At 45.4% G+C, this 72,089-nt stretch overlaps 1 protein-coding gene across 2 annotated transcripts; it reads right to left on the bottom strand.

Annotated features, from left to right (window-relative positions):
- Nucleotides 1-30,852: 30,852 nt before the first annotated feature.
- LOC140065474 (uncharacterized) lies at nucleotides 30,853-71,610 on the bottom strand. Of its 2 annotated transcripts, none has more exons than XM_072113072.1 (5): nucleotides 71,519-71,610; nucleotides 45,957-46,073; nucleotides 33,009-33,155; nucleotides 31,634-31,774; nucleotides 30,853-31,455 (listed from the first exon to the last, which is right to left on the bottom strand). In XM_072113072.1, the coding sequence occupies exons 1-5, from the start codon at nucleotides 71,607-71,609 to the stop codon at nucleotides 31,262-31,264; spliced, it is 690 nt and encodes a 229-aa protein (XP_071969173.1). In that variant the 5' UTR covers nucleotide 71,610; the 3' UTR covers nucleotides 30,853-31,261. The 2 variants fall into 2 exon arrangements, with proteins under 2 accessions (XP_071969173.1, XP_071969175.1); XM_072113074.1 differs by lacking the exon at nucleotides 71,519-71,610 and adding an exon at nucleotides 47,435-47,860.
- Between the last annotated feature and the right edge of the window lie 479 nt (nucleotides 71,611-72,089).

The following is a 72,089-nucleotide window of genomic DNA, read 5'->3' as shown; positions in this document are numbered from 1 at the left end:
ATGAGGGGCCTAAATATGTGGGGCCACAATATGATGGGGAGAACAGAGGCCACAGTTTGAAAGGGAAAAGGGGGGACAACATGAGGGGTTAAGGGCCACAACATAAGGGTGAGATGAGGGACCACACAGAGAGTGGGATATGATGGAGCCATAATAAGAAAATGAGCTGAAAGGCTACAAAAAGGGACGTACGAGAGGGGCCACAATATGAGGAGGAGATGAGAGGCACAAGAATGTAAGGAGGAGAGGCCATAATATGAGGGAGAGATGAGAGAGGCCGCAATATTAGAAGAGGTGAGTGCAGCACAATATGAGGGGAAGGTGAGAAGGGCCACAATATGAGGGGAAGATTAGAGTGGCTGCAATATGAGGTGGGGGGGGGGGTGAGAGGAACAGCAATATGAGGTGAGATTAGAGGCAACTATATGATGAGTAGAGGAAGGGGGTACACTATTAAAGGGGATGAGATGAGCCACATTATGAGACAGAGTGGCCACAAAATGAGAAGTGATGAGGTCTCTATAGGAGGGGGAGAAGAGGAAGGGCCACAATATAAAATAGAGAAGAGGGGCCACATTATGAGAGGGAGATGAGGGGCGACAATATGAGGGGGAGAAGAAGGGACACAGTTTGAGAGGGGCACATTGTGGAGGTAAAGCTGGATTTAGATAAAAGGAACCACCTAATAATGGACCACAAGTGTTTAGACGTAAATACTTCTGTCCGGAAAGAAGCAACACGTTTTTATCATTTCAAAACACTTTTCGCTACTTACCAAATGCAAGTTTTTCAGTCTGAACCTATAAGCCTCCCTCTCGCTGCGTTACTCCAGATGTGTTTGAAGAGTATTTTAAAATGCAATTCAATAGCATCTTATGAACATGGCCTGAGGCTGCCGGAGGAGCTTTATTAGAAGTGTCTGAAAGAAAAATGGAGTTCTGATTGGTTGCCATATGCACACACCACACAATCCCCCCCTATGTGTTTGCATTGCATTTTAAAAAATTTTCAAACACAGTGGGAAAATGCTACTTATAATTAGAGATGAGGGAGCATACTTGTCCGAGCTTGATGCTTCGTTGAGTATTAGCATACTCAGAACCGCTCGTTGCTCGGACGAGTATTTCGCCTGCTCGATAACGAGCTTTCACTTAAGGAAACACAGTGAAGAACAGTGAGGAACACAGTGAAAACAGTGAACACAGTGAACACAGGATCATTGAAGTGAAGAACACAGTGAAGAACACAGTGAAGAATAGATTGCTGATGTTTCCGTACATCTGCTAACTTATCCGAAGACACGAGTGCCGAACAGTGTTCTTCACAATAGTATGTTATTGTTCTTCACATACTATTGTGAAGAACACCGTTCGGCACTCGTGTCTTCGGATAAGTTAGCAGATGAACGGAAACATCTGCAATGTGTTCTTCTGCTAACTTATCAGAAGACATTAGTACAGAAAGGTGTTCTTCACAATAGTATGTGAAGAACAATATGTGTGAAGAACACATTGCAGATGTTTAACACGGGTCATTCTCCTTTTTGAAGTTCCACAAATATTCCATTGAATAAAAAAAAAACAAACAGGCACATTTTGTTGCAGAGCCTTTGTCCCCTTGAAAAATGCTCGAGTCTCCCATTGACTTCAATCGGGTTCATTATTCTATACGAGCACTCGAGCATCGGGAAAAGTTCGACTCGAGCGTTTAAAAATGCAAAGATGTAACGGTAATATTTCCGTGAAGCATTTATTTGGCTACCAGAATCAATTTCACTAGTGGGACCTAAAACCCCCAGTCCGACACTACAGGTAGGAAAAAACAAATCTATCATAAAACCAAATCAAACTTGAACGCTACCAGTTGGGCATCAACATCTTTTTTTTTTTTTTTTTTTTTATTTTTTTTTTTTTTTTTTTTATTTTCCTTCAAATCCTTTATTGGAAAAAGGTATGTACAAAAAAGAAGAGCAATGAGAACAATAAAAATGTCTTTCATGATGTGGAACAATCCAAAATTGACAACAATTAATAAAACATTTCGGTGTACATATAACCAACAGCTTCTAATACCTCAGCCCATTGTATTTTTTATACCATGGATGTCTAACATCTTCTTTTAACCAAAGAAGTGTTTTGTCCATGGTAACACTTTTGTACATAACAGAAATACAGACCCCTCTTTCCATATATCGACCCGCATGAGTATTTCAACAATTGATGTTTAAGAGGCTTTCCAATATAAGTTTATCAGCTGGTGTTCCAGTACAGTATCTAATCTTGTTCTCATTACTATACTTATCAAACGTCTTTCTAACATATACATGTGTTTGACCATACAATCCCTGTTAAACCCAAGATCCAAGTTTTTATACTAGTGAGCCCCCCCATCCCCTTCCTCCCCCCCCCCCCCCCCAGAACCACCCCTATCCACCCCCGACCCCCCAAATAGGGACAAACATGTACAAAACAAATTGTGGAGGGCCTCTTTCACAATATGATACACCATGTGACCATCTGTATCTGATGGACTCTCCGGCGTGCTCCCAAAAGCCGCTCCTCACAAAAAAGGAACTCTGTATATTCACTTTACTGTGTATATCTGATATCTTCCATACCAATACATGCAATTTTTCAAAAAATCCGCTTATACAAAAAGTGGCCTATCCACAACCTCCTAGAATGTAATTCTATATAACAGTGGCGATAATCCATAATATAATCCTTTCCGGTGTGAATTTCACAACCGGTCTTTCGATACGATAACTCATTATGTCATTATATTCTCTTTACCATGCATATCGCTTATCCTTCCTATAAATGTATGGATTTTTACATACCCTCTCTTTCCCCAAGTTCCACAATTTTTAATTGTATAGTCCCCATGCACTCGCCCTACCCCCCTATCCTTCCTCCTACCCCCAGAAACCTAAAAGACAACAAAAAAAAAAAAAAAAAAAAAAAAAAATTATTCTCCCTTTGGATCTCTCTCTCCCCCCACCCCAAAACCTTACCTCAGCCATCTCGTGCACCCAGTATCCTATCTTCTTCTCTAGAAAACTTGTTATTTATCCATGGTCGCCAGTCAGCTCGTATTTTTCCTACCCCCAAGTCCCCACTCAATGCTTTTGCAAAACCATCCACTAAGATAGTATTGTTAACAATTCTCTGCCACATCCTAATTGTCGGAGTGTCTTTAGTCATCCATTTTCGAACAAGACAAAATCTTGCTGCAAATAGTAATTTTTTCACCACATATGGCTTAGTTGTCTTGTAACAGCCTGCGTCTAAAATACCCAAGACACAGGTTTGTATTGTATCGTGGATAGTGATATTAAAGATCTCTTTTATCTCCGCCAGTACCCCCCGCCAGAAGGCCCTAATCTTAGGACAAAACCACATCAAGTGGATGTCATCTGCCTTTTCCATACCGCACCTAGTACAGCTGAAAATCTTAGTCCCAAATCTTGACAATGTTTTTGGTGTATAATAAATTCGATTTAAAATAAACAACTGGGTCTGGCGGTGGGCGGGAATAGAAAAAACCCTCCTCACATCTAGGAACACCCTTTCCCAGACCTTGTCCTCCAAAATCCCCACCTCGCTGACCCACCTATTTATTATTTTCTTTAGATTATTATCTTTCTCATTTGCAGGCCAACATCTCAGCAACTTATGACTTTTGAATTTGGTGCCTATCAGGGCACTAAGACATTCCATGAATGGGTGTAGTTCCTCCGGGGCACCCACTGACTCATCCAATGTTTTCCACCAATGTTTAATTTGTAAATATGTGTAGTAACCCGAGGAACCGATCCCATACTCCTGTTGCAGTTGCTGAAAGGGTTTAAATGCACCATTGTCAAGAAATTGTTTGATATATTTTACATTGTGTTTTAGCCATGGTTTTGCATTTGTATCTGGCACCTTCCACCTCCTATTGCCCCACATAGGGGATATTGGTAGAATGCCTTTATTATTAGATTGGAACTTAAGCTCCTTCCATATTTCCAACATCAAATGTAGGGTAGGGGAGATGGTCTCTATTTTGGGTACTCTCCAAATTTCTGTCTCCAGAATTTCCAGAACATTATATCCATAGATCTTTAATTGGGAGCTGCATACAAATGAGAAGGGGGTTTTGTCCCAGACCGAGATATACTTTACCTGGGAAATGAGGAAATACTTTCTCAGATCTGGTAATCCAAATCCCCCCCTCTCATACGGTTGTTGCAGGACCTCCTTCTTAATTCTGGGTTGTTTTCCCCGCCAAACCAATTCTGCAAGGAGGCTTTCGATGATTTTAAATACCCGCTGGGGGATCATAATTGGGGAGGCGGCAAGTGCATATAGCAACTTGGGAAGAATGAGCATCTTAATCACTGCAACCCTACCCATCATATTAAGGGGCAGACTTTTCCATGTTTTTACCTTCTTCCTAATTTCCGCTACCTTTGGGAGAATATTATTCTCCACAAAGTCTAAAATATTGGCTGAGATGTTAATGCCAAGGTATTTTACTACTCCACCCCTAGGAATGGTAATAAGTCCCTGTGGGGCAGGAACATCAGATTCATCAAGGGGCAACCATGCGGACTTGTGCCAGTTTATACACAGGCCGGATAGCTTCTCAAACTCCTGAAAAATCTGAAACACTCTGGACATAGACTCATATTGACCGAGAAATAACAAAACATCATCGGCATACAGTGAGATCTTCTCGTGGGCTTCCCCCTGTCTGAAACCAACTATCTCACGATCCCGTCTAATCCTACAAGCCAGGGGTTCCATTGCGATAGCAAACAGGAGTGGTGATAGTGGACACCCCTGGCGAGTACCCCTATTCAGTTTAAATGAACTAGATACAATGCCATTAATCATTACCCTGGCCGACGGGTCGGCATATAGAAGTCTCACCCAGGAGATGAATCTCGTCCCGAACCCCATCTGGGTCATCGTGTGCCACAAGAACCTCCACTCCAGAGTGTCGAAGGCCCGAGAAGCGTCCAGGAGGAGCAGAGAGCGCTGCCCAGGACTGGACGGCATAAGCTGCATGTTGAGAAAAAGTCTGCGGAGATTATCGAGAGTTGATCCGCCTGGCATAAAGCCGTTTTGATCTGTATGAACTACCTCCCTAATCACCTTTTTTAATCTCTCCGCCAATACCTTGGCAAGGAGTTTATTGTCAACATTAATCAAAGAGATGGGGCGATAAGCGTCAACCTTTCTGATATCCTTATCTGGTTTGGGTATTAAAATTATTAATGCTTCCCTCATAGAGGGTGTTAACATACCTTTACTAAGTGAAAAATTCCATGTTTCTACTAGGTGCCCCAATAACTCTTCCCCATACATCCTATAGAATTCAAAAGGAATGCCGTCCAGTCCCGGGGTGCTACCCCCCGCCCCCCGTGAAAGCGCCTGTCGGACCTCTTCAACCCCTATATCTTTGTCTAGCGTGTTCTTACTTATCTCAGTTATTTGAGGAATGGATCCTGCTTCCAAAAATTCCATTATTTCCTCCTGGGGGGGAAAGTTGCGAGAAGTATATAATTCCTCGTAATATTTAGTGACCACTTCCATAATCTCCTCTGGTTTAGTCGTGTAACCACCATCGTGTGTTTCAATACATGGAATATATGCTTTTTCCCTATTCTCCCTAATTAAATTGGCCAACATTTTCCCTGAGACATTTGCCTGCAGGCCACTTTTCCTAGCCTGAGCAGAGATTTTCCTGTCTGCCTGATTTTTTAGCACCTCAATATAGCACTGCGAGGTTTCCTCCCACGCCTGTCTATTAGCTTCTACTGGCTGTCTAAGGAAAACCTCTTCTAATTCCTTAACCTTACTTTCCAATTCCTGTAACTCCTTATTTAATTGTGATTTGTAATAACATAACTGTGCTTTATATTCCCCCCTAATGAAAGCTTTTGCCGTGTCCCAGACTATATCTTTCCCTGCGGAATCCGCATTACGTGAGAAAAAAAGTTTCAAATTGTTAATAAATCGATCCTGTCGACCCAATACCCCTAACCACGTGGGCGAGATTCTTATCTCATAGGATTTTTTATGTGTCCCTAGTTTAATAAAGACTATCAATGGTGAGTGGTCTGAGACCCCTCTAAGTCCAAATGTGATTTTTTCAATTAAATTTAGGGCCTTACTATTGGTTATCGCCATATCCAACCTAGAAAAGACCTGATGTGTTGCAGAATAGCAAGAATATTCCCTTTTTCCTGGGTTTAGGATACGCCAAGTGTCAAACCAATTAAACCCACTGATCAATTGAGAAAGTGACGAATTTTTATGTGTAGACACCCTCCCCGTCTTTATTTGTTGCGTGTCAATGTGGTGATCCATAACCGTGTTAAGGTCCCCTAACAGAAGTATGCATGGGTTCTCAGTAGTGGCACAAAAGGTATAGAACTTAATAATTACCTCTGGGGAATAGGGTGGCGGTAGGTATACATTTGCTATCGCCCACCTCTTCCCTTCAAACATCCCGGCAAGGAAAATAAACCGACCCTCAGAGTCTATTTGGGTCCTGTCCGCTATAAAGCCGCAATTACGATGTATCAATATTGATACCCCCCTAGAGAATGAAGATCCATATGAATGGAATGTCTTGCTTATCCAGGGTTTTTTTACCACCTCACTCTTCTCCCTCACTAGGTGGGTTTCCTGGAGGGCAATTAAGTCTGGTCGATGTTTATGTATAAGATCAAATACGGCCACTCTCTTAGACGGAGATCCCAGACCTCTTACGTTCCAAGACAATACTTTCATGTGACTACTTCCCTTGGCCTTTTATTACATTTACATGCACCTCCCGACAGCTGCATTGGCATAGGGGTAAGAGAGAGAGAGTATCCAAAAAAAAAAAAAAAAAAAAAAAAAGGGAACAGACCCCCCCCCCACGCAAGACCCCCCCCCCCCCTCCATGTGGCTGGTTCCTTGGCTCAGGGGCCGAAAACCCCGTCTGACTCAGTTCCAGCCTCTTATCTTAGCATCCCCCACCCCCCACCCCCCCGAGACCACCCCACACAGAGCCCAGATGTTCAGCCTGACGGTTAGGCCTTATTTCACATGGGTATTTAACCAATCCATAGCATCAGCGGGATTTTCAAAAAATAATGTCTTCTCTTTCCAGATAACCCTCAGTCTGGCTGGAAATAACATAGAATATTGCATTTCTTTCTGTCTGAGTCTATTCTTAACTTCAAAAAAACTGTTCCTTCTCTTCTGGGTATCAGTTGCGTAGTCAGGAAATATCCTGACTAATTGGCCCTCATATTCCACCTTACCGAGCTGTCTCACCTTCCTCAGAATCTGGTCTCTGTCCTTTGACAGTACCAATTTGATGATTATGGGACGGGGGGGTCCACCAGGGATTGGAGGTTTACTGGGAATCCTATGGGCCCTTTCAATGAATGAGGGAAAAGACGCAATGCCTTCTCCAAGGGACCTAATAAACCAGTCTTGCATGAATTTGATGGGGTCACCCCCTTCTGCCCCCTCTGGGAAGCCCAGACATCTTAGGTTGGACCTGCGTGATCTATTTTCTAAGTCCACGATTTTCCTTTTCTGTTCCTCATACCCTGTTTTGAGAGTTTTTACTTCCACCCTTAGTTTACTCATGTCATCCTCTAACTCAGAGGTTCTGATTTCAACCTCTCCCAACCGCTCGCCATGTTTATGGACAGTAGATCTAATCGTTGCCAATTCTTCTTTGAATTGACCAACCTCAGTGGTGAGGGCTGTTATAGAATTATTGCACTGCAGAATGGCCTCGTAAATCTCAGTAAGGGTGGGATCCCCTTGTCCTCCTACTCTTTCCTCTTGCAATTGAGACGCCCCTATAGAATTTAAAGACGGCTGGGGTTCACACTCTATCGAGATCTCTGAATCAAAATTACTTACTGCTACCCCATTTACTTTATCTGCTTGAACCTTGTATATATTCTCTGAAGCAGCCGCTTCTAATTGTAGTGGTTCCACCTCATTGGGTGTACTGATGTTTATATGCAACCCGTTTTTGTCATTCTTATCATTGCCAACAGTGCTCAGATGTTTCCCCGTTACTTTGGGGGATACCACATACTTATCTAGTTTTTTCTGAGTATTTTCCCTAATTTTCTCGGCTGTTCTTTTGGGTGTTTTGCTAGGGGAGGAAGTTGGGGTCACATTCGTCCCCTTTTTTTTTGTTGCCGGTCTAGTCATTTTCGTACAATACAGGGGCTGACTACACAGACACAAATTTAAAAGTAGTCACCTCCACTTCCCCACAGATGATTGTAAATGTAACAGAGCTAGTATACAAATATATGGTTGCAATCAATATCAGATGTATCAAAAATTAGCTCAACAAAGGTAGTGTAAGCCACAACAAACTCCAGAGATGCCAAGTACAGGTGTTAAAGCTGGATAATTAGTAGGGGAACAATAGGGGAACAGTTCAAAAACAATGTAGTTAGTAGCACAGCTGTTACAAGAATAGCTTTTAGTCCCAGAACACGCACATCAAAAAAACTACCATTACGGTTGTAATAAACTGTGAAAACATAGAGTAGAGGATGCCATCTCAACTAGATTTGCAGTATCGCTGCCGCAGAAAGTTATTATAATGGTTAAGATGGAATTAGTGAGCAACAAGTCCCAAATGGTAGTTTGTGACCTGCAGTTAGAATCTTCATGCAAAATAAAGAGTTAGTAGATGCAGTTAGTCCTCTTTGTCAAAGCAGGGGTAGCCAAACAATTAGTAAGATTATGCACAAGCCGCGAGAAAGAAAAGATGTAGGTTAACAGAGAGAAGCAAGCGGATCATGCGGCAGTTTCACAGCTGAAGCTTTGCAACGCTGAAGAGGAAGCATACGACCTGTTTTGAGAAGCGAGGCACCATAGGAATAAGGCGAAGTCCAGAAACCTGGAGATCCAGATGAACCAAGAAGGCGGGACTCAGGTGACCACGAACATCCGATCAGACGCCGGTGATCACCATCTCCTAGCAGCCAAGGACACCACAGGATCCCCTGTCACGGGCGGATCTCTCGCGTTCTCCTTACCAAGGTCTAGCGTTATGATCGACCGCAGCTCGTGGCCAAAGATGTAAAAAGGCTACCGTATCCTGGAGCGTCCCATCCGTTCAGACTAAGGGTTCAAGGCTCCCCAGTTTGCCACCACCGCTATAGTCCAGGATTATGGCCATAGAAGCCTCAAGGCAGCGCAGGCATCGCGTGCAGCGCGGTCTCGGAGGTGCGCGGGGAGGCGGGCCGACGTGACGTCACATCCGCTCACATGCTCCTCCCCCCCCTGTCTGATATGTGGGCATCAACATCTTTAAATTCCATCATAGTGACATCAGACAGCGCCAATCAGTTGCTGTAAGAGACTCCCATCGCTGTCATTCATATTCTGTACTACAGTCTGTATTTCACTACATTGTAGAAGTGATGAGGCCCTCTAGGGTTCACGAACAACAATATAGCAAATAACAGTAAAAAAGGGTTTAAAAAATGAAAATCACTTCCATTTCCATGGGGAAAATGTTAAAAGTAAAAGTAAAAATCCTAAACATGTCAGGTGACCCCGTGTCCCAAAACGACTCAACTATCAAATTATAAAAACAAGTTTTCCCTGCCGTGAACAACATAATGGAAAAAAGCTTCCGAAAGTATAAACTGATAGATTTCTGTAGTTTTGTCTCCCATTACAATTTAAATAAAAAGTGATAAAAAGGTGATTGAAAATGGCATTCACTCCCATGAAAATTTAACCCCTTAGTGATCTCCCATACGGATTTCTCTGTTGGTCACTAGGAGGCCTTAGGCTAGGCCGACGGGTTTCTCCATCGGCCTTAGGCTGCATTCACACGCGGTATGCCCGTTGTGCGGAGAGGAGGAGGAGGTAACCCCTGATTCCTCCATAGGAACGGCCGCACACCTGGAAAAAGATAAAGCATGTTCTATCTTATCCTGGTGTACGGTGCGGAGCGGTGCCACATATGTGTTGCACCGTACCGCCGCCGTGCCGCCATTGCCGTCTATGGGGACGTATATGCGGCCACATGTACGTCCCCGCAGACGGCAGCGTGAATGAACCCATACCTAAGAAATGCACGGCCCCCGTGCAGGGAAGAGCAGTCTTATGACAGCCGGCACCATGCTCTAACAGTCCAGATCGGAACGGCTGTTAACTCCTTTGATCCCGCAGTCAATGTTGTGATCGATGTACCTTCAGAGGGAGGGGTCTCCCTCTCTCTCCTCCCTCCCTTTCCTCCGGGCACCCCACAATCGCATCATGGGGTGCCGTCTTCAGTGCCGAGCAGCCTTCATTAGGCTTCATTAGGTCCCCGGGTCTGCCGTCAGCCTATGTATCTGCCGCTCAGTAGCTCCTTTACTACATTGCTCAAGAGAATTATGTAATCACTGTGTTGTGCCTGACAGGTCCTGTCTGGACAGTTCAGAAAACTCAGTGTAATGTGTTTATCAGCGGCAGGCTTAAAGGGGTATTCTTCCCACAAAGACAAGTTTCTTATATGTACTAAGTATAACAAAATATCACTTTCTCTAATTCACTGTTATTGACAAAAATGCAGCATTTCACAGATATAAGTCCAACCTGTCTCTATCAGTCCTGCTGTACACAATTTCAGTTGCCCCTAGACACGTCCCTGTAACTTCTGACTCAGGGTCAGGCACCATCTTGGATTTTTGTGTGAGATTGTGCAGATTTCTCTCTCCTGTGTGTCTCTAGCCCCGCCCCCTGCAAGGAGCACAGAGACTCTCACTGATCACTTCCTGCCAGGAGATCATGGGCAGAGAGAGAGGCTGCAAACTGCAAGCTACAAGGAGATAAGTGATATGGAGGAAGAGGGAGGCAGGCACAGATCTGTGAGATGTAGCAAAGCTCACAGTGTAACAGTGTACAGGTCTGTCAGCCTCTGTATAAAAGGCATCATGCATCTCTGATCTGTCTAATTTCTCTTTCTATGTGTCAGTGGGTTAGGACAATGTCAGAAGCCAGATGAAAGTATATATACACCTTGTACCCTGATAATCTAACCACAATGTCACCCCACAGAACTAGATGAATCAGAATGTGTCTGCTAAGAGACGCCCCGCTCACACCATGGAATCTTACACTGACCAGCCTAGAGAGTGATAGGAGCTAAAACAGCAGTAACACTTAGTAAAATTTAAAAGTAAGGGGTTAAAATGATCTTTATTGTGTTAACATCACTAGGGAATCGAGCTTTTCCAAGGTCTTGAATGTTATTTCAGCAAAACCACACAGCTCAGGGATTAAACAAGATATGTTTCTGCATCAGTGTAGCTAAAACATTATCAAGGTATGTTTGGTTCATAATGCATGGAAACAAATGGTAGATTTCCTTTAAGTAGGAAAAAGTTACGGGTGTCAGACTATGGCAACGCAAGAGGTTTTTTTTTTTTAATAAAAAGTTTTCTTAATTATTTTAAAGGAAATCTACTATTTGTTTTCATGCATTAAGGACCAAACATACCTTGATAATGCTGTAGCTACACTGATGCAAAAACATATCTTGTTTAATCCTTGTGCTGAGTGGTTTTGCTGAAAAACAACTATAAAATGATGATAATGAAGCTCTCTTGCTCCTTTGCCTGGCTACAGCGCTTTTCCTCTCATATTAGTTATGCACTGCACCAGAGGATGACGTAATTACTATGTTCTCCCTGAGAGGCAAAATTAATCAATCGCTGCACCATCCCCAGCTGCTGTGTATGAGTGATCCAGCTCAGGTTGATTAGTTCTGTCTTCAAAAATCAGGAAGCTCCGTGTTCAATGTGTTTATGTAGGCATCCACATTCCCCAATGTCCTGAATTTTATAATTGTTTTTTCAGTTAAGCCACTCAGCTCAGAAATTAAACAAGAAATGTGCTTACTTCTCCAAGATGTGTGGGACAATATCCCTGCTGAATTCCGACATCCACAGATTATCTGTGCTTACTTCTCCAAGATGTATGGAACAATATCCCTGCTGAATTCCTACATCCACAGATTACCTGTGCTTACTTCTGCAAGATGTGTGGAACAATATCCCTGCTGAATTCCTACATCCACAGATGATCTGTGCTTACTTCTGCAAGATGTGTGGAACAATATCCCTGCTGAATTCCTACATCAACAGATGATCTGTGCTTACTTCTCCAAGATCTGTGGAACAATATCCCTGCTCAATTCTTACATCCACAGATGATCGGTGCTGACTTCTCCAATATGTGTGGAACAATATCTCTGCTGAATTCCTACATCCACAGATGATCTGTACTTACTTCTCCAAGATGTGTGGAACAATATCCCTGCTGAATTCCTAAATCCACAGATGATCTGTGCTTACTTCTCCAAGATGTGTGGAACAATATCCCTGCTGAATTCCTACATCCACAGATGATCTGTGCTTACTTCTCCAAGATGTGTGGAACAATATCCCTGCTGAATTCCTACATCCACAGATGATCTGTGCTTACTTCTCCAAGATGTGTGGAACAATATCCCTGCTGAATTCCTACATCCACAGATGATCTGCGCTTACTTCTGCAAGATGTGTGGAACAATATCCCTGCTGAATTCCAACATCCACAGATGATCTGTGCTTACTTCTCCAAGATGTGTGGAACAATATCCCTGCTGAATTCCTACATCCACAGATGATCTGTGCTTACTTCTCCAAGATGTGTGGAACAATATCTCTGCTGAATCCCTACATAGACAGATGATCTGTGCTTACTTCTCCAAGATGTGTAGAACAACATCCCTGCCAGGTTCCTTCAGAAAATTTGTGCAAGTGTTACCTAGAAAAAATCATGCAGTATTGAAGAAAAGTTTTTTTTTTGTTATTTTGTCTCACAAAATGTTATCTTAAACGTGTTTATACGAGGCCTCCTAGCGGTTGTGCAATGTTATCATCCTGTCAAGGGATTTGTGAGTGTTGTGTTTTTGTTAAACCAGAACTTCCGGTAACTGTGACTTATATATTCTATGTTCATGATTATGTTTGTATGAACGAGATGAAGCGCTTGGCCCAAGTGCGAAACGCGTTGTTCTTAAACTATTTTATGGTCCGGATGGATGATTTTATTTCATTTTTGTACAAAAAAAATTATTTTATAAACAAAGACTTCACCTACCGAGCGCCATCTTAGCATTCTAAACTGAAGAATACCCTATACAGGAGTGAGATATACTACTGGGAACTGTTTTACCAACACCGGGGAAGGAAACAGCACCAGGAACGCGGCAAAAGAAAAAGGTCTATTGAAGAAAGCACATTAGGAGTTGGGCCCTACATGCACAGCCCCTTCAGGTTAGTAGTTCTTTGAATTACTAATTGATTGTGGTCAAAAAGGGTAATAGGGCACTATAGGAGCGCCGATTGGGGCAGATTTACTTACCCGGTCCCGTTGTAATCCCGCGGTGCGTTGTCTGATGAGGATTCGGGTCTGCCGGGATTCACTAAGATCGTGCGTCCGAGTTCCTGCATCCGTCGCTTCTGCGCCAAAGTTCGCCGGAGTTCACCTGCTTCTTTCTGGTGCATGTGAGTGCTTGATCTTGCGACACAATTCCGTTTTTAAATTCCGCGGTTTGCCCGAATCCGTCTGGTTGTCCGACGGGCATGCCCCTGATTTCTGACACGTGCACGCCGGCGCCGATGCGCCACAATCCGATTGCGTGCACCAATAACCCGGGGCAACTTGGCGCAAAACGGAAATAATCGCGAAACCCGACGAAAGTGCGGCGTTCGGACCCTTAGGAAATGTGTCCCTTTGTGTTCCCTGTACATTGCAAATAAGACAGGATGTGAGAACAAGTATGAGAAGGGAATCACAAACGTTGGACACTAGATGTAGCAGTATTACTGCACAATACAGGGTCAATCAAAAACGGGATAAAGTCCCGCCGGAAAAACAATGGGCTTTTCCTTTCGTTTTTTGCTTTCTAGTTTTCTAGTTCCTTTTTTGTCTTGTTTCTTAGTTTAATTTTGTCTTGGGTCGATTCTCCTTGTGCACCTGTGCCTGTTAGTCTAACATTGTTCCCTGGTGTGAAGGATGCAACTTTTTTTGCTAAAAAGTTACGATTTTTTGCACAAAAAAGTCTCAGTCGGCTGCCCTGATAAATCCCCAACATTACTTATATAATGTTTTTTGTTATATTGTCTAAGAAAGCCGAAAGAAAGTTGACCAACCGTTTTTTCTTTTTGTTTAAATAAAAATGTCCCCCCCCAAAAAAAAAACGGAATAGCATTTAGAAGTTTTGTCCGTTTGTAAAAATCTGCACAACTCTTCATGTCTACTAAAGCATATTGCACCCAAAATATTTTAATGCATTTTTACATTGCTGTCTAAAATGAACTTTTACATTTATTTTTGACCTGAACTTTTTTTTGAAGGTGGTAAAGTTAGATGGGTCAGTGCTGCTCAGCATTTGCAAGTGTTTTGTGACCTTTTTGTAACTTTTTAAAAAGTCCCAGTTGGCGAATACATCAAACTTTAGTCTAAACATCTGGATTTGTAAGATAAATAAAATGAATCTATAGAAAAACGGCGCACCACGGGTTATAGAGCAAATGTGGAAGAGTCGCTTTCTTTTCGCTTTCTAGTTTTCTAGTTCCTTTTTTGTTTTGTTTCTTAGTTTAATTTTGTCTTGGGTCGATTCTCCTGGTGCACTTGTGCCTGTTAGTCTAACATTGCTTCCTGGTGTAAAGAATGCAACTTTTTTTGTTGAAAAGTCACAATTTTTAGCGGAAAAAAATCTCACTGTCGGCTGTCCGATAAATCTCCCACTTTCATGGGAAAGAAAGTTCACCAACCGTTTTTTTTCTTTTAGTTTAAAAATAAAAATGTCCCCCCCCCCAAAAAAAAAAAAAAGTTTACAGATAAGTCTCTGCGCAACAACGTGCAGTTGTGATAAATCTCCCCAATGTCCATCTATACAGGACGGTTCTACAGAGAATAGGACCCAATTAAAAGCAACAACAAAGTCATATCAGCAACATGAATGAAAGTATAACAAAGTCCGTCTCTTTCCCTAAGCTTGTGGCGACTCATGGGAACCTTCGGGCACACACAAGGTTTCCGACGATTTAATTCAGTTTTCATATAATTTATGAGGTTTTTGCCCATCATATTTGGAATTATTGTTTATTTTCTGGGTTTCCTCGACATACGTATTGTAACTTTAGATATTGGATGAGATTGTAAAAATTGTGATGTTTTAAATAGAGAAAATTCTCTGCTGTAAAAGGCATTGGGGCTCATTTACTAAGGGTCGCGTGCTGCCCTTCCGTCGGACTGTGAACCTTTTTTGAAGCTAAAACATCTTGCACCGGTATTTAAGAAGTGTCTGTGCTGGGATTGTGGTGCACACGATAATTTTGTGGCGCAGCTGCGCTCCTTCCATGTCCTTTACTGTCGTTATTTGTTGTTTCACTATACATGTATTCTATATTGGGGCTGGACACTGGGGGATCCTCGTCTTGCTTTCCCTAGCCATGAGACTTTTAATTGTTTTTAATTTCTATGTTTGATTTCAATTAAATAAAATTCATATTTTCTCTATAACATCTGTCTTTCTTTCTGTTCATTTTTGATTTATTGTTTCAGATGTTGTTATTATAGCTTTGTGACCCATTCTTCGCAAGTTTGCGCTCCTTCCATGCGGCACAAATTAGAAGGGGTGCCGTCAGTGTCCAACTGATTTGGACTGAGTCCGGGATTTAACTTTTAAATTGTGTTGGAAGTTCAAGCCCTTACATGCACCGGGAAGAAGGTGAACTCTGTCAGACCTGAGCGGGGAAGCGACACATGCAGGATATCGGGTGCAGGATCTAAGTGACTCCCCGCACAGCGCATTATACACGGACAATGCACTTACATGCACCAGGAAGAAGAAGGTGAACTCCGGGGACCTGAGCGGGGAGCGACACATGCAGGATATCGGGCGCAGGATCTTAGTGACTCCCCGCACAGCGCATTATACACGGACAATGCACTTACATGCACCAGGAAGAAGAAGGTGAACTCCGGGGACCTGAGCGGGGAAGCGACACATGCAGGATATCGGGTGCAGGATCTTAGTGACTCCCCGCACAGCACATTATACACGGACAATGCACTTACATGCACCAGGAAGAAGAAGGTGAACTCCGGGGACCTGAGCGGGGAAGCGACACATGCAGGATATCGGACGCACGATCTTAGTGACTCCCCGCACAGCGCATTATACACGGACAATGCACTTACATGCACCAGGAAGAAGAAGGTGAACTATGGGGACCTGAGCGGGGAAGCGACACATGCAGGATATCGGGCGCACGATCTTAGTGAATCGCGGCACAGCGCATTATACACGGACAATGCACTTTCGGTGAACTCCAGTGACCGAGTAAGTAAATGTGCCCCATTGTCTGTATATTGGAAGACCATCATTCTGGTTGCACGCTATCATTCTCGGCGTTCTGTGCCAAGCGCCCCCAAACTGGCTGCCCCTCCAACAATAATCATTCTTAAAATGGCAGATTTGTGTTTTACCGAATGTACTAAGTGAGGTGACCCCAGTACATATTTTAGCAGTACATATTCTACGCATGCGGTGCTCCCGCCTTCTTTTTGTTTTATTCTTTATTTGGAAGTTTTCAGAAATAGAAAGAAATAACTAAATAAGGTTATACTGATTGAATTGTACATTTTCTATTGTGTATAGGGACAAAATAAAATAAAAATTACTAGAGTTTTCCAGACACGCAATAAAACCAAACATTTTTTTTTTCCCTAAGTTTCATTCCCGAGGAGCCGTTTCACCAAAAATGAGCAAAAAATCCTAATAAACAGGTTTAAAGGAATTAATGGAAACATGCTGCTGATATCAGGGGCAGAAGGACTTGTATCGCCATCCCGAGGAAACACCTTCATAGTAAATCCTGGCCAACCCCTTTACATTTTAAAGAGCAAATAGTATCCGCCTTTCTACTGCAGCAACAATTCCTCTGGGCGATAAATTCCCAAGTCCGTTCCCTGATGTAGAAAAGAAAGACTCTGGAGAAAAGACAGTGATGAAGTCACACATTCCTCTAATTCCAAAACACTTTGAGCTTGTGCCCGCTCCAGTGCTGAGTGTGCGCTCCAGGCACAGGTCCCTCTGGAAACACGATACCCTCTCCATGGGTTCCTCTGTCCCTGGTGTCCTCCGTCCTGCTCCATGCTCGGGGGTGGGAACAAAGGAACCTCCACTAGCACAATACTGTTTATTATAAAAAATAATTATGTGACTTTATTATACTCACAATACAATTTTTAAAAAGGTCTTGAAAATTAAAAGCAAAGATTCTTTATCCACATTAACGACCGATGTGGCTAATAGTCCTCTAGTCCAACACAAGTTTTGTTGAAGGAAACTGCTTCATCAGGGGCATAGCCCCACCCTGTTATTAGCCCCACCCTGTTATTAGCCCCACCCTGTTATTACCCCCACCCTGTTATTAGCCCCACCCTGTTATTACCCCCACTCTGTTATTACCCCCACCCTGTTATTAGCCCCACCCTGTTATGACCCCCACTCTGTTATTAGCCCCACCCTGTTATTAGCCCCACCCTGTTACTATCCTACTTTTATGGTGAGTACATAAGCAATTACTAGACCACAGTTTCATACATACTACTAATCCTTGTATAATTAACATGATATGAGTGACCTTCAATCAGAAAACACTTTTTCATTCGATCGTAAAATCTAAAAATACACTAATAATATAAATCTATAATTTATTACAATCTATTTTACTTTTTTTCTATTTATTTTTTACCCCTACGTCTGTACAAGGTTTTCATTTCAAACAATAGAAAACAACTTTTTTGTGCCTCCTTCTTTTTGTTGATATAATTGTGGCAATTTCGGCCCCAATCCACCTGTTCCTTTTGTGTAGAATTCCAGGTTTCAGGAAGATAATCTGTCCCCTTATACCGCATCACATTTTAGGAAGTGCCCGTGTTTATATATTAATTTACTGACCCTGTAAGAATTCTGGGTGTGTTTAGTGTCAAAAGGGAATTTGAACAGCAGAAAGACACTTTTTTTTCTTTTTTGTTAAATAATTTTTTTATATTTTCTTCCTTCCTTGCATCTTTTTGTATCCTCTAAGTCTACATCACGTTCCTGCTCTACTTCTCTTACAGCTTGTTTTATCATCTGTGGGTCATATTCAAATTCTTAAAATCTTTTTTCCAACATGGTGACCTGTGTTTTAAAATCTTCAACTTTTGTGCAGTTTTTTTTCACCTTTTTAAATTGGCCTTTTGATATATTTTATAACCAAGATCTTTGTTAACTTTGACAATCAGTGTACAGGCAGTACCCGGGTTACGTACAAGATAGGTTCCTAGGTTCATAAGTTGAATTTGTATGTAAGTTGAGACTGTATATTTTATAATTGTAGTTTCAGAAAAAAAAATGTTGTAGTTTCAAAATTTTTTGTTGTAATTGGTCCAAGGATTATCAATAAAGCTTCATTACAGACACCTTACAGCTGATCATTGCAGTCTGGGACTATAGTAACATCCAGAGAGCTTCACCAGAGGTCACAGTGGGCAGAGGGGTCCGTCTGTAACTAGGGGTCGTCTGTAAGTCGGGTGTCCTTAAGTAGGGGACCACCTGTATTTAAAAAAGGTTTTAATATACAATTTGTGATTATCCTATATTATTTCTAGATCTAGCAATTGAATCCTTTCTAAACTATGTGTAAAACGAAACTGTAACATTTCTTTGATTGTTGTTCATGTGTATTTAATTTTTTTTCTAATTATTCAAACTATTAAAATATCTTCTATAAATCTTTGATAAATTAAGGGTTTTCTTCCTCCCTGGCGGCAATAATAATAATAATTCCTTTATTTATATAGCGCACACAGATCACGCAGCGATGCACAATTGGCATAACTGGGTGCAAACTTGGCCCCCATAGCAGTACGGGCCATCCGGAGGAAGAAAGACCGTTATACCAGAAGTTGTTCCAATCCAATTTATGTAAGGTAATATGAGGGAGCTCAGGGGGGCGGGGCATTTATTATGGCCTTTCAAATGGAAAACGGAAAAAGTGTTGGCGCCACAATATTGGTGTTTTCTGTCACTCTCGACATATTCTATTTTTGGGCACAAAATTTTGGTGCCGCTTCAGAATCCACCAGTTCTCTGTCGCTTCTATTTTTCCGACACATTTTTCGGCACAAGTTGTGGCAGAAAAAAAGCCCAGCTTAAAGGAAGTCTAGGGAGTCCTAAACCTTTCCGTCCGGGCACCAATTCATTAATCCCTTGCGCCACCAACTTACATCCTACTGAAAAATATATAGCACGGCTATAGCGCCGCCCTGCACCAAAAATAATAAATGCCCCTCCCAGTGTCCTGAACAAGAAAGCTTTCTAGTGCTTGTAATCCTTGAACTGAGATATGAAGGTGTATAGAGACGAAACATCACACGTGCACAGGTCAGTATCTTATTCCACTGTAATTCCATTGGAGTTCCGTGGAGTTCCATTACTGCACCCGTAGCCATCAGGTGATCTCTAGTATTTGTACTACTATGAGCAGGGGCGTAACTAGGAGAGGCCGGGCCCCATAGCAGATTTCTGCATGGGGCCCCCCTTCCCCTTAAAATATATATATATGGCAGGCACAGGTCGGGCGCGCTGGAGAGGAGGAGAGGTGAGCGCGGCTCTATCTCTTTTGCTCAAAACAGTGAGTACTCGTGCTCACCGTACCGAGCCCCGGCGTATAGAAGCCTATGAGGAAAGTATATCCGGTAGCAAATCTGCGGCCAGATATACGTCCCCCATATGTTCTTGGGAAGGTACCCCCATACAGACATGTTTATACAATTACACACATTTATACACTGATATATACACACCTTTATATACACACATAAAGTTCTACATTCGTATACTCGCACCCTTAGGGTACATTCACACAGCGGTATGCCCGCCGTGCGGGCATACCGCCGTGTGCTGGAGAGGAGGAGGAGGCGGCCCCTCCTCCCTCCATAGAGAATAGCGGCTCACGGCCGCACACACGCCAAAAGATAGAGCATGCTCTATCTGTTTAAGGTGTGCGGGCCGGATCGGTGCCACACATGTGTGGCACCGCATCTGCGCCGCGCCGCTATTGCCGTCTATGGGGACGTACATGCGGCCGCAAATTTGCGGCCGCATGTACGTCCCCGCAGACGGCCATGTGAATGTGCCCTTATACATACAAGTATACACTTATACATACACATTTATGCACTCATATACATTTATACACTAATACACAGAGTATATACAAACTAATACAGTATACACATTATATACATATAATACATTTACAATACACACACACATATATATATATATATATATATATATATATATATACATACATACACACATACAGTATATACTGACCATATATACACATACATGCAGGATAAAAACACCATATACACACATGCTGCATATACATACAGAATATACACACATATACAGCAAATACACACACATTCAGTATATACAGCATACATACTTACCACATACAAAAACACACATCATATATATGCTAAATATATGCATGTAAAAATACAGTATTTGCTTCAATGCATTTATACACAGTATATACATGTATACATAGTAGATGCATATATACACATATACATAGGATTTACATATATATATACAGAATATGCATAAACAGTATATATATATGTATACACAGTATATATACAATATATATATATATATATATATATGTATACACAGTATATATACAATATATACACATATACACAGTATATACACATATACATATATACATACATATACACAGTACATACATCTACACACATATACACAGTATATACACATATACACTGTATATACATATATACACATATACACTGTATATACATATATACACACATATACACTGTATATACATATATACACATATACACTGTATATACACATACACACTGTATATACATATATACACAGTATATGCATATAAATACATATATACATACAGATAAATACATATATACATACAGAAAAATACATCTGTATATACTTACCTTTTAGGAAGTTTGGGGGCTGTATGGGTGTTCAGGTGGGTGTCCAGATGCATTCAGACGGCGGGGGGGGGGGGCGAGCGGGGGGGGGGGCGTATGTGCGAGCAGGGGGGGTGCGCGAGCGGGGGGGGGGGGACGAGCGGGGGAGGGGGGAGGGGGGGCGAGCGGGAGAAGGGGGGGAGGGGGGCGAGCGGGAGAGGGGGGGGGCAGAGTGTCAACTGTGCCGCCCTGCAGGCTGATGAGCGGGCAGGTCAGGGAGATAAGGGGGGCGGGTCAGAGAGGTGGCTGGGGGGCAGGTCAAGGAGCTGAGCAGGCAGGGATCCCGGAAAGAGGTGGGTGGGCTCAGGAGACATGTGTAGATGCACAGAGAGGGAGGGGCCCGGGGGCACGATCCGGCAGGCACCCGGCACTGCAGCCCCGGATCACTTACCCCGGGCCGTGGCAAAGCACTGCAGGGAGCGTGCATCCCCGGGCCCCTGAACCTCACGGGCCCCGTAGCAACCGCTATGGCTGCTACGGCGGTAGTTACGCCACTGACTATGAGCCTCAACTTGAAAGGACTCATAAATAAAACAAATAAAAAAAAATTGGGCCCATTACTCCAGTATGGCAAAATGTGTTACCGGATCTTCAATCCTTTTTTTGAGCTGCACTAATTCTTTGGAATGGGCTACCTCGTATAATCAGATTAATAACCAACATCAATGTTTCAAATGTGCCATAAAACCACAACTTTTACGTGTCTCTGCCACCTACTTATCCTTCTCCTGCTACTTACTTTCAACGTTATTTCTCGAAACTTTAACTCTTCTTATATAGAACAAACTGAAGTTTTTCTTTATTATTTTGTCAGGTGAAATATGTAAATTACCGTACTTATTTTGTATTTTAGCTTCTTCTGTTCTGCTGATACAATGAACAGGGGGCTCAGTCCTCAGTCTGCATGGACCTACCTATAGAGTTAATGATGAGGCATCTGTTCTACAGACAACATGGACCATGGAGCTGCACCCGGAGACCGGACAGTAACATTTGTCACATTTACACATTTACTAAGGGTCGCGCTGTGCACATTTATTTGACTGTGCGCGTTCTTCATGACTAATACGGCTTGCACAGGTATTTATAAAGTGTCTGCGCTGGGACTGCGGCGCATATGACCAACTTCTGGGGCAACTGTGCTGCTTCCATGCAACACAAATCAGGGGGCGGGGCGTCGGACAGTCTGAATGATTCGGACCAAGCACTGTATTTAACTTTCAAATTGTTGCACTCCCTATGTTAAAAGTGCACCACAAAAAAGATGATGAACTCGGTCGAACCTGAGCGGTAAAAAGGGACACATTCCTGATTTCAGGCACATGTTCTTGGTGAATTGACGCACGCAGCATTATACATGGACAATGCAGTTTTAGTGAACTCGAGTGACCTGGTAAGTAAATGTGTCCCATTGGGGCAGATTTACTTACCCGGTCCTGTCGCGATCCCGCGGCGCGTTGTCCGACAAGGATTCAGGTCTTCCGGGATTCACTAAGGTCGTGCGCCAGGTATCCAGCTGGTGTTGCTGCTGCGCCGAGGTCCGCCGGAGTTCACCTTCTTCTTCCCGGTGCATGTGAGTGTTTGATCTTACGACACAAATAGTTTTTTAAATTCAGCGTTTTTTCCGAGTCTGTCAGGTTTTTCGACGGCCACGACCCGATGTCGCGCGAAAGTCAGTGCCGATGTGCCACAATCCGATTGAGTGCACCAAAAACCCAGGGCGATTTGGCAGGAAACCCGACGAAAGTGCGTTCGGACCCTTAGTAAATGAGCCCCATTGTGTATTATGTGTAACTCGCTAAAAAGGGAGGGAATAAAGTGTGCACCAACCAAGCCAGCATGCCCCGACAGAAGTGCTTGCGCCAGTGTTGTTTCACGGCTGAACACCACGCCAACACAATTCTGCATATAAAGGAGTGTTCTGGTGCACAGTCGGACTTTGCCCCTTTTATTACTGTGACTCGAGAGAATTGTGCCACACGCTCTATGTTAAAGGTTCACCAAAAAAAGTTGGTGTACTCTTCCCAGGCAGTGCCGGGGACGCCAGATTAATGGAGAACATGCAGATTTGATAAATCTGACCCACTCTGCACACACCGCAGGCAAACTGCACCCAGTGATAAATGTGAGCCAATGGGGCACATTTACATATCCGGCCGCTGGAGTGCAAGTGCGGGGCAAGACTGGGAGACCTGGGGCCCACCAGTTTTTGTTTCTTTCATGAACCAATGCGGTGGCCTCATCCACAAAATCAACATTGAACTGAGCTGTAATTCGGTTGTCAACTCTGGTCTCCTCCTCCTCTGGGGTTGACATTGTGCATCGGACTTCAGGAGATTCTGGTTAGTGATGTCTCTGGATACTGAACAATCAATTACAGTGATGGGGGCTTCCTGACGAGAGAGAGCTTGACTTCAGTGTTAAAGGAAACCTACCATTTGATTTCATGCATTATGAACTAAGCATACCTTGAGAATGCTGTAGCTACACTGATGCAGACACATATCTTGTTAAATCCCTGAGCTGAGTGGTTTTGCTGAAAAAACAATTATACAATTATGATAATGAGGCTCTGTCACTCCTGTGGCTGACCCGGCACTTCTTCTCTTACCCTAATTATGCACTGCTTTAGAGAATGATGTGATCACTGTGTTGTCCCTGACAGGCAGAAGTAATCAATTGCTGCACCATCCCTCAGCTACTGTGTATAAGTCATTCAACTCAGGTTGATTAGTCCTTTCTTGACAGTTCAGGAAGCTCTGTGTAATGTGCTTAGGCATGGCAGGCAGTGTGCACCCAGCTTTCCCAAGGTCCTAAACTTTGTAATTGTTTTTTTTAGCAAAACCACTTGGATCGGGGATTGAACAAGATATGTTTCTGCATCAGTGTAGCTACAGCATTCTCAAGGTATGTTTGCTTCATAATGCAAGAAAACAAATGGTAGCTTTCCTTTAACCCCTTAGTGACTAAGCTCATTTGCACCTTGATGACCAAGGCCTATTTTTCAAAACCAGCAAGTGTGACTTTATCATTTTATAACTTCAGAAGCTTTAACTTACCCAAATGTTTTTCAGTTTGTTTTTCCATTACATTTTGTACTTCAAGTTAATGGGAAATTTTGGTTCATATATTTAACATTTATTTATGAAAAAAGGGTGAATTTGGCAAACATTTAGAAAAAAATTGCTATTTTCAAACTTCAAAATGTTCTGTTTTTCAAACTGATCATCAAACTACCTGAAATAGTTACTAACTAGAGATGAGCGAACATACTCGTCCGAGCTTGATGCTCATTCGAGCATTAGCGCACTCGAAACTGCTCGTTGCTCGGACGAATACTTCGCCCGCTCGAGAAAATGGCATCTCCCGCCGTTTTGCTTTTTGGCGGCCAGAAACAGAGCCAATCACAAGCCAGGAGACTCTGCACTCCACCCAGCATGACGTGGTACCCTTACACGTCGATAGCAGTGGTTGGCTGGCCAGATCAGGTGACCCTGGAATAGACTAGCCCCTGCCCGCGCTGCTCGGATCATTCTGTGTCTGGATGCCGCTAGGGAAAGAGCTGCTGCTGGTCAGGGAAAGCGTTAGGGTGTTCTATTAGCTTACTGTTAGGGAGGAGTGATTCTCCAAGAACCCAACAGCCCTTCTTAGGGCTACAATAACGTTCTACTTTTTTTTTTTTATTTGCAGGGGGACTTGCTACCGTTGTGTTTAGCTCTTAGTGACACACATATCCACCTCAAACACCAAAGTGGGACAATTTTGATTTCAATTAGGCACAGTCTGCCATTTCCTTTTTATTTTACGTTTATTTTTTCATAACTCAGCGTCATCTCATCTGGCATAGCAGTGTGCTTTCATACTTGGCTAGAAAATAGCCATAGCAATAGGATAGCATCGATTGGTTTTAAAAACTAAAAAACACAAAAAAAAAAAAAAAACACACAAAAAAAAAGTAAAAAAAAAATTAAAGTTATAACTTTCATTTTCAAAATGTTTAACCCGAGGGCTAGGGGTAGAGGACGAGGGCGGGGACGTGGGCGTCCAACTACTGCAGGGGTCAGAGGCCGTGGTCCTGGGCGGGGTGAGACACCACCTGCTGATGAGGGAGCAGGGGAACGCCGCAGAGCTACACTCCCTAGGTTCATGTCTGAAGTTACTGGTACTCGTGGTAGAGCACTGTTGAGGCCAGAATAGTGCGAACAGTTGATGTCGTGGATTGCCGACAATGCTTTGAGCAATTTGTCCACCAGTCAGTCTTCCACCCATGTCACCGAAAACGGCACTCCTCCAGCTCCTGCACCTCAGCCTCCTCCCCCCCAGTCTGCCCCCTCCCAGGAAAATTTGGCATTTGAACCGGCATACTCTGAGGAACTGTTTTCTGGACCCTTCCCACAGTCACAAACCACTTGTCCGGTTGCTGCTGAGCAATTTTCCGATGCCCAGGTTTTCCACCAGTCGCAGTCTGTGGGTGATGATGACCTTCTTGAAGTAGTGGAAGAAGTGTGTAAAGAGGTGTCGGACGATGAGGAGACACGGTTGTCAGACAGTGGTGAAGTTGTTGTCAGGGCAGGAAGTCCGAGGGGGGAGCAGACTGAGGGATCGGAGGATGATGAGGTGACAGACCCAAGCTGGGTTGAGAGGCCGGGTGAACACAGTGCTTCTGAGACGGAGGAGAGTCCTCGACCAGAACAGGTTAGAAGAGGCAGTGGTGGGGCCAGACGGAGAGGCAGGGCCAGAGCTGGTGCATGAGTGCCAAATGTGTCACGTAGTGAAGCTCCCGTGGCTGGGGCTCCCGCGGCGAGGGCTAGATTTTCAGAAGTCTGGAGGTTCTTTAAGGAAACACCGGATGACCGACGGACTGTGGTGTGCAACCTTTGCCAAACCAGGATCAGCAGGGGTTCCACCACTACTAGCTTAACTACCACCAGTACGCGCAGGCATATGAATGCTAAACACCCCACTCAGTGGCACCAAGCCCGTTCACCTCCGGCCGTGCACACCACTGCTCCTTCCCCTGTGTCCCCTGCCCAGGACCCTGGCACAAAAACCCCATCGTCGCCTCCACGATCCTCCACAGCATCCACCAGCGTTCAGCTCTCCATACCCCAGACGCTGGAGCGGAAAAGGAAATATAGTGCAACCCAACCGCACGCCCAAGCCCTTAATGTCCACATCTCCAGATTGCTTAGCCTGGAGATGCTGCCCTATAGGCTAATAGAGACCGAGGCCTTTCGCAACCTCATGGCGGTGGCCGCCCCTCGGTATTCGGTCGCCAGCCGCCACTACTTTTCCCGATGTGCCGTCCCAGCCCTGCACCAGCACGTGTCAGACAACATCATCCGTGCCCTGACCAACGCCGTTTCTGACAAGGTCCACCTGACCACGGACACGTGGACGAGTGCTGCGGGGCAGGGCCACTATATATCGCTGACGGCACATTGGGTTAACTTGGTGGAGGCTGGGACCGAGTCTGACCCTGCGGCTGGTCATATACTGCGGGGCCTACCTCGGTCCAGGTCGCAAAGGCCTACTATACCTCCTCCTCCTCCCACCCCTCCTCCACCTCCTTCTCCTCCGAATTACCATCTGTGGGCATGGCGCCATCGGTCGGTAGCTCTAGGCACAGCAGCAGTGCCGTCGCTAAGCGACAGCAGGCGGTGCTCAAACTGCTGAGCCTAGGCGATAAAAGGCACACCGCCCAAGAGCTATTACAGGGCATTCCACATCAAACTTGTTATCTTTGTCGCCACCCTGCTGTGTAATCCACAAAATATACTGGCAAACTTTTATCATTTACCGATATTATTTCAGCGCTTCTTGCGCATCTGTTTACATTCCCCTCACCGGCCATATCCCAAACTTATAAGAACGCTACTACACTTGATCTTATACAAAAGGTTCTTAGAAGTGCTGTTTGGGGAGTAGCCTAGAGACAGGGGCTTGGATTGGCGAAAGCTCGCCTGGCAGCGGAGCGCCAGTTCCATCTCAAGATCTGACTAACATAGTTTTAACTGCAGCACCTTTAATCTACTACTTCACTGCCTCCATACATGGTCCCCTTATCAAACGAGCTGTGTCGGGCAGAATTTTGGGTTGTTTTCATAGCTTCCACATCAAACTTGTTAACTTTGTCGCCACCCTGCTGTGTAATCCTCAAAATATACTGGCAAACTTTTATCATTTACCAATATTATTTCAGCGCTTCTTGCGCATCTGTTTACATTCCCCTCACCCGCCATATCCTAAACTTATAAGAACGCTACTACACTTGATCTTATACGAAAGGTTCTTAGAAGTGCTGTTTGGGGAGTAGCCTAGAGACAGGGGCTTGGATTGGCGAAAGCTCGCCTGGAAGCGGAGCGCCAGCTCCATCCCAAGATTCAACTAACATAGTTTTAACTGCAGCACCTTTAATCTACTACTAGTTCACTGCCTCCATACATCGTCCCCTTATCAAACGAGCTGTGTCAGGCAGAATTTTCAGGTGTTTCACCAGATACATAGTGGAACGCGGCCCATCTGTCGCCGCCATGCTGGAGACCTGAAGTTGCAATCATAGCAGCGCAATAAGGATGCCCCATACTGTCGCTCTTAATCATGGAACCATTTCCGTAAAAACAATTAAAAATAGAACCACTATGCTATTCCATTATTCCTAGGTGAAATATTCAAACGACCCGGCCTGCTTTGAAAATTATAATTTTTTCAAAGTAAACGCTTCTGGCCCCCAGGCCCATTTTGGGTGGGGAGGAGCCGAGAGACAGGGGCTTGGACAGGCGAAATCTCGCCTGGCAGTGGACCGCCAGCACCATCCCAAGATTAGGCAGCCTCAGAGGCATCCATGCATGCTGCCCCTGCTGTTTTCTGTCCATTTTGCCTCCACGATCCTCCACAGTGTCCACCAATGTCTCATTTCAACTCTCTATACCCCAGACGCTGGAGCACGAGAGGATATACAGCACATCACCCCCTTAGCAAACGAGCTGTGTCAGGCAGAATTTTCAGGTGTTTCACCAGATACATAGTGGAACTCGGCCCATCTTTCACCGCCATGCTGGAGACCTGAAGTTGCAATCATAGCAGCGCAATATGAATGCCCCATACTGTCGTTCTTAATCATGGAAGTCGTCTCCATGGCTGCCTCCACATGTCGTCCCCTTATCAAAAGAGCTGTGTCAGGCTCATTTTTAGGGTGTTTCACCAGATACGTTATGGAACTTGGTCACTATGTCGCCACCATGCTGTGTTATCAACTAAATATTCCGTCAACCTTTTGTTCACATAGGAAATCATTTCACCTCCTTTGGTGAAACCTGAGTCCATTTAGGGTATGTCGCCATGACACTCTCTAGCCTGCTGCCGCTGCCTCTGCATGCCGTCCCCTATAGTGTCAGGGTCAATTATTGGATGTTTTAGATGCTATCTAGCTTCATTCGGTCACTCTGTCATGGCCATGCTGTTGCCCATAATTTTGGCATAATGGTGCGATTAAGCAGCCTCAGAGGCATCCATGCATGCTGCCCCTGCTGTTTCCTGTCCATTTCCGTGGTGTTTCCATCCTTTTCTGAGGTTCCCAGGTGTTTGGCCAAGCTTCCCTGTGCAGAGCCTTGGTCCCCTTGAAAAATGCTCGAGTCTCCCATTGACTTCAATGGGGCTCGTTATTCGAGACGAGCACTCGAGCATCGGGAAAAGTTCGTCTCGAATAACGAGCACCCGAGCATTTTAGTGCTCGCTCATCTCTATTACTAACTAACATTTCCCATATCTCTGGAGACATTTTAGAAGGGTCCTTTTGTTTTATTACGACGCTAGAAAGATCACAAATCGAGCAGAATTCTCTCCGATTTTCAAGAAAATTTTAGAATCAATTATTTTAGGGACCATTTCATGTCTATAGGGGTTTTGGAAGTTCTGTTAATAGAAACCCCCCACATATCCCCCCCGTTCTATTAACTTCATCCCTCAAACTATTCAAAGCAGCAGGTAGGAAGCTTGTTAACCCTTTAATGTATTTTACAGACATTCAGACAAAATGAAGGTTCAATTTGGAATTCACTAATATTTATCATTAATACATTCAAAATTTACCCACATTACCTGAAAAAAAAGTAGAAAATGCATCTAGGAAAATATTGGGCAGTTTTTTTATGAGTAAAAGGACCCCCCCATATGTGGATGTAACCCACTCTCAGGGCACATGGCGGGGCGTGGAAGGGAAGAAGCCATTGAGCTTTCGTAGGGCAGGATAGGTTTCAGGTGCCAGGACGTGTTTGTAGAGCCCCTGAGGCCACGTTCACACCGGGCATTTTGGTTGGATTTTGAAACAAAATCCAAAGGCTCCACCTGCGATAAGACGTTGAGGCAGGGGCTCCCCTAGGTCAAAATATACGGGGCCCGAATATCCCAGTGAATTTCCCTAGTCTCATCGCTATCTACGTCCTGATGTAGGATGTAGACAGCGATGAGCACTAAAGTTGGGCAGGAGCCGTCAGCTCTGTTCTCCACTACAGAGAGCAGAAGATGCGATCACACAGCTGCCGGGAGCAAGAAACGTCAGGTGATGACGCCACCGCGCCTCAGAGCTGCGAGAAACCTGAGGGAAAACAGCGAGAAGACAGAGGGAAGACATGGGTGAGTGTGTTTTTTTTAATTACTACTTCTAATTACCACATTGAGGAGACTGTGGGGACTATTACAGGGGGCTAAGATGACATGGGGGACATTACTTGCTGCTGGAGGCATTACTAGGCCTATGAGGACATGGGGGGGCTGCAGAGGACAATACAGGGGTCTATGAGCACATGGGGCAGCTGTGGGGTAAAATTATTTGTGGCTGGGGGCATTACTGTGGGCTATGAGGACATAGAGGGAAACTGTGGGGGACATTTCTTGTGGCTGAGGCTATGAGGACATGGGCGAGCTCTGGAGGATATTACAAGCCTCTATGAACACATAAGGGGGGGCTGCGGAGGATATTACAGTGGTTAAGAACAGATGGGGGGGCTTGGGGTAGATTACTTAAGGCTGGGGGCATTACTGGGGGCTATGAGGATATAGGGAGAAGCTGTGGGGGACATTACAGGGGGCTATGAGGACATTACAGGAGGCTTCTGGAAGCATTACAGGGGGCTGCGGGAAGCATTACAGGGGTCTGGGGGGGAAGGGAGCATGAGGAACATTACTAGGGGCACGGGAGACCTTACAGGAGTCTGCAGAGGACCTTACAGGGTCTTATTACCATGTGGTACATGGGGCATATTAACCCCTTGCCACTGATGGGCCTTTTCCATTTTACTTTCTGTTTATCGCTCCCTACTTTCAAATCAATAACAATTTTTTTATTTTTATTTGAGGGCTTCATTTCTGTGTAACAAATTGTACTTTCTAGTGCTGATTTTTTATATTCCATCCCTTGTACTGGGAAGTGGAAATACAATTTGGTAAAATTGACAGGGACCCGCATTTGCGCCATTTTCTGACTCTGTTTTTACATCTTTTACTGTACAATCCAAATGGCATCTCTAATATATTCATTGGTTTGGTACGATCACAGGGAGACCACATTTATATAGGTTTTATTAGGTGCTAATAGATTTTGCCAAAAATTTAAAACCTTTGTACCAAAAAAAAATAAATTATTACTTTTACCATACTCTGACTCCACTAACTTTTTCTTGACTCTTAGAGCAGGGTCCCGGCTGTGATAAAACAGCCGGGGCACTGCTCTTCCCAGCACGGGGGCCCATGCAGACCATAGGTTAGGCTGACAGAGAAACCCGGCGGCCTAGCCTAAGGCCACTTAGTGACCAATGGAGAAATCCGTATGGGTGGTCACTAATGAGTTAAACTCTCCGCCTCCTTGACTTTATACAATCAATTTACATCTCACTTCAAAGTAAATTTTCTGGACAATGCCACCACACTGGATCATGAAATGATTTGGAAGGTGTGTCAGCTGCATATGAACATACTGGTAGTGGTTTATCAGGTCAATTTTTATGCTGACAGGTTCCCTTTAAACATGTGTTTTCAGATATTTAAGCTAAGAAATATTTCCCTGGCTACATTCATCCAAGAATTCCTGAGAAGTGTTAGAAGAAGACTTTCAGCAGTAGAAGACACACAACGGCCGGAGTCAGGAGGACCTCATGGACGCTTATTCCATCACTGGTGCAGGTGTAATTGGAACTGATTGTTGTGCCTTGAATAGTTTGAGACTGCCTGCCAAAGTCACAGTAAGATTTTGTGGCACATCCCCGAAGAGCTGAAGACAATGACATGGATCCTGAAAAGATTAAAAAAAGGATTTTCTACACAGTATTATACCTTATACTAGACATTGGGGCGGGGGGTATTTATCAGGAGGGGGGGCACAGCCCGCAGGAAGTGGGGGAGCAATCTAGGTCCTATATTCTAGGAGAACAATGGGGCCATTTGCAGTGAAGTAAGAAAGATTTTGTTACCTGTCATTTGTGCGGTCTGGAGAAGACACATGTTCTCATCCCCGGTGCATTGTATGGTATCTGATGTGTCACACCAGGTAGAGTCATCAGACATGCAGGATCTACAGGTCACTCCATTAGGGGTGGAGTCTTGTCTAGGATCTAGGACCAAACCGGAGAAGAAGAGGAATAAAAGAGAATGAATTCTCATGACAGGTACTGGGCCACATTGATTAACCCCTTACCATCCAGATCCTTTTTGGGTTTTCCATTTTCATTTTTCACTTCCTATCTTTCAAAAACTTTTTCTATTTTTCCATGTAAAGAGCTGCGTGAGGGGTTGTTTTCTGTGTAAGTATTTAATATTCCATGCCGTGTACTGGGAAGTTGGAAAAAAATCCAAATGCAGTAAGATTGGTGACAAAACGTGTTTGCACCATTTTCTTGTGGGTTTGGATTTTACAGCTTTCAATGTGCACCCTCAGGGATACCAAATTTACCACATATACTCGAGTATAACGGCTTATACTCGAGCCTATAAAAAAAAAAGTGTACTCACCTTCCGACGTCCCGTCCCGGGAAGTCCTCTTCTGTCCAGCGATGTTCCGGCTCCCTCTCTCCATGTGGTGCCGCCGTGTGGCACTGCATGGAGCCGGAATATCGTTGGACAGAAGAGGACCTCCCAGGGGGGCGTCGGAAGGTGAGTACACTTTTTTTTTCTTATAGGCTGGGCAGGGGCTATATCCTGGGGGCTTCAGGCTGTATACTAGGGACAGGGGGTTGCTGGCTGTATACTGGGGAGCAGGGGCTGCATGCTGTATACTGGGGGGCATGCACTGGTTGGCTGTATATGGGGGAAGGCTGGGACCAATGCATTTCCTACCCTCGGCTTATGCTCAATTGTTTATGAGTTTTACTGTTTGAATTTCTACTTTTTGATTTTTTTTTTTTTTTTTTTTTTGTTAACTATTTGTCACACTCCCTGGGGGTTTTTAACCCTAGGTTGTCTGATTGATCTAATTATAAACAAACAGGGGCAGGGAAGCTGTTGTGCATTCAGCTACTGGCCGGCCACCGCGTTCAGCTACGGCTACTTCATGCCCCAGTAGGCTCTTTAGTAAATTTGCATATTAGGGCAATTAAAAAATATAAAAGATTTGCGGGGGCTAAAGGATTAGCCCTAAAAAGGGCTATTCTACTATAGATGGAATTATAGGTAGATCCGAAGTGGTAAGTTTCCTTGAATATTGTGCACCACTGAGCAATGGTCCCACACTTTACTGCGCACATTAGTAATTATGCTGGAGCAGGGACTGAGCTACGACCGGGAGCCATTAAATAATTTTTTTTAACTAAACTACAGGATATAGCAAAAAAACTGAAATGGATGACTTACATGAAGGAAGAGAAGGAGTACAGTGGTCAGTAGAACAGCAGGACGTGGCGCTCCTGGCTTTCCCATACTGCATGGATAAGCTGCCCTTGTAGTTACATGCAGATGGATGTGCGCAGGACCTGACTACAGATGGATTCGTTGTCCAAGCTAGAAATAATTAAAAGAGACTTTTTTATGATCAAAAATTGTTATTGGGAGCGTTCCCTGATGAAAAGCTGGTCACAAAGTGTTTGCCACCTATAAAACCAGTCGATCTTTCAATTATATACACATACAATAAATGGCGGCATCGTTGGATATTAGCCACAACACACCGTATATACGTCCTCCATACGGTCGTGTGAATGTAGCCTAAGACAATTTTTAGCAACAAAAGTTTGGGCTGTCCGCAAAAATTTTGGGCAGAGCAGAGGACGGGGAATCCAGGGGCAAATTTGGGCTGTTGAAATTTTATTAACTCTTTCTCATGGTGGATCAAAAAACGTAATAATTTGGCATATTTTCCGGTGTTTAAGAAGACCTTTTACCCTCTGAAAATCTTGTCAATCTAGGCCAGTGGTGGCGAACCTATGGCACTGGTGCCAGAGATGGCACTCGGAGGCATCTATGCTGCCACACAGGCTGTCTCCCAGGCACACAGTTTGCCAGACATGGCACCACCCTGCAGTCTCAGGCAGTCCAAGAAGTGCCCTGCTTTTCTAAAGTGACCCATCCTGTGCTGCTTAGTCCTGTCCGAAGAGAGAGAAGGTGTGGACGGTCGGATTGGAGCTCAAAAATTCTGTTAGCAATAGGTTTGTTACTGCCTAAATTTCCGTGTTGGCACTTTGGGAAAAGCTAGTGTGTTTTGGGTCTCATTTTGGGCACTCATTTTAGGCGGTCTTCTTATACGCTGGGTGAGGAGTTGATGAGGTGAGGTGGCGCCTCCTGGAGATGTGAGGCTGGGAACTGCAAGCTGCTCATGTATCTTCAATGCTGTAGCTCCGGGCCGAAAGAAGGTCATGTGACCAGAGCTCAGCAACTCAGCACAGGCTCCGGTCACATAACCTATAGCTTGGACTTGCCCTATGTGCTAGGCACTAGGCCTAAGGCACCTGAAGTTCCTGGAATTAGGACAGTGGCTGTGGCAGACAGACCATTAGTTCTGGTTCTGTCTGCAGACTTTATGCTCTGACTAGAGATGAGCGAGTATACTCGTCCAAGCTTGATGCTCGTTCGAGTATAAGCATACTCGGAACGGCTCATTGCTCGGACGAATATTTCCCCTGCTCGAGATCGAGCATTTACTTATTAAAGGGAACCTACCACCACGAATCTACCTATAAAGGTAGATCGGGTGGTAGGTGGATGTATGGGACGTGAGGATAGCCCTTTTTAGAGCTAATCCTCACGTCCCCGCTAGCGTACCATAAACTTTATTGCCCTAATATGTTAATTAAATTAAGCGGCTACCGGGGCGTGGAGTAGCCGGACACGAGGCTACACGGCGCGGCTACTCCACGCCCCAGTAGCCGCTTTCCCCCGCCTACCCTGTGATCTTCGGCGCGCAGCTCGTGGCAGCTGCGCGCCCTCGTCCGAGAAGCCGGAGTTCTGCGCATGCGCAGTAACTCCGGCCTCGTTCCCGAGATCGCGCATCTTGGCCGGAGTTACTGCGCATGCGCAGAACTCCGGCTTCTCGGACGAGGGCGCGCAGCTGCCACGAGCTGCGCGCCGAAGATCACAGGGTAGGCGGGGGAAAGCGGCTACTGGGGCGTGGAGTAGCCGCGCCGTGTAGCCTCGTGTCCGGCTACTCCACGCCCCGGTAGCCGCTTAATTAAATTAACATATTAGGGCAATAAAGTTTATGGTACGCTAGCGGGGACGTGAGGATTAGCTCTAAAAAGGGCTATCCTCACGTCCCATACATCCACCTACCACCCGATCTACCTTTATAGGTAGATTCGTGGTGGTAGGTGCCCTTTAAAGACAGCGAAGAACAGTGAAGAATACAATGAAAACAGTGAACACAGTGAACACAGGATCATTTGAGTGAAGAACACATTGAAAGAACACAGTGAAGAATAGATTGCAGATGTTCCGTACATCTGCTAACTTATCCGAAGACACGCGTGCAGAACGGTGTTCTTCTTAATAGTATATGAAGAACAATATGTGTGAAGAACACATTGCAGATGTATGGAAACATCTGCAATGTGTTCTTCGCACATATTGTTCTTCACATACTATTGTGAAGAACACCGTTCGGCATGCGTGTCTTCGGGTAAGTTAGCAGATGTATGGAAACATCTGCAATGTGTTCTTCACTGTGTTCTTTCAATGCGTTCTTTAAGTGAAAACATCTGCAAACATCTGCAACGTGTTCTTCAGTGTTCTTCTTTCAATGTGTTCTTTCAGTGAAAAATGCTCGAGTCTCCCATTGACTTCTATGGGGCTCGTTATTCGAGACGAGCACTCAAGCATTGGCAAAAGTTCGTCTCGAATAACGAGCATTCGAGTATTTTAGTGCTCGCTCATCTCTAGCTCTGACTAAAGACAGAGAGCTAAGACCCTGTGCTTTCGCCCAGCAGGGGTCTTATATTATATGATCAGGTAATAGCACCTCTCCAATCAGCTCCCAGCATGTATTACAAGAATTTAATTGGACAGTCACATATCACAATGTTAACATCCTAGAGAGATCATGATTCCCCCTCACAGCTCCTGACCTGGAGAGGCAGCTATTCGCAACTACCAGCCTGTTCATGCATTGTCAAGGGTGTTGCAGGTCATTATTTGTAAGCACATCGGCATAAAGAGACAGCTCTTTCGCGTGAATGAGTCAGCTCCTTTAAGTGAACCTATTGCTCACTTACCCCACTCCTTAATGTCACACCCTGCCCCCTTTAAATGTGGTGTGGGGGACTGTGTCTCCCTATTCCAGAAGAGATTACTGCTGTCAACTGGCTCTTATCCAACTCCGTTTCCACTGGCAAAGTAGTAGCTACACGGAGGGAGCCTTGGCAGGAGAAGATTTACTCTAGAATCCTGGGATGAATCCTGCATTGCTTATTTACTTCCTAGAGGAAACTAATTTACTTAACCCTTGAACACCGAGGCTTTTTTTCATTTTCGAGTTTTCATTTATCACTCCCCGCCTTCAAAAATCCATAACTTTTTTATTTTTACATGTAAAGAGCTGTGAGAGGGCTTGTTTTCTGTGCAATACATAATGATGGTATTCCATGCCTTGTACTGGAAAGTAGGAAAAAAATATCCAAGTTGAGTGAAATCGGATTGAAAGTGAAAAAAATGCATTTGCACCATATTCTTGTGGGCTTCGGCTGTGTGCCCCAAATTACATTTCCCCTTCATTCTTTGGTCAGTACAACCATGCGGATAGCAAATTTATGTAAGTTTTATAATGTTTTGATTAGAGATGAGCGAACATGCTCGTCCGAGCTTGATGCTCGTTCGAGCATTAGCGTACTCGAAACTGCTCGTTGCTCGGACGAATACTTTGCCCGCTCGAGAAAATGGCAGCTCCCGCCGTTTTGCTTTTTGGCGGCCAGAAACAGAGCCAATCACAAGCCAGGAGACTCTGCACTCCACCCAGCATGACGTGGTACCCTTACACGTCGATAGCAGTGGTTGGCTGGCCAGATCAGGTGACCCTGGGATAGACTAGCCGCTGCCCGCGCTGCTCGGATCATTCTGTGTCTGGATGCCGCTAGGGAGAGAGCTGCTGCTGGTCAGGGATAGCGTTAGGGTGTTCTATTAGCTTACTGTTAGGCAGGAGTGATTCTCCAAGAACCCAACAGCCCTTCTTAGGGCTACAATAACGTTCTACTTTTTTTTTTTTTATTTGCATCTAGTACCATTTTGTGAGGAATTAGCAGGGGGACTTGCTACCGTTGTGTTTAGCTCTTAGTGGCACACATATCCACCTCAAACACCAAAGTGGGAAAATTTAGTAGGGGTTGGATTTCAATTAGGCACAGTCTGCCATTTGTCCTTTTTTATTTTACGTTTATTTTGTTTAATAACTCAGCGTCATCTCATCTGGCATAGTAGTGTGCTTTCATACTTGGCTAGAAAATAGCCATAGGAGAATCCAAACGGCTTACGCCTACAGTAGCGTTATATATTTGATTTCTGGTTGATCTGCTGGTGGCTGTACTTGCTGCAGTGCATCTACTAGCCAATTGTGAGCAATTTGTAGTGAGACTTGCGACCTCTGTGTTTTGCGCTTAGTGACGCACATATCCATTGCAAAGACCGAAGTGGGAAAATTTAGTAGGGGTTGGATTTCAATTAGGCACAGTCTGCCATTTGTCCTTTTTTATTTTACGTTTATTTTGTTTAATAACTCAGTGTCATCTCATCTGGCATAGTAGTGTGCTTTCATACTTGGCTAGAAAATAGCCATAGCAATAGGATAGCATTGTTTGGTTTTAAAAACTCAAAAACACAAAAAAAAAAAAAAAAACACAAAAAAAAGGTAAAAAAAAATTAAAGCTATAACTCTCATTTTAAAAATGTTTAACCCGAGGGCTAGGGGTAGAGGACGAGGGCGGGGACGTGGGCGTCCAACTACTGCAGGGGTCAGAGGCCGTGGTCCTGGCCGGGGTGAGACACCACCTGCTTATGAGGGAGCAGGGGAACGCCGCAGAGCTACACTCCCTAGGTTCATGTCTGAAGTTACTGGGACTCGTGGTAGAGCACTGTTGAGGCCAGAACAGTGCGAACAGGTGATGTCGTGGATTGCTGACAATGCTTCGAGCAATTTGTCCACCAGTCAGTCTTCCACGCAGTCCACCCATGTCACCGAAATCGCCACTCCTCCAGCTCCTGCACCTCAGCCTCCTCCCCCCCAGTCTGCCCCCTCCCAGGAAAATTTGGCATTTGAACCGGCATACTCTGAGGAACTGTTTTCTGGACCCTTCCCACAGTCACAAACCACTTGTCCGGTTGCTGCTGAGCAATTTTCCGATGCCCAGGTTTTCCACCAGTCACAGTCTGTGGGTGATGATGACCTTCTTGACGTAGTGGAAGTGTGTAAAGAGGTGTCCGACGATGAGGAGACACGGTTGTCAGACAGTGGGGAAGTTGTTGTCAGGGCAGGAAGTCCGAGGGGGGAGCAGACTGAGGGATCGGAGGATGATGAGGTGACAGACCCAAGCTGGGTTGAGAGGCCGGGTGAACACAGTGCTTCTGAGACGGAGGAGAGTCCTCCACCAGAACAGGTTGGAAGAGGCAGTGGTGGGGCCAGACGGAGAGGCAGGGCCAGAGCTGGTGCATCAGCACCAAATGTGTCGACTAGTGAAGCTCCCATGGCGAGGGCTCTTGCGGCGAGGGCTAGATCTTCAGAAGTCTGGAGGTTCTTTAAGGAAACACCGGATGACCGACGGACTGTGGTGTGCAACATTTGCCAAACCAGGCTCAGCAGGGGTTCCACCACTACTAGCTTAACTACCACCAGTATGCGCAGGCATATGAATGCTAAACACCCCACTCAGTGGCAACAAGCCCGTTCACCTCCGGCCGTGCACACCACTGCTCCTTCCCCTGTGTCAGCTGATAGTCAGCCCCCTGCCCAGGACCCTGCCACAAAAACCCCATCGTCTCCTCCACGATCCTCCACAGCATCCACCAGCGTTCAGCTCTCCATACCCCAGACGCTGGAGCGGAAACGCAAATATAGTGCAACCCACCCGCACGCCCAAGCCCTTAATGTGCACATCTCCAGATTGCTTAGCTTGGAGATGCTGCCCTATAGGCTAGTAGAGACCGAGGCCTTTCGCAACCTCATGGCGGCGGCCGCCCCTCGGTATTCGGTCCCCAGCCGCCACTACTTTTCCCGATGTGCCGTCCCAGCCCTGCACCAGCACGTGTCAGACAACATCACCCGTGCCCTGACCAACGCCGTTTCTGACAAGGTCCACCTGACCACGGACACGTGGACGAGTGCTGCCGGGCAGGGCCACTATATATCGCTGACGGCACATTGGGTTAACTTGGTGGAGGCTGGGACCGAGTCTGACCCTGGGGCTGGTCATATACTGCCGACGCCGAGGATTGCGGGGCCTACCTCGGTCCAGGTGTTTCAGGCCTACTATGCCTCCTCCTCCTCCCACCCCTCCTCCACCTCCTCCTCCGAACTACCATCCGTGGGCACGGCGCCATCAGTCGGTAGCTCTAGGCACAGCAGCAGTGCCGTTGCTAAGCAACAGCAGGCGGTGCTCAAACTGCTGAGCCTAGGCGATAAAAGGCACACCGCCCAAGAGCTATTACAGGGCATCACGGCGCAGACTGATCTGTGGCTGGCACCGATGAACCTGAAGCCAGGCATGGTTGTGTGTGACAACGGCCGTAACCTGGTGGCGGCTCTGCAACTCGGCAGACTGACACATGTGCCATGCCTGGCCCATGTGTTAAATCTGATAGTTCAGCGTTTCCTCAAGACATACCCCAATCTGTCTGATTTGCTCACGAAGGTGCGCCGCATCTGTGCGCATTTCAGGAAGTCCAGCACAGATGCTGCCACTCTCAGGGCAGCGCAGCGCCGCCTCCAACTGCCCGCTCACCGACTGTTGTGCGACGTGCCCACGAGGTGGAATTCAACACTGACCATGTTATCCAGAGTTTACCAGCAGCGCCGAGCCATTGTAGACTGCCAGATGTCAACTTCCACCAGAACTGGTAGTCAGGTCAGTCAGCTTCCTCAAGTCTACAATGAGGAGTGGACGTGGATGTCTGATATCTGTCAGGTGCTGAGTAACTTTGAGGAGTCAACACAGATGGTCAGTGGCGATGCCGTCATCATCAGCCTCACCATCCCGCTGCTTGGCCTGTTGAAAAACTCTCTGATCAGCATGAAGTCGGAAGCTTTGCGCTCGTCACAAGAGACGGGGGAAGAAGATTCCCTTGTTGATAGCCAAAGCACCCTTAGGTCTGTTTCTCAGCGCATATCGGAGGAGGTGGAGGAGGATGAGGAGGAAGAGGAGGAGAATGTTGGCGAGACACAAGAGGGGACCATTGTTGAGTCCTTCACTGTTCAGCGTGTATGGGCAGAAGAAGAGGAGTTGGAGGAGTTGGAGGAGGAGGAAATGGACAGTCAGGCCAGTGAGGGGAGTGAATTCTTACGCGTTGGTACTCTGGCGCATATGGCAGATTTCATGCTAGGCTGCCTATCCCGTGACCCTCGCGTTCAAAGAATTTATTCCAGCACCGATTACTGGGTGTTCACAATCCTGGACCCACGGTACAAGCAAAATCTTTCCACTCTCATCCCTGCAGAGGAAAGGAGTGTGAGAATGCATGAATACCAGCAGGCCCTGGTTCACAAGCTGAAACAGTATTTCCCTTCTGACAGCGCTAGCGGCAGAGTGCGTAGTTCTGCGGGACAAGTAGCGAGGGAGAGTAGGCGAGCAGGCAGCTTGTCCAGCACTGGCAAGGGTACGCTTTACAAGGCTTTTGCCAGCTTTATGTCACCCCAGCAAGACACTGTCACCTGTCCCCAGTCTCGGCAGAGTAGGGCTGATCTTTACAGAAAGATGGTGAGGGAGTACGTAGCTGACCATACCATCGTCCTAAATGATCACACAGCTCCCTACAACTACTGGGTTTCAAAGCTGGACATGTGGCACGAACTGGCGCTGTAAGCCTTGGAGGTTCTTGCCTGCCCTGCCGCTAGCGTCTTGTCCGAGCGGGTTTCCAGTGCAGCTGGTGGCATCATCACCGATAAGCGTACACGCCTGTCGACTGACAGCGCTGACAGGCTGACGCTTATTAAGATGAATAAAGCCTGGATTTCTCATAATTTCCAATCTCCACCAGGTGAAGGAAGCTCAACCTGAATAATTGATCCACTCCTCCTCCTCCTCATTTTCCTCCTTCTCCTCCTCTTTGTACAGTAAAGCAGAGGAAACTGGCTATTTTTTGACAGGGCCCACTGGCTCTAGCTATAGTACTTTATGCATTTAATTTTTCTGGAGGGCCACCGACCCGGTCCTCTGTTTTAAACAATTTTTGGGAGTGCCACATACAGGCACTCAATCTATTCAATTTTTCTGGAGGGCCACCTACCTGTTCCTCTGGTTTGAAAACTTTTTGGGACTGCCACATACAGGCACTCAATCGATTCAATTTTTCTGGAGGGCCACCTACCTGCTCCTCTGGTTTGAAAACTTTTTGGGACTGCCACATACAGGCACTCAATCTATTCTATTTTTCTGGAGGGCCACCTACCTGCTCCTCTGGTTTGAAAACTTTTTGGGACTGCCACATACAGGCACTCAATCGATTCCATTTTTCTGGAGGGCCACCTACCTGCTCCTCTGGTTTGAAAACTTTTTGGGACTGCCACATACAGGCACTCAATCGATTCCATTTTTCTGGAGGGCCACCTACCTGCTCCTCTGGTTTGAAAACTTTTTGGGACTGCCACATACAGGCACTCAATCGATTCAATTTTTCTGGAGGGCCACCTACCTGCTCCTCTGGTTTGAAAACTTTTTGGGACTGCCACATACAGGCACTCAATCTATTCTATTTTTCTGGAGGGCCACCTACCTGCTCCTCTGGTTTGAAAACTTTTTGGGACTGCCACATACAGGCACTCAATCTATTCTATTTTTCTGGAGGGCCACCTACCTGCTCCTCTGGTTTGAAAAATTTTTGGGACTGCCACATACAGGCACTATCCAAATTAAATTGTCTCCATAGCAGCCTCCACACGTTGTCTCCATTGCTACCTCCAAAAGTCGTCCATATAGCTGCCTCCATACATCGTCCCTTTATCAAACGAGGTGTGTCAGGCAGAAATTTGGGTTGTTTTCATGGATTCCACATCAAAGTTGTTAACTTTGTCGCCACCCAGCTGTGTTATCCACAAAATATACTAATAAACTTTTATCATTTACCAATATTATTTCAGCGCTTCTTGCGCATCTGTTTACATTCCCCTCACCCGCCATATCCCAAACTTATAAGAACGCTACTACACTTGATCTTATACAAAAGGTTCTTAGAAGTGCTGTTTGGGGAGTAGCCTAGAGACAGGGGCTTGGATTGGCGAAAGCTCGCCTGGCAGCGGAGCGCCAGCTCCATCCCAAGATCCAACTAACATAGTTTTAACTGCAGCACCTTTAATCTACTACTAGTTCACTGCCTCCATAATAATAATAATAATCTTTATTTATATAGCGTCATCATATTCTGTAGCGCTTTACAAATCATAGGAAACAAATACAAATGTAATGTAACAGAGCACAACATTTGTATGGAACAACAGGAGTGAGGTCCCTGCTCGCCAGAGCTTACGGTTTATGAAGATGATGGGGTAACACGAGGTAAAAGAATATTTAATGGTCAAGCCATTCTTCTTAGGGAATAGAACAAAATATAATAAATGGAATTGCTGTCGCTTGAACCACTCAGCCGTCATCTTATATACCAGGTCCAGGGTGAATGGGACTGTAGAGAAGTCTGGTGCCTGTTGGTTGCTGGATAACAGATGGGAGGACGACACAGGACGGGTTAGTAGAAGAGTTACAACTTCATGCAGTTAATGAGTGTTATAGGCTTGCCTAAAGAAATGGGTTTTAAGAGCACGTTTGAAACTTTGGAGGTTAGGTATTAGTCTGATAGTCCAGGGCAGAGCATTCCATAGAATTGGTGCAGCTCTAGAGAAGTCTTGGAGACGCGAGTGGGAGGTCCGCACTAGGGTAGAGGTTAATCTAAGATCACTGGCGGATCTAAGAGCACGGGTTGGGCGATAGACTGAGATAAGAGAGGAGAGGTAGGGGGGTGCAGCATTATACAGAGCTTTATGGATGAGGGTTATTATTTTAAACTATTCGAAAGGAGACTGGCAGCCAGTGCAGCTACTGGCATGAACTGTAAGCATACATGGTCCCCTTATCAAACGAGCTGTGTCAGGCAGAAATTTGGGTTGTTTTCATGGCTTCCACAACAAACTTGTTAACTTTGTCGCCACCCTGCTGTGTAATCCACAAAAAATACTGGCAAACTTTTATCATTTACCGATATTATTTCAGCGCTTCTTGCGCATCTGTTTACATTCCCCTCACCCGCCATATCCTAAACTTATAAGAACGCTACTACACTTGATCTTATACAAAAGGTTCTTAGAAGTGCTGTTTGGGGAGTAGCCTAGAGACAGGGGCTTGGATTGGCGAAAGCTCGCCTGGCAGCGGAGCGCCAGCTCCATGCCAAGATCCAACTAACATAGTTTTAACTGCAGCACCTTTAATCTACTACTAGTTCACTGCCTCCATACATGGTCCCCTTATCAAACGAGCTGTGTCAGGCAGAATTTTGGGTTGTTTTCATGGCTTCCATGTTAACTTTGTCGCCACCCTGCTGTGTAATCCACAAAATATACTGGCAAACTTTTATCATGTACCGATATTATTTGAGCGCTTCTTGCTCACCTCCTTTGGTTCCTCTCTGCCACCCATTGGTTTGAAGCCTGAGTCCATTTAGGGTATGTCGCCATGACACTCTCTAGCCTGCCGCTGCTGCCTCTGCATGCCGTCCCCTATAGTGTCAGGGTCAATTATTGGATGTTTTAGATGCTATCTAGCTTCATTCTGTCACTCTGTCATGGCCATGCTGTTGCCCATAATTTTGGCATAATGGTGCGATTATGCAGCCTCAGAGGCATCCATGCATGCTGCCCCTGCTGTTTCCTGTCCATTTCCGTGGTGTTTCCATCCTTTTCTGAGGTTCCCAGGTGTTTGGCCAAGCTTCCCTGTGCAGAGCCTTGGTCCCCTTGAAAAATGCTCGAGTCTCCCATTGACTTCAATGGGGTTCGTTATTCGAGACGAGCACTCGAGCATCGGGAAAAGTTTGTCTCGAATAACGAGTACCCGAGCATTTTAGTGCTCGCTCATCTCTAGTTTTGATACATTTAGAAAAATTAATACCTAATGTACGAAAAAAAAATCTTGATTTCACCATCTTCCGGTACTAATAACTTGTTCATACTTTGGTGTACAGACATGTTTATGGTGTCACTTTTGATGATGTTTCCAATGTTACCATTAAGAGGACTGTTTTTGCCTTTTGTTCACTTTTTATAGATTTTTTTTGGCTAAATAGCACAAAAGTGGCATTTTCATCTTTGAGCGCTATGTTACGTTATGGAGTTAAACTCCAGGAATTTCCATTGTTATATTTTGATAGATCAGACATTTTACGACGCAGCAAAAACTTATGATTTTTACTGTTTATTTATATATGTTCTATGGAATGGGGGGGGGGGTAATTTTAATCATTTTTTTTTCCTTTTTTAATTTTTTTTTTACTATTTTTCAGACCCCCTAGGGTACTTTAAATCTAGGTTCTCTGATTGATCCTACCATATACTGCCATACTACAGGGGATTTTACACATCATCAATTACAATGTGCAAATCATATGACCTGAGTCTGTCGTAGCAACAGATTGCAGCTCCCCGATGACGTCACCAGAAGCGACGATCCAAGCCAAAGCTTCCGACGGCTTTTTAATGGCACTGGAAGCTTTGCTGGCAGTGATCGATAGGTTAATACCCGTGATGAGTGCTAGCCCCGTTCACGGGTGTTACCGATGGGTATTTGCTGCAATATGCATCAAACACTCACTGGCTATGGAGAGGGCTCAGCCTGTTAGCCATCTCCAAACACCCGCAGCCGACACGTCATGTAGTAATACATCAAGTGTTGTTAATCGGTTAAAAAGGATGTGAATAGGCAACAGAGTATGGTCAATATTTGTATTTTAAGGAGAGGGGATAATTTAAATTTTTACTCAATGAAAAAAAAATTATCCAGGTTTTAACTTTTTAAAAATTTACATTGAGAATATAACATTATTAAGTTTTCAATGTTTTGTTCTTACTTTAAATGAAATATATTTCTGTATTTTTAATGTTTTTTTTTTTCGATAGACAAGACAAGAAGTCTTTTCTGTGCCAAAATAATGTCAATGTGAACTAAACTGCGGTAGACATCACCCCCCCCCCCCACTCCCTCCCGTCCGCATAATTGCAAAGTAAAATATACATCAGCCTGAATTCTGTTTGTCACAGTACATACAATTGTTGGTCAAAGGCTAAACGAAGCGCTCGTTTAGCCCAAAATGGTCCGTCGCCTTCTGCCTCTTGCACACTGTCTGTCGTACTGAAACTTTGAATAAAGAAGGAACATATCGGTGAGTGCTGCCTTGCGTTATTCTTATTGAAGTCTGGATATCACTGATTGGAGAGCGCACCTCCGTATAATCGTGATTGTGACCTGCTTCCTGTTCGGCTACAGGATGTAGTATGGTGAAGAGGTGGGGCTAGTGACTCATTGGGGGGGGGGGGGGATTTACTAATTGTGGCGCAAGGACGAGTGTCAGCATCGGAGATCAGTCTCCGGAAAGCACAGCCCGATGTATTAAAGTGGTGCACAGAATGGAACTAATCAGTAGTGCGCCAGAAAAATGGCGACAGTAATGAAATGTGCGCCCAAATCTTACATGCGCTGCGCCTTAATTTTGCTCTCTGACCAATTTTTTCCTGGTCCATTGTGCGCCTAAATTTGAGCCCAAAAATGCCGGCAAAATACGCATAAATGTGACGAATAATGTGGAAAAGTTAGGCCACGCCCACTTGCGCAAAAAAACCCCAACAATTCTGCGCCCAAAAAAAAAACGTAAAATGTCCCCCATTATGTATATATTGCTACATACAATTATATAAAACATCAACTGTGTCTTTTATGAGGTCTCTTCACTTTCATTCCAGTAGGGAGCAGCTCCAAAAAGTTGCACAATGACCCAAAAAATTGAGAGCACGGGTGCACATCCATCATACACAGAATTAGATACAAAATACAATTGTTACATTAAATTTTACAGAAAATATTTACTATAATAAAGTTTCCTTACACATTATCAAACAATAACCTTTATCCTGTAACTCACCATTCCCAGATTCCCCGTGTACGGATGCACACACATATCCTGGAGGACAAGTCACGCTGCTGCCGGAGCAGGAGGAAGACGTTAGAGACATACACTCCGTACACGAGAGAGCGGCACCTAAGGAGATGTCACCCATCAGTCTCATCAGCACCTATCATATATACATACAGGACCTACCATGGAGAGGAGATGTAAGATCTGCACCTATCATATATACATACAGGACCTACCATGGAGAGGAGACGTAACATCTGCACCTATCATATATACATACGGGACCTATCATATATACATACAGGACCTACCATATATACATACGGGACCTATCATATATACATACAGGACCTACCATGGAGAGGAGACGTAACATCTGCACCTATCATATATACATACGGGACCTACCATGGGGAGGAGAGGTAACATCTGCACCTATCATATATACATACAGGACCTATCATATATACATACAGGACCTACCATGGGGAGGAGACGTAACATCTGCACCTATCATATATACATACGGGACCTATCATATATACATACAGGACCTACCATATATACATACGGGACCTATCATATATACATACAGGACCTACCATGGAGAGGAGACGTAACATCTGCACCTATCATATATACATACGGGACCTACCATGGGGAGGAGAGGTAACATCTGCACCTATCATATATACATACAGGACCTATCATATATACATACAGGACCTACCATGGGGAGGAGACGTAACATCTGCACCTATCATATATACATACGGGACCTATCATATATACATACAGGACCTACCATGGAGAGGAGACGTAACATCTGCACCTATCATATATACATACAGGACCTACCATGGAGAGGAGAGGTAACATCTGCACCTATCATATATACATACAGGACCTACCATGGGGAGGAGACGTAACATCTGCACCTATCATATATACATACAGGACCTACCATGGGGAGGAGACGTAACATCTGCACTTATCATATATACATACAGGACCTATCATATATACATACAGGACCTACCATGGAGAGGAGACGTAACATCTGCACCTATCATATATACATACAGGACCTACCATGGAGAGGAGACGTAACATCTGCACTTATCATATATACATACAGGACCTATCATATATACATACAGGACCTACCATGGAGAGGAGACGTAACATCTGCACCTATCATATATACATACAGGACCTACCATGGAGAGGAGACGTAACATCTGCACCTATCATATATACATACAGGACCTATCATATATACATACAGGACCTACCATGGGGAGGAGACGTAACATCTGCTCTACAGGGACTAATTCTTCAGATTATCAATCATGTTTTTGGATTATATTGTAATATTACATTACTGTTATTATCATCCTTGTTAACGTTTAAAAAAAAAAAATATGCAACTAAAATTGAAAATAAAAGGATGTGTCCTATGTTACCTGTTGGAGAACACTTACCTGTGGCTGTCAGAGCTGAGAGGAGGCTCACGATTGCGAGGAGGGAAGTCATTGTTCTGCTCCGGGAGACTTAATTCTAGTGAAATGTGATCACACATGGGAAGTTCTGCATTTATTTTATTTGGGAGGGGCGTGGGAGGGTCTTAATTTCCAGGAAAGGTAACCCCCGTCACTGAGAAATTAAATCTACAAGTACGAGATATTAACCTTATACATGCTGCACTACCTTTATACCTGCTAGTGACAGTTGACGGGATAAGTCGTCTTAATTAACCAGTTATTAGGACATTCAGACGATCTATATCATCCTGCAGTTATAGTGTCACACAGATGGACGATCATCAAGGTCATTACACCCAAAACCTCACATAGTTGTCCCTGCACAGGGATTGCCGTGATCGGTCGTCACATCTCACTGAACAGTCATAGCTAAAAGAAGAGAAAGTAAAAGAAAGAAAGAAAGAAAGAAAGTATCTGGTGCTCAGCAGCTCCGATCTCCTCATTCCTCACTGGAGATCGGATGTAAGAGTTGTCTGAAGTGATTTGTGCACACACCTCCCTATATACTTGATAACCCCTTATGTTTCCCGGTTAACCCCTTCAGCTGTTACCTCCTGGTTACTTGTAATGTTTTACTACAAAGCAGAGTTGACAAACAACCCAAAAGTTGTTATGCATAATTTAAAGGGGGTAGTTTGACAAAATAGGGGGATTTATGCATGTTTCTGATATACAGGGGGTCCCCTACTTAAGGACACCTGACTTACAGACAATCCATAGTTACATACGGACCCCTTTGCCCACTGTGACCTCTGGTGACCTCTCTGGATGTTACTATAGTCCCAGGCTGCAATGATCATCTGTAAGGTGTCTGTAATGAAGCTTTATTGATAATCCTTGGTCCCATTACAGCAAAAAATGTTGAAAATCCAATTGTCACTGGGGCAAAAAATAAATTTGGTCTGGATCTACAATTATAGAATATACAGTTCCGACTTACATACAAATTCAAGTACAAACCCAAGGAACCTATCTTGTACGCAACCAGGGAACCGCCTGTCTAAGCCTTTTGAAACTTATATGTAATAAAAGGATGTTTAAAAAATGATACCAAGAAAAAATATGGTAAATGTTATTTAGTAATTAATTTGGATGCCTCAACGATTTGACTGCAAAGGGAGAATATTCCAAACATTAAAAAAAATGCCAATTTTTCAAATTTTTGGTAAATTTCAAGTTTTTTTAAATAAACACATAACATCTGGACCACAATTTACAACTATAATAAAGTATAATATGTAATAAAAAACCATCTCAAAATCCCTAGGATATGTTGAACCATTCAAAAGTTATTACCAGATAAAGGGGTGCATGTCAGATTTCAGTGGCGTAACTAGAAACTGATGCGCCCCAGTGCAAAGTCTGTGCCAGGCCCCCTACTATAATGTTTGGTTTATAGTTATAGTCTTCTCATATGGGAAAGTGACACCATAAGGGCCCCCTAAACCTCTGGGGCCCAGGTGAGATCGCAACCTCTGCACCCTCTCAAGTTACGCCCCTATCAGATTTGGAAAATGTGGCTCTGTCCTTAAGCTGAAAATGGCCTCTGTCGTTAAGAGTTGATAACTTATTAGGGCACATTTACTTACCTGTCCGATGAAGTTCCCTGAAAGTACATCGTCCGACGATAATTCATATCCTGCATGTGTCTCTTTCCCGCTTAGGTCCCCGGAGTTCACCTTCTTCTTCCTGGTGCTTATAGGTGCTTGGGCCTGCGACACAGTTAGAAAGTTAAATCCCACGCTGAGTCCAAATCAGTCGAATTGGCCGACAGAACACCCCCCTCCCCCAATTTGTGTCAAATGGAAGTAGCTGCGCCACAATCTGGTCACATATGACAAAATTCCAGCACAGACACCTGTAAATACCTGTCTAAACTGTGTAACCCCAAAAAAAGGTGCACAGTCCTGCGGAAGTTCAGTGCACAACCCTTAGTAAATGAGCCCCAATGTGTTTGAGATACATATTACTGAATAAATCAGCTTTGTCGCCCAAATCAAAAAGGAACCTGTCAGCAGGGTCACCTTGCAGTCTGTACACAGTGTTAGATATCGCCCTTGGAGAGATGTGTAATCAGACCATTGTGTATGTGAAGTAGCAGCAGGACTGTGAGATATAGATTTATATCCCAGAATTGTCGCCTTGTTAGGCTTGCGGGTTGTGGATCCACTGGACCACTGCAGACGATGACTCAAGCCACTACCTGGGACCGGAGTCTAAGTGGTACCCGGTTTTCACCAGAGCCCTCCACAAAGCGGGTTAGACAAGCTGCGTGGTGGTACCACCAGGTCGTTCCTCAGGCGTGACTTGTCTGCAGTGGCGGCCAAGGTTGAGGTACAAGAACGGCAATCAATCTCGTGGTCAAAGTCCAGGCACAGGGTCAGGGCAGGCGGCAGAGATGCAAAGTCAGAGTTCAATCCGGGGTCAGCAACAGGAGGTCCAAGAAGATGGGTACGGGAACACAGCACACAGGACAGCAACACGGAGGATCACTGGTACACGGGAACATGGAGGAGCTCAGGTAACACAGGAACACGGAGGGACACAGGAACGCAGGAGACACAGGAACGCAGGAGACACAGGAACGCAGGCTAATCGCAGTAAAGCTTTCTCTCAGGCTTTGAGGCACAAAGATCCGGCAGGGCTTGCAGGAAGAGGCAGGCTTATATAGAATTGGGCAATATGGCCAGCACCATTAATGGCGCGCTGGCCCTTTAAATCTGGAGAAGGAACCGCTGGCGGCGCGCTGGCGGGGGCGGGGCAGCACGGGTGAGCCCACGACCCGTGATATGGGTCACGGGACCACCCGTGACAGTACCCCCCACATCGGCCTCCCCCTCCTCTTGGGCTGGAGAAATTTCTGCAGGAGATCACGATCCAATATATTGTCCTCTGGCTCCACGACCTCTTTTCTGGTCCGAATCCCTTCCAGTCAACCAAGAAGAACCGCTTCCCCCTTACCATCTTCATGTCCAGGATCTCTTTTACCTCGTAGGTGTTGGTGGAGTCCGTCACTGGAGTGGGGTGAGGAACGTGCCGGAAGAAGCGATTCAGAATGACAGGTTTCAGCAGGGAGACGTGGAAAGAATTTGGGATATGCATAGTAGGAGGAAGGCGGAGTTTATACGCACTGGATTAATGCGCTGTAACACCTCGAAAGGTCCCAGAAAACGTGAGCCCAGCTTGTAACTGGGAATCTTCAAACGGACATACTTGGATGACAGCCACACTTTGTCACCTGGAGAGAATATGGGAGGAGACCTGTGTTTCTTGTCCGCTTGAGTTTTTGAGCGGGCGGACGCCTGAAGTAAAGACTGATGAGTCTGTTCCCAGATAGTTTTGAGGTCTTCTATCAACTCTTCCACAGGAACATCAGCAGACATGGAGAGAGGAAGAGGTGGTCGTGGATGTCTCCCATAGACAATGAAGAAAGGAGTGGCACCGGCAGACTCAGAGTCCAGGGAGTTGTAGGAGAACTCAGCCCATGGGAGCAGAGTGGACCAGTCATCCTGTCGGGCAGAGACAAAATGGCGGAGATAACAACCTAAGGTCTGATTAACCCTCTCGACTTGTCCATTAGACTGAGGGTGATACGCTGAGGAAAAGTCCAATTTCACCTGGAGTTGGCTGCACAGAGAACGCCAGAACCGGGAAACAAACTGAACTCCAAGGTCAGATACTATGTGCCGTGGAAGACCATGAAGCCGGAAGATGTGAGTGATGAACAGACTGGCTAGACGAGGAGCAGACGGTAGACCTGGCAGCGGAACAAAATGAGACATTTTGGAGAACCGATCAGTTACCACCCAGATGACAGTACTCCCAGAGGAACAGGGAAGGTCCGTGACAAAGTCCATGGCCACGTGAGTCCACGGGCAACTGGGTATGGGCAACGGCATCAGGAGACCGGCAGGTTTGAGGCGTGATGGTTTATTATGAGCACAAGAGATGCAGGAAGCCACAAAATCCAGTGCGTCTTGGACCAGATTCGGCCACCAATAATAATGAGAAATGAGGGCTAAAGAGCTCTGCACCCCAGGATGCCCGGCCACACGAGAACAATGTCCCCAAGTCAAAATCTTCTTCCGAAGAGCAGGTCGGAAATAATTCTTGCCAGGAGGGAGCTCTCAGAGGTCTACTGGAGCAGCCACAACCAGCAGTTCCGGAGGGATGATATGACAAAGAGTCGGTTCTTCCCCAATAACATCAGAGGCACGTGAGAGGGCATCTGCCTTGATGTTCTTCTCAGCTGGGCGAAAATGGATCAAAAAATTAAAACGTGAAAAGAAAAGGGACCAGCGGGCTTGTCTTGGATTGAGACGTTGAGCAGTTTGGAGGTACAGGAGATTCTTGTGGTCAGAATATAAACTGACCGGGTGACGAGCTCCTTCCAGAAGATAGCGCCACTCTTCCAAGGCAAGTTTAACAACCTGGTTTTCCCAATCTCCCATGGAGTAATTCCTCTCAGCCGCAGAGAAGGTTCTAAAAAAAGAAACCACAGGTAAGTGTTCGGCCTTTGGGCCCTTTCTGAGTGAGCACAGCTCCAGTACCCACGGAGGAGGCGTCAACCTCAAGTTGGAAGGGTTTCTCTAAATCTGGCCACGTCAGAACAGGAGCAGAGGCGAAGGCAGACTTCAGTCTTGAGAATGCTTCCTCCGCAACTGGAGACCAGTGTCTGGGATCAGCACCTTTTTCAGTTAGGGCCACAATGGGAGATACGAGGGAAGAGAAGTGAGGAATGAATTGCCGGTAATAATTTGCAAAACCAAGGAATCTCTGTATGGCACAGAGTCCCACTGGGCGAGGCCACTGAAGTACCGCAGACAACTTGGTTGGATCCATCTGTAGGCCTTTATCGGAGATTATGTATCCTAGAAACGGAAGGCTCTTCTGATGGAATTGGCACTTCTCCAGTTTAGCATAGAGACGATTGGCTCTTAGGCGCCTAAGAACTTGCCGTATATGCACTTGATGAGACTCCAGATCAGGAGAGAAGACCAAGATGTCATCTAAGTAGACAACAACACAGGTGTATAGCAGGTCTCGGAAAATGTTGTTCACGAATTCCTGAAACACTGCAGGCGCATTACACAGTCCAAAGGGCATGACCAAAGGCGGTCTTCCATTCATCGCCCTTCCGGATGCGGATAAGATTATAAGCCCCTCTAAGGTCCAATTTAGAGAAGACTTTAGCTCCACGGAGGCGGTCAAAGAGTTCCGTGATTAAAGGCAATGGATACCTGTTCTTTATTGTCACCTTATTGAGGCCCCGATAGTCAATGCAGGGACGAAGAGAACCATCTTTCTTGGCCACAAAGAAGAAGCCGGCACCAGCAGGAGAAGAGGATTTGCGGATGAACCCCTTCTGGAGATTCTCCTTGATGTAGGCCGACATGGCCGCAGTTTCAGGCACAGACAGCGGGTAAACTCGACCTCGTGGCGGGGATGTCCCTGGCAGCAGTTCAATAGGGCAATCATATGGACGATGCGGTAGCGAGGTCTCCGCTTGCTTTTCAGGGAAGACATCAGCATAGTTCAGGTAAGCAGCAGGAAGACCCTTCAGAGACTTGAGAGACAAGGAGGAAGGTATAGTAGAGACTGGACGGAGAGCGGGACTGGCATCCAGGACCCCAGCGAAGAACCTCCCCAGTCTGCCAGTTAAGAACAGGTGCATGTCTCTGCAGCCACGGAAGTCCCAATAGGACAGAGGAAGTGGAGCAGGGGAAGTACGTAGAAAGACAGTCTCTCCAAATGCAGGGCACCAACTTGCAGACACAGTGGTTCAGTGCGATACTGAACTGGATCAGAGAGAATCTGACAAATGACCGAAGAGATGACCAGGGGCTTGTCGAGGCGGATCACTGGAATGTGATGCTGCGAGACCAGTGCAGCATCCACAAAATTTCCTGCGGACCCGGAGTCCAAGAAGGCACACACTTGGAACTGGCTGCTCGTACCAACACAGAGGAGCACAGGAATGGTCAAACGTGGAGAAGCTTCGCACACACCTAGGGACGCTTCTCCCAAGAACCCTAAGTGGTGGCACGTCCTGATGAAGTGTTTAGGACTCGCACAATAGAGGCAGAGGTCTCCCTGTCGTCTTCTGTTGCGTTCCTGGGAAGACAGTCTGGCTCTGTCCACCTCCATAGGCTCTTCGGCAGAAGGTACAACCGGTGACTGGAGCGGCCTCTGGAAGACAGGAGCCAGGCAAGGAAGACGTCTTAGACAAGCTTGAAGCTGCTCGAGGAGAGATTCTTCGGTGCGCTCTCTAAATCACACGTCTATCCGGGTGGCCAGAGAGATTAGACCACTCATAGTGGATGGCAGATCACGAGCGGCCAGAGCATCTTTAAAATGGGAGGAGAGTACCTTTTTGAAAGCTGCGGACAGGGCCGCGTCGTTCCAAGAGAGCTCCGAGGCCAGGGTACGGAACTTCACGGCATACTCTCCAACAGATGAATTGCCCTGACGCAGATTCAACAACGCAGTCTCAGCAGAGGAGGCCCGTGCTGGTTCTTCGAAAACAGACCGGAATTCTGCCAGAAATGCCAAGAGTAGCAGTGACCGGGTCGTCTCTGTCCCAAAGCAGAGTAGCTCAGGCCAGGGCTTTCCCGGAGAGAGGCTGAGGATAAATGCCACCTTGGAACGCTCCGTGACGAATTGGGACGGCATGAGCTCTATGTGTAAAGAACACTGGGTGATGAAGCCCCTGCATAGCTTGGGATCCCCGACATACTTGCCGGGCATAGAAAGACGTAGCCTGGGTTCGGTAGCAGGAAGGACAGCAGGAGTAGCAGGAGTTACAGGAACAGCTTTAGGGACCCGTTGCTGATGCTGGGTAGTTAGCAACTGTTGCAGCATGGCAGTGACTTGCTCCAGCTGTTCGCGCTGTGCGGCAATCTGCCGGGATTGATGCATCACAATCGTAGAAAGATCAGGCCTACTGGGAGACGGAACCTCAGCGGGATCTATGGCCGGATCTTACTGTCAGGCTTGCGGGTTGTGGATCCACTGGACCACTGCAGACGATGACTCAAGCCACTACCTGGGACCAGAGTCTAAGTATTACCCGGTTTTCACCAGAACCCACCGCAAAGCGGGTTAGACAAGCTGCGGCGTGGTACCACCAGGTCATTCCTCAGGCGTGACTTGTCTGCAGTGGCGGCCAAGGTTGAGGTACAAGAACGGCAATCAATCTTGTGGTCAAAGTGCACGCACAGGGTCAGGGCAGGCGGCAGAGATGCAACATCAGAGTTCAATCCGGAGTCAGCAACAGGAGGTCCAAGCAGAGAGGTACGGGAACACAGCACACAGGACAGCAGCACGGAGTAACACTGGTACACGGGAACATGGAGGAGCTCAGGTAACACAGGAACATGGAGGGATACAGGAACGCAGGAGACACAGGAACGCAGGAGACACAGGAATGCAGGAGACACAGGAACACAGGCTAATCGCAGTAAAGCTTTCTCTCAGGCTTTGAGGCACAAAGATCCGGCAGGGCTTGCAGGAAGAGGCAGGCTTATATAGAATTGGGCAATATGGCCAGCGCCAATTAATGGCCCTTTAAATCTGGAGAAGGAGCCGCGCACCCTAGCAGTCGGGGACGCACGCGGACCGCGGAGGGGAGTGAGCCGGGAGCCGGGCCAGGTGAGACGCGCTGGCGGCGCGCTGGCGGGGGCAGGGCAGCACGGGTGAGCCCGCGACCTATATCGACCACCCGTGACACGCCTCTTTAAGTGCAATGGAGCCGTGTCCTCACACTGCTGTTCTCTTTAGCTGTGCTCTTAGAAAGTTGCACTGAATTGCTGTCCCTCCCCTCTGTATGACTGTTGTAGGATTCAAACAAAAATCTGCCAGAACTTTTGCAGAGAACTAAGAGCACGTCAGTGTTAGGACACGAGCTGTATATTAATTTGAGGGGCTGTATATTAATTTAAAGGGCTGCATATTCATTTGAGGGACTGTATATTAATTTGATGAGCTTTATATTAATTTGATGGGCTGCATATTAATTGAGGGGCAGTATATTAATTTGAGGGGCAGTATATTAATTTGAGGGGCCGTATTTTAATTTGAGGGGCTGTATATTAATTTGAGGGGCAGTATATTAATTTGAGGGGCTGTATATTAATTTGAGGGGCAGTATATTAATATGATGATCTGTATATTAATTTGAGGGATTGTATATTAATTTGAGGGGCAGTATATTAATTTTAGGAGCCGTATATGAATTTGAGGGGCAGTATATTAATTTGAGGGGCAGTATATTAATTTGAGGGGCTGTATATTAATTTGAGGGGCAGTATATTAATCTTAGGAGCCGTATATGAATTTGAGGGACAGTATATTAATTTTAGGAGCCGTATATGAATTTGAGGGACAGTATATTAATTTGAGGGGCACTATATTAATTTGAGGGGCAGTACATTAATTTTAGGAGCTGTATATTAATTTCAGGGGCAGTATATTAATTTGAGGGGCAGGATATTAATTTGAGGGGCAGTATATTTATTTTAGGAGCCGTAAATGAATTTGAGGGGCAGTATATTAATTTGAGGGGCTGTTTGTTAATTTGAGGGGCAGTATATTAATTTGAGGGGCAGTATATTAATTTTAGGAGCCGTATATGAATTTGAGGGGCAGTATATTAATTTGAGGGGCTGTATATAAATTTGATGAGCTGTATATTAATTTGAGGGGCAGTATATTAATTTGAGGGGCTGTATATAAATTTGATGAGCTGTATATTAATTTGAGAGGCAGTATATTAATTTGAGGGTCAGTATATTAATTTTAGGAGCCGTATATGAATTTGAGGGGCAGTATATTAATATGATGAGCTGTATATTAATATGATGAGCTGTATATTAATTTGAGGGGCAGTATATTAATTTGAGGGGCTGTATATTAATTTGAGGGGCTGTATAATAATTTGAGGAGCTGTATAATAATTTGAGGAGCTGTATATAAATTTGATGAGCTGCATATTAATTTGAGGGGCTGTATATTAATTTGAGGGGCTGTATAATAATTTGAGGAGCTGTATATTAATTTGATGAGCTGCATATTAATTTGAGGGGCTGTATATTAATTTGAGGGGCTGTATAATAATTTGAGGAGCTGTATATTAATTTGATGAGCTGCATATTAATTTGAGGGGCTGTATATTAATTTGAGGGGCAGTATATTAATATGATGAGCTGTATATTAATTTGAGGGGCAGTTAGAGATGAGCGAACATGCTCGTCCGAGCCTGATGCTCGGTCGAGCATTAGCGTACTCGAAACTGCTCGTTGCTCGGACGAATACTTCGCCCGCTCGAGAAAATGGCAGCTCCCGCCGTTTTGCTTTTTGGCGGCCAGAAACAGAGCCAATCACAAGCCAGGAGACTCTGCACTCCACCCAGCATGACGTGGTACCCTTACACGTCGATAGCAGTGGTTGGCTGGCCAGATCAGGTGACCCTGGGATAGACTAGCCGCTGCCCGCGCTGCTCGCATCATTCTGTGTCTGGAGGCCGCTAGGGAGAGAGCTGCTGCTGGTCAGGGAAAGCGTTAGGGTGTTCTATTAGAATAGTGTTAGGCAGGAGTGATTCTACAAGAACCCAACAGCCCTTCTTAGGGCTACAATAACGTTATACTTTTTTTTTTTTATTTGCAGCTAGTACCATATTGTGAGGAATTTGCAGGGGGACTTGCTACCGTTGTGTTTAGCTCTTAGTGACACACATATCCACCTCAAACACCAAAGTGGGAAAATTTATTAGGGGTTTGATTTCAATTAGGCACAGTCTGCCATTTACTTTTTATTTTACGTTTATTTTTTTAATAACTCAGCGTCATCTCATCTTGCATAGTAGTGTGCTTTCATACTTGGCTAGAAAATAGCCATAGGAGAATCCAAACGGCTTACTTACGCCTACAGTAGCGTTATATATATTTGATTTCTGGTTGATCTGCTGGTGGCTGTACTTGCTGCAGTGCATCTACTAGCAAATTGTGAGCAATTTGTAGTGAGACTTGCGACCGCTGTGTTTTGCGCTTAGTGACGCACATATCCATTGCAAAGACCGAAGTGGGAAAATTTATTAGGGGTTGGAATTCAATTAGGCACAGTCTGCCATTTCCTTTTTTATTTTACGTTTATTTTGTTTAATAACTCAGCGTCATCTCATCTGGCATAGTAGTGTGCTTTCATACTTGTCTAGAAAATAGCCATAGCAATAGGATAGCATCGTTTGGTTTTAAAAACTAAAAAACACAAAAAAAAACAAAAAAACACAAAAAAAAGTTAAAAAAAAATTAAAGTTATAACTCTCATTTTAAAAATGTTTAACCCGAGGGTTAGGGGTAGAGGACGAGGGCGGGGATGTGGGCGTCCAACTACTGCAGGGGTCAGAGGCCGTGGTCCTGGCCGGGGTGAGACACCACCTGCTTATGAGGGAGCAGGGGAACGCCGCAGAGCTACACTCCCTAGGTTCATGTCTGAAGTTACTGGGACTCGTGGTAGAGCACTGTTGAGGCCAGAACAGTGCGAACAGGTGATGTCGTGGATTGCCGACAATGCTTCGAGCAATTTGTCCACCAGTCAGTCTTCCACGCAGTCCACCCATGTCACCGAAATCGGCACTCCTCCAGCTCCTGCACCTCAGCCTCCTCCCCCCCCAGTCTGCCCCCTCCCAGGAAAATTTGCCATTTGAACCGGCATACTCTGAGGAACTGTTTTCTGGACCCTTCCCACACTCACAAACCACTTGTCCGGTTGCTGCTGAGCAATTTTCCGATGCCCAGGTTTTCCACCAGTCGCAGTCTGTGGGTGATGATGACCTTCTTGACGTAGTGGAAGAAGTGTCTAAAGAGGTGTCCGACGATGAGGAGACACGGTTGTCAGACAGTGGGGAAGTTGTTGTCAGGGCAGGAAGTCCGAGGGGGGAGCAGACTGAGGGATCGGAGGATGATGAGGTGACAGACCCAAGCTGGGTTGATAGGCCGGGTGAACACAGTGCTTCTGAGACAGAGGAGAGTCCTCTACCAGAACAGGTTGGAAGAGGCAGTGGTGGGGCCAGACGGAGAGGCAGGGCCAGAGCTGGTGCATCAGCGCCAAATGTGTCAACTAGTGAAGCTCCCGTGGCGAGGGCTAGATTTTCCGAAGTCTGGAGGTTCTTTAAGGAAACACCGGATGACCGACGGACTGTGGTGTGCAACATTTGCCAAACCAGGATCAGCAGGGGTTCCACCACTACTAGCTTAACTACCACCAGTATGCGCAGGCATATGAATGCTAAACACCCCACTCAGTGGCAACAAGCCCGTTCACCTCCGGCCGTGCACACCACTGCTCCTTCCCCTGTGTCAGCTGATAGTCAGCCCCCTGCCCAGGACCCTGCCACAAAAACCCCATCGTCGCCTCCACGATCCTCCACAGCATCCACCAGCGTTCAGCTCTCCATACCCCAGACGCTGGAGCGGAAACGCAAATATAGTGCAACCCACCCGCACGCCCAAGCCCTTAATGTCCACATCTCCAGATTGCTTAGCCTGGAGATGCTGCCCTATAGGCTAGTAGAGACCGAGGCCTTTCGCAACCTCATGGCGGCGGCCGCCCCTCGGTATTCGGTCCCCAGCCGCCACAACTTTTCCCGTTGTGCCGTCCCAGCCCTGCACCAGCACGTGTCAGACAACATCATCCGTGCCCTGACCAACGGCGTTTCTGACAAGGTCCACCTGACCACGGACACGTGGACGAGTGCTGCCGGGCAGGGCCACTATATATCGCTGACGGCACATTGGGTTAACTTGGTGGAGGCTGGGACCGAGTCTGACCCTGGGGCTGGTCATATACTGCCGACGCCGAGGATTGCGGGGCCTACCTCGGTCCAGGTGTTTCAGGCCTACTATGCCTCCTCCTCCCACCCCTCCTCCACCTCCTCCTCCGAACTACCATCCATGGGCATGGCGCCATCAGTCGGTAGCTCTAGGCACAGCAGCAGTGCCGTCGCTAAGCGACAGCAGGCGGTGCTCAAACTGCTGAGCCTAGGCGATAAAAGGCACACCGCCCAAGAGCTATTACAGGGCATTCCACATCAAACTTGTTAACTTTGTCGCCACCCTGCTGTGTAATCCACAAAATATACTTGCAAACTTTTATCATTTACCGATATTATTTCAGCGCTTCTTGCGCATCTGTTTACATTCCCCTCACCCGCCATATCCTAAACTTATAAGAACGTTACTACACTTGATCTTATACAAAAGGTTCTTAGAAGTGCTGTTTGGGGAGTAGCCTAGAGACAGGGGCTTGGATTGGCGAAAGCTCACCTGGCAGCGGAGCGCCAGCTCCATGCGCATCATGCGCTTCTTGCGCATCTGTTTACATTCCCCTCACCCGCCATATCCCAAACTTATAAGAACGCTACTACACTTGATCTTATACAAAAGGTTCTTAGAAGTGCTGTTTGGGGAGTAGCCTAGAGACAGGGGCTTGGATTGGCGAAAGCTCGCCTGGCAGCGGAGCGCCAGCTCCATGCCAAGATCCAACTAACATAGTTTTAACTGCAGCACCTTTAATCTACTACTAGTTCACTGCCTCCATACATGTTCCCCTTATCAAACGAGCTGTGTCAGGCAGAAATTTGGGTTGTTTTCATGGCTTCCATGTTAACTTTGTCGCCACCCTGCTGTGTAATCCACAAAATATACTGGCAAACTTTTATCATGTACCGATATTATTTGAGCGCTTCTTGCTCACCTCCTTTGGTTCCTCTCTGCCACCCATTGGTTTGAAGCCTGAGTCCATTTAGGGTATGTCGCCATGCCACTCTCTAGCCTGCTGCCACTGCCTCTGCATGCCGTCCCCTATAGTGTCAGGGTCAATTATTGGATGTTTTAGATGCTATCTAGCTTCATTCTGTCACTCTGTCATGGCCATGCTGTTGCCCATAATTTTGGCATAATGGTGCGATTAAGCAGCCTCAGAGGCATCCATGCATGCTGCCCCTGCTGTTTCCTGTCCATTTCCGTGGTGTTTCCATCCTTTTCTGAGGTTCCCAGGTGTTTGGCCAAGCTTCCCTGTGCAGAGTCTTGGTCCCCTTGAAAAATGCTCAAGTCTCCCATTGACTTCAATGGGGCTCGTTATTCGAGACGAGCACTCGAGCATCGGGAAAAGTTCGTCTCGAATAACGAGTACCCGAGCATTTTAGTGCTCGCTCATCTCTAGGGGCAGTATATTAATTTGAGGGGCAGTATATTAATATGATGAGCTGTATATTAATTTAAGGGGCTGTATATTAATTTGCTGAGCTGTACATTAATTTGAGGGGCTGTATATTAATTTGAGGGGCTGTACATTAATTTGAGGGGCTGTATATTAATTTGAGGGGCTGTATATTAATTTTAGGAGCCGTAAATGAATTTGAGGGGCAGTATATTAATTTGAGGGGCTGTACATTAATTTGAGGGGCTGTATATTAATTTGAGGGGCTGTATATTAATTTTAGGAGCCGTAAATGAATTTGAGGGGCTGTATATTCATTTGAGAGGCTGTACATTAATTTGAGGGGCTGTACATTAATTTGAGGGGCTGTACATTAATTTGAGGGGCTGTATATGAATTTGAGGGGCTGTATATAAATTTTAGGAGCCGTATATGAATTTGAGGGGCACTATATTAATTTGAGGGGCAGTATAATAATTTGATGAGCTGTTTATTAATTTCAGGGGCAGTATATTAATATGATGATCTGTATATTAATTTGAGGGGCTGTATATTAATTTGAGGGGCAGTATATTAATTTGAGGGGCAGTATATTAATTTGATGGGCTGTTTGTTAATTTGAGGGGCAGTATATTAATTTGATGAGCTGTATATTAATTTGAGGGGCTGTATATTAATTTGAGGGGCTGTATATTAATTTGATGAGCTGTTTATTAATTTCAGGGGCAGTATATTAATTTGATGAGCTGTATATTAATTTGAGGGGCAGTATATTAATTTGAGGGGCAGTATATTAATTTGAGGGGCTGTATATTAATTTGAGGGGCAGTATATTAATTTCAGGGGCAGTATATTAATTTGATGAGCTGTATATTAATTTGAAGGGCAGTATATTAATTTGATGAGCTGTTTATTAATTTCAGGGGCAGTATATTAATTTGATGAGCTGAATATTAATTTGAGGGGCTGCATATTAATTTGATGAGCTGTATATTAATTTGATGAGCTGTATATTAATTTAAGGGGCAGTATATTAATTTAAGGGGCAGTATATTAATTTAAGGGGCAGTATATTAATTTAAGGGGAAGTATATTAATTTGATGAGCTGTATATAAATTTGATGAGCTGTATATTAATTTGAGGGGCTGTATATTAATTTGATGAGCTGTATATAAATTTGATGAGCTGTATATTAATTTAAGGGGCAGTATATTAATTTGAGGGGCTGTATATTAATTTGATGAGCTGTATATTAATTTGATGGGCTGTATATTAATTTAAGGGGCAGTATATTAATTTGAGGGGCTGTATATTAATTTGATGAGCTGTATATTAATTTGATGGGCTGTATATTAATTTAAGGGGAAGTATATTAATTTGAGGGGCTGTATATTAATTTGATGAGCTGTATATTAATTTGATGGGCTGTATATTAATTTAAGGGACTGTATATTAATTTGAGGGGCTCTATATTAATTTGAGGGGTTGAATATTAATTTGATGAGCTGTATATTAATTTGAGGGGCTGTATATTAATTTGATGAGCTGTATATTAATTTGAGGGGCTGTATATTAATTTGAGGGGCAGTATATTAATTTAAGGGGCTGTATATTAATTTGAGGGGCTGTATATTAATTTGAGGGGCTCTATATTAATTTGAGGGGCTGTATATTAATTTAAGGGGCAGTATATTAATATGATGAGCTGTTTATTAATTTGAGGGGCTGTATATTAATTTGATGAGCTGTATATTAATTTGATGAGCTGTATATAAATTGATGAGCTGTATATTAATTTAAGGGGCAGTATATTAATTTGAGGGGCTGTATATTAATTTGATGGGCTGTATATTAATTTAAGGGACTGTATATTAATTTGAGGGGTTGAATATTAATTTGATGGGCTGTATATTAATTTGAGGGGCTGTATATTAATTTGATGAGCTGTATATTAATTTGATGAGCTGTATATTAATTTGATGGGCTGTATATTAATTTAAGGGGAAGCATATTAATTTGAGGGGCTCTATATTAATTTGATGAGCTGTATATTAATTTGAGGGGTTGAATATTAATTTGATGAGCTGTATATTAATTTGATGTGCTGTATATTAATTTGAGGGGCAGTATATTAATTTGATGAGCTGTATATTTCTTTGATGGGCTGTATATTAATTTGAGGGGCAGTATATTAATTTATGGAGCAACTTGATATTAACCCAATAAGGACTCAGTGTTTTTACATTCATTTTTTCGCTTCCCGCCTTCTAAAATCTTTAACGTTGTCATTCTCCCGTGTACAGAGCTGTGTGAGGGTTATTTTTCTGCATAACAAACTTTACTTCTCAGTGACGCTATTTATTATTCCATGCCGTGTACTGGGAAGCTGGAAAAAATTTCAAATGTGGGGAAATTGGCGAAAAAACACATTTATTGGGGCACATTTACTTACCCGGCCCATTCGCGATCCAGCGGCGCGTTCTCTGCACAGGATTCGGGTCCGGCTGGGATTTAAGATGGTAGTTCCTCCGCCGTCCACCAGGTGGCGCTGCAGCGCCGAAAATAATCTTAACGCCCCGGAATGCACCATCCCATAGAAGGTGAAGGTGAGCGCTCCCCAAGCGACACATTTTCGGTTTTTAAATGCGGCGGTTTTTCCGAGTACGTCGGGTTTTCGTTCGGCCACGCCCCCCCGATTTCTGTCGCGCGCATGCCGGCCCCGATGCGCCACAATCCGATCGCGTGCGCCAAAAACCCGGGGCAATTCATGTACAAGCGGCGCAAATCGGAAATATTCGGGTAACACGTCGGGAAAACGCGAATCGGGCCCTTAGTAAATGACCCCCATTGTGTTTATTGCAGTATATGGCATTTTTGCATAGGATTCGTTACAATGGGGGTCATTTACTAAGGGCCCGATTCGCGTTATACTACAGGGAGCTGGCAGGCTATATACTACAGGGGCTGGCAGGTTATAAACTAAAAGGGGCTGGCAGGCTATATACAATGGGGCCAGCAGGCTATATACTACAGGGGGCTGGCAGGCTATATACTGCAGGGGCTGGCTATATACTGGGAGGCTGTGACCAATGCATTTCCCACCGTTGACTTATACTTGAGTCAATAGGTTTTCCCAGTTTTTGGTATTAAAATTAGGTAGAATGGATTGTCACAATGGATGATTGTGTTCTTCAAGTGCAATGTGTGTGTGTCCCAGGGCCGGTTCTAGGATTCAGTGGGCCCCTGGTTGACAGAGCCTCAGTGGGCCCCTTAGCAGTAAACTCATGTGGCGACATTGAAAAAATATAGAATTTCATGAATTAACCTCTTTGCGCTTTACACCGAACATGTACACATAGGGGCAGATTTACTTACCCGGCCCATTCGCGATCCAGCGGCGCGTTTTTTGCACAGGATTCGGGTCCGAACGGGATTTATGAAGGTAGTTCCTCCGCCGTCCACCAGGTGAAGGTAAGCGCTTCCCAAGCGACACTTTTTCGGTTTTTAAATGCGGCGGTTTTTCCGAATATGGCGGGTTTTCGTTCGGCTGCGCCCCCCGATTTCTATCGCACGCATGCCGGCGCCGATGCGCCACAATCCGATTGCGTGCGCCAAAATCCCGGGGCAATTCAGGTACAATTGGCGCAAATCGGAAATATTCGGGTAACACGTCGGGAAAACGCAAATAGGGCCCCAGTAGCTCTGTTTAACCCCTTTAGGCCCAGCGGTCACATGACCGGGCAGTCCTTCAGCACGATGCTGTAAGGAACGGAGAAGGGAGAACATCTCCCTTCTCCCTAGTGTCTCCGGGTGTCTCTGACACCTAGAGACCGTGTCCTGTGACTAGCGCTGGGCACACGGGACCTGCCCTCGCTGACGTCTAAAGTCAGTGAGAGGTCCCAGAGTAGTTATAGAGCATCTACCACCAGGATGGATGTGCTATCAGGTCTGTTTATGTGTTTGCTCTTTTGTATACTATATTTTTGGGCTGAGCAGTGAAATTACAGTCACTACATATAAGCTGCTGTGAAACTACACAACTCCATGACCTCTTCTCCACATGTAGTAAGCAGACATGGCAGAAAATGGCAGATAATGGCAGATAGGTCTCTCACTCCTTCTCTGGATTCTGTTCACACTCCTTTGCTTTGGACTTACTTGCAGTGGACTTACATGTTGTGGGAGGAGGCAGAAGGAGGGTCATGTGGGAGGCAGGATAAGCATATGGTGTTGATTCCGCTAGGATGCTTGGGAAGTTGCTTTATGCCGCCTGAAGCAAGATTTTCATCTTGCCTTGTGGCAGATGCGGCCCTGGACTGACCAGCATTATACAAAACATTTACTACCCCGAGGCGAAGTTCAGTCTCCCACTACATACATCACTATAAGGACAGAGATGTGGCTATTATTATTATTATAGAAAAAGTAAAGATCACTCCCCCAGGTATGAAATAATGCTATATACTCTCACAAATTTTATTTAGTCTAGGCATTTAACCCTATTATAGTCTAGTCAATGTGTATGGTTAATTACTAGGGTCCTCATGGGTCAACTATAACAACTATGGCAACAATAACATCACCTACAATGTTGAAAAAATGAATTTGCACATAAAGACAACACTATGGAAAAATTACCATATAGTAACACGGTGATAACTTTCGGCGTGTGGACTCACTAGTAGAGATGGGCGAATTTGTTAAGGTGGCATCAGTAGCAGCAGGAGCCCGCAGAGTGGCACCATGATATAGTGTGGAGGTGGCGGACAATTCCAGTCCCTGGTAAAGATGGTAGGAGGGAGATGGCGCAACTAGCAGCAGATGTGTGGCATCAGGCGGGTGGCAGCAGCAGAGTAGTGGCTGAGGCAGGTAGTTAGAACCCAGACTCATTTTCAACGTTTGGAGGAGGCGTCATGGCTGATCTAATCTGATGCATTAGGCATTGGTGAGTTAAAATCCTGGCCGATCCAAGCCTGATTCATCTTGACAAAGGTCAGTCTCTCCACATTATGGGTGGACAAGCGGGTTCTCCTGGGGGTAATGATGGCCCCCGCCACACTGAACACCCGCTCTGATGCCACACTACTGGCCGGGCAGGACAGCTTCTCTACTGCAAACTCCGCAAGTTGCGGCCACGCATCAAGTTTGGCTGCCCAGTAGTCCATGGGATCCTCTACCTCAGGTGGTAAAGTGCTGTCCAAGTAGGCCACCACCTGCTGGTGCAGGATCTGCTCCATGACCTGCTGCTGCTGCCGGTGGCGGCTACCCTCCTCACTAGGCGGGTGAAGGAAATTGCTCATTAAGGAATCCAAACTTAAGCGACTGTTGATGGAACTGCTACTGCTCCTAAACCCCAGCTCCCCACAGCAGCCGTAGTAGTAGTACGTAAGCAATGACTGCCAGGAATCCCCCGGTCAGACCTGACAGAGGATGGACAATGGCGCACATAGGCAGCGGACAACTGTGTGCTCAGTATTTCTCTATAGTATGCCAGTTGTTCCTTCCTCTCAGCAGCAGGAAAAAAGTCACCCATTTTGGACCGGTAGCGAGGGTCCAAGAGGGTGGAGAGCCAAAAGTCATCCCTATGCCGGATGTTGACTATTCGGTTGTCACTAGTTAGGCAAAGCAGCATGCTGCGGGCCATCTGCGCAAGTGACTCTGAGGGATTCCCGGTCTCCAGATACACAGTATACTGCCGAGGTGCTTCTGGGTCATCTGCCTCGTCTTCTACCTCCTCCGGATGCTCATGCTCCTCCTCTCCTGTCACCTGAGTAGAAAAAACACAAATTGCACCAGACTCTGCTTGTGCTCCATTGTCCTCCTCCTCCTCTTCCTCCAGTTCAGCCCCCACGGGACTCATGTGGCCATGAGATGTAGTCTCCACTTCTCCAGTGCCCTAACCAGACCGATTTTGCTGCATGAGTTCCAGGACATGAAGCAGTGGAATGACGTTATTCATCCCGCAGTCCTGGCGACTGACAAATAACATGGCCTCTTCAAAAGGCCTGAGCAAACGGCAGGTGTCACGCATGAGCTGCCAGTGGCTGACATCAAAGTTACACAGGGGAGTACTAAGGTCCGCTTGCACCATCGAAAAATCATTAATGGCTTTTCTCTGTTCATACAGGTGGTCTAACATATGGAGGCTGGAATTCCAATGGGTGGAAACATCGTATATCAGACTATGTTGGGGTAGGCCATTCTGGCGCTGCAACTTGAGGAGGGTGTGCTTGGCTTTGTAAGAATGGCTGAAGTGCGTGCACAGTTTCCTGGCCATTTTTAGAATGTCTTGCAGATGGGTGTAAGACTTCAGGAATTTGTTGACTACCAGATTGAACACGTGCGCAATGCAGGGCGCATGGACCATCCCTCCTCGGTGCAGCGCGGACACCATGTTCCTCCCATTGTCTGTCACCATGGTTCCGATTTTTAGTTGTCGCGGAGAAAGCCACACATTGATTTCTTCTTGCATGATGCGGAGAAGTTCCTCCCCTGTGTGACTTCGTTTGCCCAGGCAAACCGGGTGTAGAACTGCGTGACACCGCTGTGCCCTGCACATGTGGTATGATAGAGCAGCACTTACACTTGTGGAGGCTGAGGTGGTGGTGGAGAAGGAGGAGGCGGACACTGGTGCAGCAGCAGCAGTTTGGAGGAGAAAGCGCCGTCTCTTGTTGAAGTTGTTGGTGTGGCTGGGCGGGAAGCACATTCACCCAGTGGGCCGTAAAGGACATATACTGGCCCTGACCAAAATTACAGCTCCACACGTCCGCGCTGCCGTGCACCTTGGAAGAAACTGATAAGCTCAAGGACTGGCCCACCTTCTGTTGTACATATTGGTGAAGGGCTGGCACAGCCTTTTTGGAAAGAAAATGCGGCTTGGAACTCTCCACCTCAGTTCGGCACAAGCCATTAGTTCTCTGAAGGGTGCAGATTCCACAACTTGGAAAGGGAGGGACTGCAGTACCAACAACTTTGACAAGAGCACGGTCAGCTTCTGCACCTTAGGATGGGTGGACGCATAGAGTTGTCTTTTTGTAATCCCCTCGCTTAACGACTGCTGACGCCATGCGTAGTGAGGAGCAGGAGCATCTGGACCGGGAGATGATGTCAAAGACAAACAGCTCCCTTCAGCAGAGGTGCTGGAGCCTTGACTTGCTGAAACAGCATGTGTGCCACTAGGTGCTGCTGCTGTTGCTGCACCTGCAGGATGGACCGCAGCTGACACCCGTTTCTCCCAGGCCATTGGATGGTGACGCTGCATGTGTTGGCGCAGGACCGTAGTGCCAAGGTTAGCTCCCTGGCCACGCTTCACTTTCTGCCCGCAGATACGACATATACCCACGCTCGGCTCCTCTGGTGTCTTTACAAAAAACTGCCACACATGAGGTGGTAATTTTACCGCCAACACTCTGCACTGAGCAACTACTGCCACTGCTGCCTCGCTGAGCCCCTGTGCCACTGCTTATTTGCGCCTGCGAATCGGGATTTGTACCCCTTCGGACATTTGGCTCCCGTCCTCACACTGCTGCCACCCTGCTGACTCACAGCCACAGTAAGTAGTGACTTGCTGCCTGCTCCGCAAGTTGACACTCTCTTCGCCTGACGATGATGAATCCCCTGCTACACCCGGCTCCCAAGTGCGATCGGCTACATCATCGTCAATTTGCGTTTCCCAGTCACTGCTACTCTCCTCACCGATGTCAGTATGCACAGCCTGCCTACTGCTGGAAGCAGCGGAAGTCTGCCCCACCTCTTCACTGCCAAGCAGCTGCTGACTGTCCTCAAACACTTCGTCCTCGCTGAATAGTGGCGCGGAGCCCAGACCACCTAGTAGCTCTCTGGCTGCGGGAAAGGAACAGGTCAGAGCCTTGTTGAGGACAGGTGAGGGCCGCTGACCTGCTCCTGGGCCATGCCAACTAATTGTCGTATCAGAGGAACCTACGGACTCTTAGCTGGGGTTGTCAGATGGTATATTTGAGGAATTGGATGACCTAGTCAACCATTCAACAACCTTTGGGTTGTTGATCAACATACTGCCACTAGATGACAACGGCAGTTCTGGCCTCACAGAGTCACCCCTGCTGCGTCATCCTCTTACTGTGCTGCCACCTCTGCCTGCTCCACCTGCCACCTTTCTGTCTGAGATAGTGGTTTATAAACTACGTGGATTTGACACATAAATCTGGCTGTAAACTAGAGCCCCCAAAAGGTATTACAATGTCCGTTATACAGATGCCCCACAACTGACAGTGTAATTTCAGGGAAAAACACTGTATAAACTACGTGGATTTGAAACATGAATCTGGCTGTAAACTAGAGCCCCCAAAAGGTATTGCAATGTGCGTTATACAGATACCCCACAACTGACAGCTCACTACTGCAGATGCATGAATGTCAAACAGATTTCTTCCTATTCGATTTTGTCACTAAATAGAACTGCTATTGGGGGTATACAGATCCCCCTTAGAGAACAGCGAGGGATTGCAGCAAGAATCGCACAGCACAATAGCAGCAGCTGGACGCTACAACATGAAGTGTGAAGTGCTGAGATAGAAAATGGCTGGTTTTATAGAGCTGTGTGACATCACATAAGCCTGCCGCTCGCTGATTGGCTTACAGGTCTGCAGATGTCATCGGGGGTGTTCCTTTCTCCTTCCCAGAGTCCTCTGCCCCATGTAACACGTTGTTCTCGCGCCCATTTAGCAGAAACATGAGAGGAAAAAAAACAACTTCGTTCCCGCGAATCAGCATAAACTTCGGCTTCGTGGCGAATCAAATTTTTCCTGAAATTCTAACCGAAGTTACAATCATTAGAATCGATTTGCCCATCTCTAGCTGTAATGTATCACTTACAATTTACATTGATATCAATGTGATTTTTATGTCATCCATTATGTTCTGTTTAGGGAGGGATCCATTATCCGTGCATAATGTAGTTTTCCTACATTTCAAAAACACGCATGGATAACGGATCCGTGACAAAACTGACCATAACAGATGATATCATATGCATTGATGTCAATGGGAATTTGAAATGATACGTTAAACCTCTGTTATACCTCCATTCTTTATTTTGTGAATGGAGGGAAGGAACTTAACCATGCCAGATTTTCAGTTGTAATGGCTCGGCACTCGGTCACCCTCTCCTCATGTTCGCAGACAAGTGGTAATCTGGATAAATGAAGAAATCCCGGCACTTCGAGGTAGGTCATGATGAAGGCTCAGGCGGAACCGAAAAAACATGTTTTCCTATTGCGTATTGTAATTTGTTTATAAAGTTTTGTTAACAAGAGAAGAACATTTATTTTGACCTGCCTCGAAGTGCCGGAATTTCTTCATTTATCCATAATACCAGATTTTCAACCCAACTCTGCAATTTCAGGTAGCTCTAAGGAGATTATTCTTTGTCAAGTAACTGCAGCCATAGAAAAATATGCAGCTGCAAGGGTTAAAGTTTTTACTATATTAACATTAAATTCACAAAGTCGCTAAAACGAGAAAAGTCGCAAAAAAAAGACAATTTGCCTAGCTGAAAGTATGATACATGTGCCCCAAAGAGTTTTGAAAAAAAGTAATGAAAGAAAGCAGAAACTTTACAGCATTTAGAATTTTTAAAAACCTTTTTAAGACCAATTTGAAGTCTAAATCAGTGGCTCTTAAGCGCATAATTCATAGGGGTTTCCAATTTCTTAGTACAGTATATAAGACCTCTCCATAGGATCATCAATATTTGTACAGAGGAAGTCCAACAATTCAAGGACCCAAACTGATCATCCGAAACCAGCACTGAAGAATTCTCTTTAGTGGCCATTCCAGCGACTGCAACTCAAGCAAGTGAATTGAAAATCAGCTGCAGTTTTCAGCAGAATATGTAGACGTAGAACATGTCTGTACTATTTAGGGGTTGTTATGGAGAGGAGGTACATCCCAGGGTGGTCAATACTATTTTGATAGTCTGTTAGAGCCTCCATATGGACCCGGTCTGCACAGGTGCTCATCGGGGTAGTAAGACGAGTGCTGGTTCTATCAATCGTATGAAAGCAGGTTAATGTCTTCTTTGCTGTTGGGCCCTTCCTCTATGTACTGTGAGAAAGTGAGAGGTGAAGTGTGGGAGAACCACTATCTGTTCTACAGGCAGATAAACGGTACATGTAAAAGCCCTGGATTTGTCTGCAGTACCCCAAGGGTTAATGCAGACATGTAATAAGCAGCAGTAGTCAGTTTGGTCTATGTTGGCCTCGCAAGAATATAAATCTTTGTAATGTCCATAGTGGGCTTGCTCATTATGGAGTAGGGGTTACTCCATCCGGTCTTAGGTCCTCCGTAGCCCAGAGGTGCGGGTCACAGACCTCGTTAGAGCCTGACTTGGACTGCAGGACAGAAGCAGTAGGTGAGGCACTACCTGGAGAGCTGAAGGCTGGTCTGAGTTCACACATCAAAGGTACCTGAGTGTCTCCTGTTATACTGCTGGCCAAGAGCGGATGCCTTCGCAGCCAGGTGCATGTATAGTTAGGTTCTGTTGCCGTATTAGGCAGTGCCCAGCCAGGCAGGGTTTATTTTTACATGTGCCTAATCCAAGGCTGAGTTTGTGTTTTGACAAAGAAGTGTGAATAAAACACTTGATTTGGACTTAAACTCTAAGTTTCCCTGCTTCCTGCACTGCTACAAGGCATCTACCAGAGCAATTCCCCACAGTACACACTGCAAATCTTCCTCTTCCATGATTTATCTGATGGGTTTTATAGAACCAAATTTTGCTACAATGAAAAAAAAATAAACAAAAACATGACAATATTTAGAGGACTTACTTGTTGCTATAAGAGTTGAGAAAAGGCTCAAAAACCCATAAAAGGACTTCATGATGAGATTGTCCAGTTCTGAGAAGTCGTCTCCGAGCATCAAGAACTTGGCAGTATTTAAGTATAACATTTTATAGGTGGGACGTATAGTAGGAGGATCTCTATTATGTTTCTCAATATTTCCTGTTGTAGTAAAAGTTTTGCAGGTACTATAAATTCAACACAAAACTCCAGTAAAATCTATGGGCTGTATAGTAACTTGTTTTTTTTTTACTTAAAGCAACAGAGAAGTAGAAGATTTATCAAGATCACAAATCCCCAAAGCCTCGTTCTATATTCTCAAGGATTGAAAATCACTGAAAACCATTTGATATTGAGGTACAGTAAAGCTGCAAGATCTTCCAATTGGTCGACAAAGAAAGGTCTCTGGAAACCAAGAAGGTGGGAAGTTGATTAGTGAATATATATGAGTAAAAAGGTACCCAGTGTCGGATTGGTTCTACCATAGTACCAGGGGATCTTATCTCACGCTAGTCTCCAGAGGTCCCTCAGAAGACAACCCAATGTAGAATCTAAGGTT

Source organism: Engystomops pustulosus, chromosome 6 (genome assembly GCF_040894005.1).
Source record: "Engystomops pustulosus chromosome 6, aEngPut4.maternal, whole genome shotgun sequence".
NCBI classification, from domain to species: domain Eukaryota; kingdom Metazoa; phylum Chordata; class Amphibia; order Anura; family Leptodactylidae; genus Engystomops; species Engystomops pustulosus.
The sequence above is the reverse complement of the archived record's forward strand: the minus strand, read 5'-3'. Positions and strand labels throughout refer to the sequence as shown.

Bases quoted from the DNA above. Each gene is read 5' to 3' on its own strand.
- LOC140065474 (XM_072113072.1), bottom strand. From the start codon at position 71,609: ATGCTCGGAGACGACTTCTCAGAACTGGACAATCTCATCATGAAGTCC. The intron at 46,074-71,518 runs GTAAGTCCTCTA...ACATCTCCTTAG, and splicing joins CTCAACTCTTATAGCAACAA to GTGCCGCTCTCTCGTGTACG. The intron at 33,156-45,956 runs GTGAGTTACAGG...AATTATTTCTAG, and splicing joins ACACGGGGAATCTGGGAATG to CTTGGACAACGAATCCATCT.